At 39.1% G+C, this 62,350-nt stretch overlaps 4 protein-coding genes across 8 annotated transcripts; 2 read left to right on the forward strand and 2 right to left on the reverse strand.

Moving 5' to 3' along the window:
* The first annotated feature begins 21,735 nt into the window (after nt 1–21,735).
* On the forward strand, nt 21,736–43,922 carry cabp7b (calcium binding protein 7b). Of its 2 annotated transcripts, none has more exons than XM_030743152.1 (5): nt 21,736–21,844; nt 42,883–43,026; nt 43,113–43,225; nt 43,535–43,682; nt 43,783–43,922. In XM_030743152.1, the coding sequence occupies exons 1-5, from the start codon at nt 21,736–21,738 to the stop codon at nt 43,908–43,910; spliced, it is 642 nt and encodes a 213-aa protein (XP_030599012.1). In that variant the 3' UTR covers nt 43,911–43,922. The 2 variants fall into 2 exon arrangements, with proteins under 2 accessions (XP_030599012.1, XP_030599013.1); XM_030743153.1 differs by having other exon boundaries at nt 43,535–43,691; nt 43,783–43,910.
* Nucleotides 43,923–50,258: 6,336 nt separating this feature from the next.
* On the reverse strand, nt 50,259–54,826 carry zmat5 (zinc finger, matrin-type 5). 2 transcript variants are annotated; one of them, XM_030742530.1, is made up of 6 exons: nt 54,719–54,800; nt 53,586–53,757; nt 53,418–53,480; nt 53,185–53,265; nt 50,685–50,793; nt 50,259–50,578 (listed from the first exon to the last, which is right to left on the reverse strand). In XM_030742530.1, the coding sequence occupies exons 2-6, from the start codon at nt 53,710–53,712 to the stop codon at nt 50,431–50,433; spliced, it is 528 nt and encodes a 175-aa protein (XP_030598390.1). In that variant the 5' UTR covers nt 53,713–53,757; nt 54,719–54,800; the 3' UTR covers nt 50,259–50,430. The 2 variants fall into 2 exon arrangements, with proteins under 2 accessions (XP_030598390.1, XP_030598389.1); XM_030742529.1 differs by having other exon boundaries at nt 50,264–50,578; nt 54,682–54,826.
* A 16-nt stretch (nt 54,827–54,842) lies between these two features.
* Nucleotides 54,843–55,538, forward strand: uqcr10 (ubiquinol-cytochrome c reductase, complex III subunit X). The gene is made up of 2 exons (XM_030742532.1): nt 54,843–55,025; nt 55,212–55,538. Exons 1-2 carry the CDS (start codon nt 54,885–54,887, stop codon nt 55,260–55,262), a joined length of 192 nt encoding a protein of 63 aa, XP_030598392.1. The 5' UTR covers nt 54,843–54,884; the 3' UTR covers nt 55,263–55,538.
* Nucleotides 55,539–59,345: 3,807 nt separating this feature from the next.
* Nucleotides 59,346–60,681, reverse strand: gal3st1b (galactose-3-O-sulfotransferase 1b). 3 transcript variants are annotated; one of them, XM_030743328.1, is made up of 2 exons: nt 60,553–60,681; nt 59,346–60,483 (listed from the first exon to the last, which is right to left on the reverse strand). In XM_030743328.1, exons 1-2 carry the CDS (start codon nt 60,672–60,674, stop codon nt 59,346–59,348), a joined length of 1,260 nt encoding a protein of 419 aa, XP_030599188.1. In that variant the 5' UTR covers nt 60,675–60,681. The 3 variants fall into 3 exon arrangements, with proteins under 3 accessions (XP_030599188.1, XP_030599190.1, XP_030599189.1); XM_030743330.1 differs by having other exon boundaries at nt 59,346–60,479; nt 60,564–60,674; XM_030743329.1 differs by having other exon boundaries at nt 59,346–60,469; nt 60,551–60,674.
* Between the last annotated feature and the right edge of the window lie 1,669 nt (nt 60,682–62,350).

Raw genomic sequence — 62,350 nt, forward strand, 5'->3', positions numbered from 1 at the left:
TGTGGGGAATGTACACAGCAGTTTTGTGGCTGTTTTATTGAGGAGAGACACCCCAAACCGTGCAATATTTTTTCAGAATAACATCTCAAAGGAGCTCAGAGTCCATCTATTTCTGGCTATGAGGTCCGAGACGAATTCCTTTCATTTCAAACAAAGAAAATTGATGAGGCTCAGGATCACTAAATCCTGTCTGCACAGAAGCTATCTTTAATACCTGTGTCCCACAGGCTGATACAGATGCATTTTCCCTTATAAAATTACCTCTCACAAGAATTTGTCTTTCTTACTTCCAGACAATGTCACCACAAAACTGATCAAAGAGGTCACAAATTTTGTTTTCTCGCTGTCTCATATCTTATTGGTTCCTCACCGCTGGTTAGGTACCATTTGACTTTTACGTGGTCTTGTCTCGCCTAAAAGACAGTTTGCTATCATCTCATCTTTTGCTTTTAGCAAACGTATTTGAGAAAGTTTTATCTGACCTGCTTTATAACTAAAGTCAAAGTCAAACAGTTCATAAAATTCAGTGTGATATTTGCTAAAATATCATGCTTCAAAGTTACTCTTACAGTGGTTGATTCTTTCTGTGAAGCTTTCGATACACTATCAAAGCAGTAATTTGACTTTCTGGGGAAATACAGTACGTTTAGTTGCCTCTTTGCTGTGGATCCACATGATCAATACTCTCATACCGGTTCCCTGCCAGTCCTTTCATCTGAAAAATTGTATAGGTAATTTGTCAACACTGTAATACTGGAGGAGGGATACTGGAGGAGGGAAATGTAGCATATTTTCATTTCTGCTTGATTCAGTTTAGGCACAAAAACAGCTTTGCTGTGATTAGATTTGGGGTTCAGGTAGTCATTGACAGTGTTATAACAGGACTGGATACATTAAAATGCAGTTAATAGGTTGGAGCACAGTCATGTTTAAAGCAAAAACTCACTGTCTGTTAGAGGTTAACTGACTGCGGAGCTTAACATCATTGGTAAAATCATAAATTCTATATCAGTGTTTGGAACTGTAATCACAACAGCACATACTGACTTGAACTTAGTGCAGTGTTCTTCATAACATGTGTCCACCCCACAGACTCTGAGTAAAATATGTATGCATCCACTGTAATGCCTCTCATCCGTTAGTCAAGTCCCATTATGAAGCCTCAAGCTCAGCATTTTCACTGCCACCATTGTGATAGAAATTTTTACTTTAACTTCTTATCTGTTGGTTGACCATAGAGTGACCGGTAGGTTGTAAAAATCAGATGCCTTATCTGGAAACACACACCCTTCCTCTCTCAGGACCCTCTGTGTTAATAGGGTCACATTCGTTAGTTTTATTGTCCTTCTGGTTAGCCTTTCTTTATGCAGGAACATGTGATTGGAAGAGAATCTCCTCTTCTTTATGGTTGGGCTAAGGAGGGGGTGAGACGGGCGAAAAGGGTATAAGTGCACTGTGTCTTTGTGTGGTTCTTCAGAGCTCACTTACATACTTCTCAGTATGTGGGTGACTTCTTCTTGTACGAGCAATAAACCATGTAAAGGAATCTTCTCTCTCATTTGATAAATAAATTTCCATAACGCCATCATGGTTCTCCAGTGGTAATGCGCAGTAGAGGCAATGTGCAAAGTTTGCAACGGCAGTAAGAGAGACCTGACCTCCACTCACTTCTGTTGCAAACGTGTGACTTCAGAAACGGGTGACGTTATGGTAGCAACATCCATCTCTTGTACTGTCTATGGTTTAAACAAACCTAATGACAACAATGAAAGTCCTCAACTAAAAAAAGAGTGTTGTTCTTCTGGAAGTTAAAAAAAGAAGGAAGAAAAAGAGGAAGATGAGAAAAAAAAAAAGGCAACACGATGCTAATTAACTAGCTAGTCTAACTGAACTGACATTTGAATAACATAACTTAGCTAGCAGAGCGTCACAGTTTTTCCAGTGACCAGTAGTGGGACAGCAGCGCTTATAGTATTAACGCTTCATTATCAGTCAGCTTGGTCTTGGGCATTGTTACTGAAATAAACATAATGTCTGCCATGTGTAGAGTAATGTTTTACTTGTCATTTAATATGAATGTTGCTGTTGTTCTCTGTCTCAGATAATTAAGAACATAATTATGATGAATGCTGTGAATTTCTTTGCCTAGAGCCCAGCAGACTCTAGAATTGCCAGTAGCTACATCCCTATTTTGTACTCCATGGTGCTGCTGTAACTCACTGTGATAGCTGAAATGCACATCTTTCTGAAATAGGCTCAAATAGACCAAAAAAAAAATTGATGTTCTGCCTCCCTTTCCTAGTCTCTTTTCCTTAACCTCAGTGGAAAATAGGGGTGTACATTAAAGCGTCAAATAAAAATATCACAATATTTCAAGAAAATTTACAATAACAATATTACTGATTCCTTCACTGTAATTATTGTAGGGTCTTTACAATATAACTGTTAATATAACTGTGACTGTTGCGATTTGGTGCTATATAAATAAAACTGAATTTAATTGAATTGATGATCTAGAAAAAAACTTGAACAACATTTTATTGATGCTTGCAGGCTGCAGCACTTATAAGTGTAAATAAATGAAGGGCATTTTCCTTCTTTTCCAATGAGCTACTGTCATTGATGACACATTTCCTAATTTGAAATGTGAATCTATTGAAACAAGGTGCCAGCAGCAGCAGCAGCACTCGAGTGCAATAACAGTGACACAGCAATACATCCAGTGACACATTTCCCTGGAAATTTTAAGTGAAAGAATAACATGACTGTTTAATACTTTAACAAGAACCAAAGTAACTTAACCTTTGTGACCTTTGGAGCTCTCGGACATGCCTGGGCTCATAAATGCATGGCACTACTATATCAACGATATTGTGATTTTAAAAGTTTATACCAGTATTATCACAGGCACAGCCCTAGTGGAAAACATTATGAGGTCAAGGAAAGGTGTGCAGGAAAATTCATGAGAGAATCTGACTGTTCTTATGCTAGAGTCCTTAACAATGTGATGGCGGATGCCGGCTGTATTTAAACTAAACTACAAAATATGAATCTTACTGGGCCCTAGTGTGTTGTTTCATGCAGCCAGAAGCCTATCCCAGCTGACCTGGAGTAAAAATTAATTTAGTGATAATCCTAAATGGTGGCAATGAAACAGCACATATAATGCAAACTGAAATATAGCGAGCTATAAATACACTCTGATCAACTAATACAGCTCAGAATCTCAATTTAGAGAGGATATATATATATAAATCTATATTCTCCACACAAGCAAAACTTAATAAAATAAGCACATTTAATCACATTTTATTACAGCAGTGTAACGCTCTTAGCTCACCTGTAGCTTTTAACTGTGGCAGTGAAATGTTGATCGCTTTGATGAGCAGTCAGATGGTGTAGTGCTGTGAATTCGGGGACAGCACTATCCCCTGTCCTTTCATAAAGGGTGGTTCAGTGTTCCCTAAAGGAGGTAAAATAGGAAGTACTGAAACACCTTTCTTTAGTATTTAGAGACATCAACCAACCTTTATTATGACTGCCACACAGATACATCCCAGTCACTTTACTCAGTTAGAAACCTTCCAAAGTAACACTGAGTATTTGACCTCACCCTAGGTCACATTCAATGGATTCTTTTGGAAGTCTAGTATCCTGTACACTAAATATGAAGCTACAAACAGTAGCAGGAGAAAACAGCTGGAAAATTGGGTCTGTCTTTTTAAAAATTATTTCTGCTGAATAAAAAAACAACACGCGATGTTAATTTCTAGTAAACATATCTTTTATACAAGGGTGAAGAAAGGTAGTTGTTTTCCAGTTTCAGTAAATTAGCAGAGTTTTTCAATCTGAACCCTGCATGATTAAAAAAAAATGTGCTAAATTAGCTATTAGCAGTTTGTGTTTCCAGATGATGGAAAATATGAATTGGTCTTGCTTGAAGGGCAGCAGAGTGGAGAAGAGAGTGGGGAGAGATTGAAAACAGTTGAAAGAGAATGAGCCCTGCTTAAACAGAAAATAGAGGTTAATCAGTTTGTAACACAATAAGGCCTTTGTGGAGAATCCAAACAATGCTCCATTTGATTTTCCAATTAAATCTCTTTGACAAAGACGAGCGATGTTGAAACAGAGACAAAGACTGTTTTACAAGATAAAAAAAAATCCAAAGCATGCAATCAAACAGCTAGTTTAAGAAAATTAGCAAAAATGTCTTAATTTGAAAGGTCATTTTTTACCCCAAACCAAATTAATGACATTGCTTTCTTCCTCTCTTGCTTTTAGGCTCTCTCTCTCCTTCAGACATATTCTGAGAGAAACCATCAAAAACATGCCTGAGGACAGAAGAGTCACAGGTGCTTCTGTTAACATCAGTCAAAGATTCGGGGGAAAAAATAAACAAAGACTGACAGTTTTGAAGCTAAAGTCTCACAATCCAAAGACCACAATCTTTACACAAATAAGCAATTAACTGGTGCAATTAGGTGAGGAAAAATAGGCAAACAGGTGTTATTTACTACTGAGAAAAACAAGAGGATGTTGATTATGCTATAATAAGAAGATTATTATTTCTATCAGCCTTTTCACATACACACTCCTGTATATTAATTTTCACAGCCTTAATAGTATTTTTCACAGCTGACAGGGAACGTTATTAAGTCTGTGTCCTTCAAAGATAGTTTTTGCACTTTTGTCTTTGGGGCGATCTGCTTTAAGAGGACATGATTACTGACTATGATAAGAGACAAAATTAAATATGAGGAATGTCCTTGTCTGGCCAAACAGCTAAGCAAACTCTGGTACAAAGACCCAGAGGGATCCTTGCAATGTGAAAGGCAATTTAATGATTTATGACTCATTTCTGAGAAGACGATCATTTAATGGCAATAACTCAAAGATGGAAATTTAAAAGCCTTTTAATTGAACATATCCTGCGGCTGTCTTTGGATTTGTGAGTTGTTTAAAACAGGCGTCCGATTTAATGTGGTGAGGCAGAAGTGGTTTAAGTTTATGTCAACCCAAGATAGTGTTTGATGTGTAAAGTGTGGCTTTCCTTTCTTATAGCCAGTGCTTCTCCTCTAGTTGAATTAGACAGCAGTTTTAAATTAGCTAGGATGTTCAGAGCTCTTCTCCGGTTAAAGGTGCAGCTTTACTAGAGACGTGCTCCACTGCTCCAAACTGATTATATTGCAAAAGAATTAAGGGTGTGAAAGAAAGCTGTGATCTGTCCAAAAAAACCCAAAGGCACATGGTGTGCACAGCAAAATTACCTACATGCTAAATAAGCTCATACCAGTATCACTGCTGATTAATCAATAACCTTAATGTTTCTGGCACGTATGCTGACATATATTGACTTTATTTACAACAGTGCAGTGATTTCAAATGCACAGAAACAAGATCACTATCAGATTATACTTAAGCATCATACATGACAATTAGCCCAAATAATTAAAACCACATGAACTGCTCCACAGATGTGTTTAGATGCAATACTAAATACACCTAGCACAGGTCCTGTGTTGTGTGTGATGGAACTGAGCCATCCTTTATGTTTTTACTTCCACCTGTGCTTTCCCTGCTAAGTCAAAAGCCAGCTGTGAAAATGGTCTCTACAGTGAATCCAGTCATGACCAACTGCTTCTTCTTCCAGCTGCTCCCTTCAGGGGTCGCCATTGCGGGTCATCTGCCTCCATCTCACCCTGTCCCTAGTATCCTCCTCTGTCACACCAACCATGCGCATGTCCTCCTTCGCTACAGCCATCGGCCTTCTCTGTGGTATTCCTCCTTTCCTCCTGGCTGGCAGCTCCATCTTCGACATCCTTTGTCCAGTGTATCCACTATCCCTCTCTGCACATGCCCAAAACATCTGCCTCTTTGAGCTGTCCCTCTGATGTATGGTGTATTCATTTCTAATCCTGTCCCTCCAGGTCACTCCCAACAAAAATCTTAGCATCTTCAGCTCTGCCACCTCCAGCTTCACTCCATGCCTTTTTGTCAGTGCCACCATCTCCAAGACATACATTACAGTCACAGCCAACTGGAGCTAACATTACTGCTATTAGTTACACCACTGCTTTTTTTTTTTAAGCTTTCCCCTTAACTTATGTCGGTAGCTGTGTCCCCCATGCTAATGCTCAGTATGTTTTGGGTTTGCAGCATTACAGAGCTCAGGGCAAACAGAATATGCAACTTTCTTCCAGCGGCACAGCAATCTTCACTCCAGTCCAGACAAAGGCATCCGTAACATCACTCCTTAACCTCTCCCCTCAAACTCCAGTGAATCTGGGCACAAAAAAATGTAGGTAGGTAAGTGGAGCAAAACAATGGCAGATATAGCACAGGAGCCAGCAACACTAAGTGTTATCCAGTCAACAATTCAGCAAATACTAACGGTAGCACACCAGCTTAAATAGTGGCCTTGATGCGCTCATCAGGAACAGGTGTGTCTCATGACTTCCAGGTGAGTGTGTGATCAGAGGGCAGAGACCTGAACTGGGCCCTGCCCCTGAACCACCAGACAGGAGACACCAACAAACAGGAGAGGAGAGAGAGAGAAAAGCGAGAACTGGTAGGAACACACACAGGACAGGAGGGCCATGACAGTATCAAAAGGATACAAGATCAAATTTTAAGTCTGTGTATTTGAGAATGAAATTAAGCTGATGGGTTTTTTTTGTTGATAGATTTCAACTTAAAAAAAAAAAAAGATTAACAGTTCTGTCCTTACGTTTGTTAAGCTCTTCTAACAGCAACGCTTTACCTATGAATTCAGTCCCTTTCAAGCAGCTTGGCTTCAGTTCAGCACACTGTGGGAAGAAGTGAGCTCAAGGCAACTGGCCTTCTTTCTATATTCATGGAAACATTTCACCTCTCATCTGAAAGGCCTCTTCAGTTCTTAAAGTTCTTGAAGAGTATGAGGTATTTAACCTTTGGTGGGGCTGTCACCTTGAAAGTGGTCCAGAGAGTTAATGAACCACTATCATCATGTGAGTTATTGGGGTGGGGTCACATGGATCATCCCACTAGGGGTTAAATACCTGATACTCCCCATCAGCTTTTAGGAAGCCTCTCGGATGAGAGGTGAAATATCTTCATCCATCTAGAAAGAAGTCCGGTTCATGTCTTTGCTGACTGAGAACCTACACAGAGATATTGAACACACTTGCTCTGCTCTCTCCCTGCCTCTCTGCAGAGGAGTATTAGCCTAGCCAGTTTTTTTTTTTGTTTTTTTTCTGAAACGAGGTCTATTTGACAAAACACTGCTGTTCATTCCATTGCAGGTGAGATGCATTTGCTTTCACTTTGTAGGTTTATCTTGGGAAAACCAGAGAGGACTCAGGCCACATAGAAATGTATTAACTATGAGAAGGACCTCATATAGATAGCGTGCTTACGTAAACAGGTCCACGCTAAGCTGTGATACAATTACACAGGAAACCAAAGGCCAGTTATACTTCAACGATACTGCAAAAAAAGAACTTTGTGCTAAACATTAGGAACAGCCTACAGCTTCCACAGTCTGCCTCCAGCTCACAGCACCAGTTTGTACCAGTCTGTTAGCATTTATTGAGAAACACACAAAAAAGAGGAATGTGCAAAAGTTGCAAAACAGCCAAAGATAGAAAAATTGCGTCATCTCATCATCCTGTGGCTTTGCATGCTTTTCAGGAAGGAAATTCCCCAAAGTGCTTGCATCCCTAAAAATTTCAATTACAGCTTTCTGTTTTCTATTTACTCAAAAGTGCTGACGTGTATGCTGCATTATCACATACAAAGAATAACAAAGAATAAATGGCTTTCAGTCCATCTTGTAAGAAACTCTTCCAATCTAATCTTTTTGTTTGAAGTCAGCACAATCTTCCCAACCCTAAATATGTGCTTGTTCTTCTTGTGACACTCATATAGATGGAAACTCATAAAAAACTGGAACTTTAACTGATCCTTGGGACAATTATGTCAGCGCACAGTGGTAAATGTTTTGCTTCACAATCTGGAAAGGCATCTTTGTAAATTCTCTTCAGTTAAATGACACCCTCGCAGTTGTCTGTTTTATATTTGGCATACTGACAAGGGTGAGGCAGTTATCACTGAATCCCTGGGTTCTAGCAACCCTTCAGATTGGACATAGAGCATCTGCTATGTCATTAAGAAATCCAGCCAGAGGGTTCACTCCATGAAAATGAAGATGCAACAGCCTGAAAGGTCCCCTGTAGTGTTTTCAGCTTGAACAAAGACAGCTTTGTTTACATTTCTCAACACTTTCTGTCTCTCCTTAAGGTCTTACAAATATTTTTAATGGATTTTTAAACCTAATTAAACATTTGCAAAGACAGCTTTAAAAAAAAAAAAAACAACAACAACATTGTTTACATCAGCTTTTTCTTAATAATCCAGTTTTTGTAATGTGCATGTGCATGGAAAACATATACAGAAAAACACAGGGACATATGAATGACTGCAGCTTTACTTTTTAAAGGAGACCATGGTAGGAGTTTTACAGAATCACAATATAAGTATTCTCACATCTGGTTCACCTTCTTGGCTTTTCCAAGGACAAACTGCAGCATCTTGGCTCCTCTCATGGTGATGGTGATTGGCTGTTAGCTGACTCCATACGGCATGACACGAGGGCATAGTGGAGGACCGAACCGACCCTGTACAAACAACCATCTGTTCCAATGCCTTGCATTGAGACGGCAATGATTCATCAAGATTAAAATCAAGAGCTGGTTGTGCCTGGTACCGCACCTGACCCAAACAGATACTGTAAAAAAAAAATCTCCCTAAGATTCAGATTATCTTGTGGCTCCAGTTATAAGATGTATGAATTCATTTCTTGACAGAAAAAAGGCTTAGCCACTGCATTATTCAAAAGAAGAACTTGTGAGTCAAATAACATCTTCTTTAAGCCATTGTGATCCAGTTGATCAACTGTAGACGAGGAAGTGTTGCCGTTCCCAAGGGATTGTCAAACATATTGTCTTAATTTTTCCACCAGTGGCTGTACAGCTAAGACTGAAGGATGTGAGGTGAAAACAGCTTTATTACTCCAGAGGCAAGCAACCCAGAGAACTGTAAAATTGGTCACAGAAATGGTATTGATCCTGCTTTTCAAAGCGCTGTTGTGACCAGACTCATAATGCTCCTTTGTAAATGCTCCCTTTCTGCTCTGTCTTTACCCCACTCTGCTGGCTACATGTGATATTATTATAAAGTGCATCAGACAGGAGCTACTGCTGAATTCATTAACATGGTGTAATAGGCAAAGGTCATTTTCAAACTCTCTAGATGAAAAAAGAAGTATTACTTTTTAAGCACTTTATTCATAGCAGAAACTTTAAGAGAACCCTTACTGAGCCGCTCATCAGTAAAAGAGGTACCTCTGCAAATATTAAAACTTTCTACAGCTGAACCTGAGTCATGCAGCTGTAAATATGTGGGACTGCCCATTCACAGTGCAGGGTGACCTTGTCAGAAATGGGGATGGCCCTTACAAAGATCCCCACCTGGCCTGCACTGTAATGGAATGGGAGATGAGGAGGATGAGCCAGTGCAACCAGCTTGTGCAGACAATGACTGATTGTCTGGGGAATTTTACCCAACATAATGCATTACCGCAACATAATTGACTTTAGTGCAAGACAAGATCCCCAAGGCCTAACAGTTTAGCCTGAAGGTCACAGATTTGGACAGAAGGTAACGTAGGTATGAGGAAACAAAGTGGACAAAAAGACTAAAGAATAAACCACAAAGGGATCTATTATCCTTGACCTTGCCTACAGGAGTGCATATGGAGCACAGCTGTTCACATTTACAACACCTATGGATCCTATATAATAAAACCCTTGCAGGTAAAGACAAGCTTCTCATTTTCTCCTTTTCCTTCTAGTAATATTTCATTTCTGATAAATTTAATCACCCTTTACAAGACAGAGAGATTTTGCTTGAGAAAATGCTCAAGTGAAACTCAGAATCATCTTATTCCATCAGGAAATGTAAAGGCAAAGCTACTGTCATTTAACAAGGCCCACTGACTGAGACTGGCTTCAGTCTCTGGCCAAATGACAGCATATTTAGTGTCATCACCCATCAAGCAGCTGTCATTCCACTGTGCCTCGTACTCTGACTGATGGGCACCCCCTGGTGTATAGTGAACAGTGAGCCATATGACCACCATGCCCCTATCTGTGGTTAATGACCTGCCAGAAGGCTTCCATGACTGAACAAAAAGCTAAACATATCAGCATGTCAGCAACAACAATTGCAACTAATGTACTTTAAACACACAAACAGGGACTGTGCACAGTACCTGGAAACAAATGAGTAAACAATATGATTGTTACAATTCACTGTGCATGCTGCTGATGGTGTTTATGTTCATATGCATTGGTTATTTCCATTATCCATGACATTTATCTGTGAAAAGAAGGATTAGCAAGTCTGAGCGAAACTTTTTCCCGCAGTGAGGTGCATCCTGGCATTTTATTCTGGGCTAAGACCAGCACAAGCTTGCAGGAGGATTCATGTATTTATTTATTTATGTTTAGTGAAAGCCACAGAACTATATATTTGTATGCACAGTAAGTGATGAATGTGCACTTAATGTTCATGCTCGGTGAAAGTTATTAACTGCCATTAATGTTTCATTGTTAGATGCAGCGCATGAAGACGACGGACTTCAAGTGCAGCCACTCAAGTCAAGTAAAATGTTTAGAGATGGAATAATCTAAAGCTGTTGTGTGGAAAGAAGATATTATGTAGGGGCTCAAAATGAAACCAGAGAGGGTTTTTATGAAAAAGTAATGCTTTGGTTTTATTGGTACAATATGGAAGTACAAAGCAAAGTGAAGGTTTTACCAGAAACCTGAGAAATGTGCCTTCTGTCATCTGTAAAATGATCTGAAACCTTTAATCCCTGCTGGATAATTCCTGTATCTGTCCAGGGGTTAGAGAGGAAACTTAGCTGCTGCTGGAAATGAAACGGCAAGCAAACCAATTTATTGGGAGGGTCTTAGCAGGAGATTTTTGCTCATATCAAATGTGAAATAAATTCTGTGGGTATACCCTCTGTGGGTATAATATCCAATTATTCATACTAATGAGCTACATGAAAGATAAAACAAAAAACAATAATAAATCAGGACGGAGCTTTTCTTTTCATATATGTCCTCTGCAGATGTTTCTTAAGACAGCCATCTTCCACGGGGGCCTTGCTATTGAACATGAAGGGTCCTTTAGAACTTGTTTTCAACCTGTCGGGCTGTTTTTTTATCTGCTGGGGTGGCAGTGGCCATGTTCCACTGATTGTGGGATTAAATAGATAGGGTAAGGATAGCAGTCTCAAGATAGCAGCAGCACTATGTCCTCAAGAAACCATGATAAGAGCTTGTGTTGTCTGGTGTATAACTTGAAGGTTCAGTTTAACTGGCAGCATATTTATTTCTTCCTCCCTTGAAACTGACCTGATATAACATGTTGAATGAAGAGAACAAACAAATGCTTGCAGATTCAGGCAGCCAGCATCAGAATATAATTCACCGGGGGGTATCCAGAGCCATCTAATAAATGCATTCTTACATTATTTACCAATTAAAATTTTTAAATTGCTTGTCACTTCATAACAAGTAGGTCCTCTGTTCAGTCAGGCCCTGTCTGTGTGGAGTTTGCATGTTCTCCCCGTGTCAGCGTGGGCACTTTCTAGGTACTCTGGCTTCCCCCCCACAGTCCAGAGACACGCAGTTAGGTTAACTGTTTATTCTAACTTGCCCATAGGTGTGAATCTGAGTTTGAGTGGTTGTCTATCTCTCTGTGTTAGTCCTGCAGCAGACTGGTGACCTGTCCAGGCTGTAATCTGCCTCTCGCCCCATGGCAGTGGGGAGAGGCTCCAGCCCAACTGTGACCCTGAATTGGATGAAAGAATTAGATGGAAGAAAATGGATGGATGGAAACTGTTTGCTCACTGCAAATAGATAATATGTAATTTTATTTACTAATGCTGCTTTTACTGTATTTATAGTATTCGTGTATTCATTCTTAAGAGAAAATCAGTGTAGTTTTGTGACATGATTGTAGAGAATACATTTACAGTTAAGTCCATAATTTCTTGGACAAAAACATATATTAGTGTTGTCTCTCTACTCCACCACAGTGGACTTTAAATCAAACACCAAATGCTGTGTTTCCTCCCATGAAAGGCTCTGCCAGGCCTTTACTGTAGCCACAGCCAGTTGCTGGGTGTCTCTGCATTTAGTTTTGTATTTAATAACTGAAAAGCTGCTCTTCTGTGTTGAGATCAGGTGACTCAGCCATTTAAGAATATCCCATTTCTTTGCTTTGAGAAACTCTTGGGTTGCTTTTGTAGCATGCTTTGGCTCATAATCCATTTTCAATGTGAAGCACTATCTGATCAGTTTTGCAGCATTTGGCTGAATCTGTGCAGAGCGTACATCCCAGTACACTTCACAGTTCATCCTGCTACTTCTATCAGCAGTCACATCATCATCTATTCCACTGGCAGCCATACATGCCCATGCATTAACTTTGCCACCACCATGTTTGCCCCACCATCTGCTGCATGCTAATGTTGGTTTCATCTGTCCAAATAATTTTGTTTTTTGGAACTGTGCAGGCTCTTTAAGATGTTTTCTTGCACAGTCTAATCTGTTCGTGATTGTAACCACTGGTTTGCACCTAAACCTAAACCCTGTGTATTTTCATTCCTGAAGTTGTCTCTTGGCAATGAAACACCTACCTCCTCGAGTGTGTTCTTGAATTGGTCAGATGTTGTGAAATTGTTTTTCTTAACCACGGAAATAAATCTGTCATCATGCACTTTAGTTATCTTCTGTGGTCTTTTAAGCTTTTTGGTGTTGCTGAGCTGGCCAGTGGATTGCTTCTTTTTAAGAATGTATCAGATTGCTGATTTGGCCACTCCTAATGTTTTAAATCAAGTAATGTGAATCAATTTCAGATGTGTCTGCTTCATTTATCATGAAATAACAAGGGAGCAGGTCTTACCTGGACATGAAACTGATTGTCAGTCTGTTGTCCAATTACTTTTGAGTCTCTGAAAATGGGGGACTGTGTATAAAACTGGCTGTAATTCCTAAACAGTCAATGCAAAAATTTAATTAACTTAATTAAATCACAATCACACATTGACTGAAGTGCAGTTACAATCCACTGTAGTCGTGTACAGAAGCAAATTTTTTTTTTAAATGTGTCTTTGTCCAACAAACTGTGGACCTAACCATATTTGGACCATAACCTAACCATTGGGGTGGCTGTAGCTCAGTAGGTAGAGCAGGTCACCTACTGATCGGAAGGTCAGCGGTTCGAATCCTGGCTACTCCAGGCTACATGCCAATGTATCCTTGGGCAAGATACTTAACCCTAAGTTGCTCTCCGACCGTTCTGTCGGAGTGTGAATGCTAGTTAATTAAAAAAGCACTTAGCTTAATTAATGATGGAAGTGCTTGTATGAATGGGAGTGCATGGGTGAATGCTTTGAGTGCTCTGATTGAGTAGAAAAGCGCTATATAAGAACTAGTCCATTTACCATTTCCCCACTCAGACATGTCACTACCAGTCAACAGGTAAAATAAATAAATAAATAAAAACAGGATTTAATAAACTCAGAATACATTTTATACAAACAAAATATAATTTATAGAGGATCTTTAAAGAAAAAAATACTAATTGTGTGCTAAAAATGGCACTGACATTGAGTATGTGTAACATGGAAGTGAAAAGTGACAAGGCCAAAGATAATGACTCAACTCTAAATTTCTTCTCAGTTTTAGTATCTAAGAAGATTTTGACTTATTAGATAAAAAAAAAAAAAAAAAAAAGCTTATCAAAATCAATCAAAATGTCCTGAGCAGCTGATGCAGCCACAACATTAAAACTACATGTCTAATAGGTGCCGATCTCCCTAGCAGATCCGTCGGGTCCTGCGGGGTGGGGTTTCCATCAGTTGAGGTTGTTTTGACCGTCTGGGGAGTTTAATGGTTGGATCAAGGCCTTGATGTCTTTGTCGTGTTCCTTGAGCCATTCCTGAGCAGATTTTTCAGTCTGATGTGGAGCAGAGGATGTGCTGACGCCACAGGGGGCTGAGCTTGGTCTGCAGTAGAGATTAGGCGGCGGTACATGTCAAGGTAACATCCAGAGCAGAGCATTAAGTGGTAACAGGATGATCAATGTTATTCACTTCACCTGCCAGTGGTTTTATTGTTGTTACTTGATCAGTGTGTACTTAAGGCTTTTTGTAAACTGGAAGTAAAGAGTAGGTCATTTATTGACACCAACATCTATTGTTTCCTCAGTGCAACCCCTAAATTGCCCTCCCTTACTTTCTACCTTCGTGTCTGGACTGTTTTGACTGAAAAATGACTTTTTGTTTGTTTCTACTTGTCCATACTTTGATCTTTCTTTTCAGAATGGCAGTCAACCAATCATACCTGAAGATTTAGGACTGCACCAGTGCTAACCAATCCAGCCCTGGGCAGTAAGCGATATTCAAAAAGCTACAGGAGTTGATGCCCTCATTATGTTTTAATACATCACTTGAATACGTGATGATGTAAAAATTCAATAAGCAGACTTACGTGCTCCTCTGGTCCTCATTTAGCCCACACGGGGTGTGAGATGAAATGAATTACATTGCTATTGGTCATGAAGATGCGCGATGAATTTTTCATCAGGATGCTAGAGAATTCTCACTATTGCTGTTAATGACAAAGTGTGCCATCTGCCACTGCAACAGGTAATTTAAGGAATCCATCACAATCTGTTGTCACAAGCATGAACAAAGAATGATACAGTAACACAGCAAACAGATCGCAGGCAGTACCCAAATGTCTCAGATGTCTCATTTCTGAAAAACCAGAGTCAATTTATTTTCTAAGCTCAGTATGTTGCTGTCAGGCCTAATGTCTTCTAGTACAACTGGTTGAAAAAAACAACATGACTGTATGCTTTCACCACATTTTAATTAGATGTGTTATGCAGGAGGATGATGTCATAACCTTCCTCAAACAGGCCAGTGCATTCGACCCTTCGCGCTCATATAAAAACAGGAGCGTCATGCAGACAGACTGAACGAAGGACAAATTAGTGCCAGGGAAGCTGACCGAGTCAGAGCTGGTGCTTATGGTGAATGTGAATTGGGATAATGCATTTTACCATCAAATATTCATGAATCACTGCACATTACAATCCGTGGTATATGCCAGTATTTAATTGCCAATTATACCTGCAGCTCACGGAGCTCGATGTTCAAAAGGATAGCAGGGGACAGTGTCATAGAAAATGAAAATAAAAAACATGTGATAGAGCATTTCCCAAAATTCTTCTCAAAAAACATCTTAATGTTTTGATGGCATTCTCATTGTTAGAAGATAAGGTGACCCCAAGAGGAATTTAACAGGGAGCACCACATCCGTCCAGAAAAATAGTGGAAGGGAAGATTAAGTGTGAGCTCTTCTGGCATCGTTATGAAAATGTTTCCTGGTAATGAAAGAAAAAAAAAAAAAAAAAAGGTATCCTTTGTTGCCTGTGTGCTTCACTTTTATGTGTATATCATTATTCTGCAGTAATACACCGATATTATTACACTTTTTCTTTGTTCAGTGTAAAATATTTAGATTGTCTATGCTGAAAGAAAATAGGCTAAATTATTTCACCTGAGATTAGATTCGTGGTCTCTGCATAAACAGAGCAAGAAAGTAGAGCAGGTAGTTCATTCATATGGAAAAAATGAGAATACTGTTTCTGTACAGTGTCAACTTTTCATGAGAAAAGCTGTTTTTAGCTGTGAGACAGTTCATTCATAGGTTTTTTTAAAAAGTTAGTTCATTTTTTTACTTTTAGTAATAATAATAAAGTTCTGTCTATTTGATATCTGTGTCTGTGTTCGTAATGGCAGAAGACATCCCTGCTCTTAGTTCATTTTTCCATTTTTGAAGAGTTTTTTCCCCTTTATTTGAATTCGTGATTGTGAGCTATGTAAATAACTCTGACATGACTTAATTCTCCACTGAACAAACAAACCAAAAAAAAAAAAAATTATATATAAAGTGTCAGTGACTTTCTCTTTTGTACCTGTGGGAGAACTGATGAGATTCTGGTCACACAAAAGCCGTCCGTGGTGCGACCTCATCGTTTCCAAAAACCAAAGGTTCTGCAGTCAATTACAAAGGCAATCAATAATCTCAAATGAATATTTGACAGCAGGTTGATTTGCTGTAGGTGTCACTGATGAGGTTTTTGGAATTTCTTTCTGCACTGTTAGCCTGAGAGATTGAATTTGCCATGTAGGGAAAAACTGTTCCGGTTTGTTTATTTTTTAAATGACCCGTGTTTTTGCTTTAAGATAGATATGAATCCCATTACAAGTCAACATACCGATGTCTCCTTAACACTTAGCAGAAGTGGACAAAATTAATCAAGCCTGATGTATGTTTTACAGCCATGCATGAAGCTCAGTGGGAAAGAGGCCAACAAAATGAAATGCCTGTCTCACAAAGACAGACGCTGTCTATGGGCTTGAACTACATAAGTCAAGTTATGTAGAAATGTAAATTTATATCAAAACTATATAGAAATTCAATTCAAAAATTGCATAGAAGCCTGTAATAATAATTAAAAAAAAAGATGTGGACTTTAAATCTTCCACAGTAAATAGCACTTTTCTACTCCAACTGAGCCTCATTCATCCAATCATTCAAGTGCTTTTTTCCTAAGCACAAGCACCTTGTTTAACATTCACATGCACACTCACACTTGCCTAAGGACACATTGACTGGAGTGACTGGGGATCAAACCACCAACCTTCCAACTGGTAGACAACCCGCGCTGCCTCCTGAGCCACAGCCGTCCAGCTAAAATGCTGCAGTATTAGTCTATGATACTACTCAACACTAATAACTCACACTCCAGATAGGCTCATAAAAATTACTGATGTCAAATCATTCGGATTGCAACTCCCAAAACAAATTGTTTTTTTCCCCCCTTTTTTGTCATTTGGTCACCAGGTTGTGACTGTTAACATGGAAATCTGTGTCTGAGTTCAGTTAGCCTCGGGGTAAGAAACGCTTGAAATAAGTCACTCTGTATTTCTGTGCAGCAATCTAACCCACATATTGACAACACATATTTAAAATTCAGTGTGACCTCTGGACATGCCCACATCTTGTTCAGAGGGGAGATATGTAGCCTGTGCTCAAGGAGTGCCTCAATAGGATGTATATGCTTAAAAATACATAACTATAATACTGGTTGTATGTATTTAGGTGATTCTAATCCTAACTGCCATGTTTGTCTGGGACCTTAATCAGGATTGACTGAGGGAATCAGTCAGACATTTAAAATATTCCTCTTCATTGCAGGGAATATTTCCATCCTGGTTTCCTGGATGTCAGCCACCCCACTTTTTTCTTTCTTTCTTTTTGTGTGTGTGTGTGTGTGTGGGGGGGGGGGGGGGGGCTCTCTCACCTCCTGTTTTTGCATCTGCAGACAACCCCTACCTTATCCCTGACACTTAATTTAATAATAATGGGATGGATGTCAGGTTAGGTGCTCTCCACCAGTGGAAATGCCCGACTGACTTGATCTTCCTCTCTGGGCTCCCACTGCTGGATGACAAGCACTGCTCCCTTTCCCCCCTCCGAGGCACATTAACCTCATACGTCTGCATGGCCATCCACTGCAATGCGTAGTCGACTCTCACGAACCTATTTCATGAAATATTTTACTGTATGTGTGAGGAGTTTGAGAGGGACTTGAGCTGCTCCCAGACATTTTCCAGGTTTCAATGGAGATTAAGAAATTAGTAAATAGATGAAAGAATAGTCTGTTTGACTGAAACCTAGTAGAATTTTTTTTTTTTGCAATTTATAATTTGTTGCAATACTTTGCTTTAAATTCAAGAGGATTTTGTCTGTCTGAGAGCAGCAAATATTACTGAGATGAGTGTAAAATTATTATACTATATGTCTGTGCTGCAGTTCACCATGTGGTTCCATATTTCAAAAATTATTTAAGTGTCAGAATCTGAACCATCACATATCCCTCATATTGAGTATCAGAACAAAGCCTGTTATTCAGGCTTTACAAAGTTTGCTTGTCTGCGCACGGAGGCAGCGGGAGGCTCAGGTGCAGCAGAGAGAGACAATCCCTTCACATTCAGAGGGGAATAGACCTGTCAGTCCTGTAAACCCTTGAAGAACCAACCAGTGGAACCACATGCAGCTCTCTCAGCACACACCACACTTATCTGGTGTGAACCAGGGTGGAAAGATACTAACGCAGAGCATCATCATGCAAGATGCAGACTTTCTCAGTGGATAATGATTGTGTTTTCTTGTGTTGTGGATCTGGATGCATTGCACTGAACATTCAAAATATTTCAGTGAGTCATACAGGCAGTTCTGAACAAAAATAGATTTGGGGGGGGCTCTTTGTTTCAGGTTTAAACAAGCAGAAAACTGTGCTGTGCCTGTAGTTCTCTCTGGATGCTTGTTCATGCTTTGGTCATTAACAGATTCAGATTTCCCGTTAACTCCATTTCCACTAAAAGCCATGAAGGGCAGCTTATATCTTCCACAAATTCTTGGACTTAACAAGACTCTGTCTACACACGGGAAGAAAGTTAATACTCGTTTGACCAGCATTGATTTAAGTACTACTTTTGCTGCTGCCAACTTGCTGTCAGGGACCAGGGTCATTTTGAATACTGATAAGCTTAAACTCAGAGTTTTAAAGTTTTAAAGGTTTCACATTTGGGGGAATAAACACATTTGCATTGCTACTTTTCTAAAAATAAATTGTCTGTTTCATGAGAATCTCATGGAACACAGCTAGGCTATTTTAATCAATCCAGCTGTTTGGGCTATATTTTGAATTGTAGTTTTGCCTTTTGGCAAAGCCCTTTCTTCATCACAACACTCTGGTAAAACGCCTGTGTTACTGTGGATGCTGCATCAATCTGCTGGTCCCTGTCACTCATAAATATGATCCAAAGAACTCCCTTGCTTGGGACAGCCTCTATCCCAAAAGGAGCACTCCAATGCTTTCTGGCAGAAAACCGTGGCCTCAGATTTGGAGTTTCTGATTCTCATCCCAGCTGTTTCACACTCAGCTCCAAACCACTCCAGTGCATGCTGAAAGTCACACTCTGATGAAGTCAACAGAACCACATCATCTGCAAAAAGCAGGGCTGTTACTCTGTGGTTCCAAAATCCTCCTCATCTCGGCTACACCTTGAGAAATATTATCCAATATCACAACAGCATTGGAGACAAGGGGCAACCCTGGCAGAGCCCACCAACTGGAAAAGTGCTTGAATTTGCACTAAGGACACAGGCGCTCTGGCTCATGGTTCAACAATTGGTTGAAACCTTTCCAGCCTTTCCCCAGGGAGACTGAGCAGTGTGGCGCCCCGTTAAATGTAGCACACCCTTTTTTAAACTGATAACCACCACCTCACTGTCTGAGACCTTCACAGGCCTTTAAAGAGAACTGTCCACCAAAACGGTGTCCAGAGGCAGATCCTGGGCTCGTTTGTTGAATGCACACACACACAAAAGTGAAGTGAAAATGGCAAACTGTTTTTGTTTTGTTTTTTATCATAGGGACATGGAATAGCCACCATGATATGAAGTCACACTTTAAAACATCAACTTGAGCAAATTGGCCATCACCATCTTCTTCTTTGTCTCCTTTTTTAACCATGAGCAAGGAATGGCTCTATCTAAGAAACTTAGGATGCTTGAGCTCATACAATAGTGACTTGCCAATCATTAAGTCGCTGCACACTAAGGAATACTCTGCTTTATGGTCTATTTTACTCTAGACAGGACCTGATTTACAAAATGAACACTGTCCTGTTTTACTAAGTCGTTAAACTAGCAATTAAGATCCATAAACTTATCAGGAAAGTACTGAGGTGTGACTTCTTTTTTCAACAAGAGAAGTCACCTGCTGGACAATAAAAAAGCATGCCAGTGTGTGAGATTTCAACCATGGCTCCACTTTTCAGACTAAGAGGTTGTATCCATGTTTTCCATATGTTTGGTCTTTGTTTTGTGGAGAGTCATGTTTACAACTCTCCCCTGGCCATTTATTTTTTCTTGCCATTTTAACACAGGCACTGCCAGCCTGTGAGTAAACAGCACAGGTAACTGCTCATTCACCACTCTGGAGTGGGCATCATGTGTGAAGCCTCCTGCACAGAACAGCTTCAGTGTAACAACCCCCAGAAACCACCAGAGGAATTAAAGAGTCTTAAAAGTGTTAGCGGAAGGATTTTGTTACCTTCTGGTCAGTAACCATTTCCCCAAATCTTTGCTAAGCTAAGCAAACCGGCTGCAGGGTGAGAGCTTTGTATTCACTAATGCCCACTGTATTCTCAAAGTCTCTTCCTCCAAAAGAAAACTGTTCTTCACTTATGAACACGCATTTAATGCAAATTCTCTTGAATATTCTGCATCTCACTAAATTCATGCTTCAATTCATGCTGATTTTTTTTTTCACTCTCAGTCTCCCACATTCTGCTGTAGCAATAAATGAGAAAAGATGCAAATAAAAATAGGCTGACTGGGCTCAAAAGTCACACTTGTTGCTCTATTCTCACTGTTTTGATCTGTTAGGCATGCAGACCTTTATATTGTGTTAGCAGTTATACAGACTGCTGGAGTACAAAGAATAAATATAATCGCATTACAGGCGGGCAGTTTGGAAGCGGTCACAGGCTCCGCTATAATGGAGGCGGTGGCAGGATGGTGAAAGCGTGCGTGTCCGTGCGTGCGTGTGCGTGTGTGCGCGCGCTGATTTGTGAGAACCAATTGAGGCTGGAGCAGAGAGCTGAAGAGAGAGGATCACTGCCTTATACACCGTGTCTGTGTCACATGAGAGGGGGGGGGGTCCCCCAGGATTCCCTTGAAGCTGCTCTTCAGGAAAAAAAATGTTTTAAAATGTTACAAGATTTTTTTCTCACCTCCTTTACTGGATAGGATCATCTCGCCAGTGCTGCTGCTTTATCTTGTATCGTCGATTTTTTTTTTTTTTTTTTTTAAAGAAGATGCCGAAACGGGAAAGAAAAGTGAGGCAGATTATATCGGGAACAGACTTTGAAAGAACAAGACTCCTTATGGGAATCAGGAAAATTTAATAGCTAAATTATTTCTTTAGGGCAGATTTTTAAATATATATATTTTTGCCATTTTTCAGGTTGTTTTTTTTTATCATTTAAAATGCTGAAATTCAGGAGCACTGGAAGAATTGCAAACCAGCCTGTTTCTCTCGTTGATTGGATCTGGATTTTAATATAAGCCAAACATCTGCTCATCTTCTTTAAGGCTTCGTTAATGCCTCTAGACATACCGTAGCTTTGCTCAACAGGCTATGAAGTAAAAGTTTTACATGCCAATTTTATTAAACGGCTTTGCCTGCTTGCCTCATGTCTTGATCACAGCACGCTGCGAGAGGCTATGCACTAAAACCAAACGCAATTTACAATCTGCATTTTTGGTCGAGGTGATTTTACTCATATTTTTCACCCTCAGCGACAATATCAAAAAACGCGGCGAGAGGTGAACTTTGCGGAGGTTTTTTCTCTTGTTTCGTTTGCTTTAGTTTTGTCTAAAAGATCAAGGACAGTAGCAAAGGGTCTGTCAAACTCCGGAGAGCGAGGCTATATGAAGATCGCGACACAGTTGTTGCTTTTCCCTCGCAGAAATGCCAGTGCGTGCTGTGACCACCAGGTTCATGTACAAGGGACTTTGCACTATTCCAGATGTCCTCACCTACCGGACCCCTGTTACCCTGCCTGAGGATGAAGTGGAAGGTGAGGCTTTTTGTTGTTGCTGTTGTCTGTCTGTTTGCTTGCTTTGATCGTGATTTCAACCTGCGATAGTAATGTAAATAGCTGTAACTCCCGAAATTGAAGTTCATCTGCCAAACCAGGACCCTGGAGAGCTCCAGTGGGTGTGCGCTGCATTTTCTTTTCAACAAATGTGACTGTGAACCAGCTCTCTGTGTGTAAGAGCTAGATGGTTTATAGTTTTGTGCTAGGGAAAACACCGACAAACTGAATGCTTAGTTGTCACCTCTCTGCTTTTACCTCTTCACTTTTTTTGCTCATGATTTTTTTTTTTTTTTTTGGCTCAAATTAAGCTATAAAAGAAGTTAATGCTTTTTTGTTTTTTGGTTTTGTTTTTTGTCTTCTGTGGGTATATCAACTAAATATTTTAATTTGTTTTCTAATAGCAGCAGCTAATATGCAAAAGGATACCATATGCAACACAACCTGTATGTGTCTGAAATTGTGAGTAAACTGCATGTTTATACACTGTATTTCTTGGCTGTCATGTTATTTGCTCACCCAAAAGACCAGACTAAAGAGTCTAATTTTTGTTAAAAGAGGAGGATCTTTGAATGGATAAAAACACTGTAAAACTCATACATATAAAACTGTAGATTGGAAGATCGAAGGCAGGCAAAACCATCAATAAGATGGAAGATTCATTTTGATCCATAAATTGCATCTTCTCATCTTTCATGAATTGCATTAACCAAAAAAAAAAACCCTTCATGTTGTTCTTAAAGGGCAAGTGACAGAGTCACTTAAGCGTTAACTTCTCTCTTGCTATTGTAACTGTAGGGCAGAGTTGTTAAAAATAGAGGTTTTGTTTTGAAAAATGGCCCTCACAATGAGAATGCACACTTGGCAGCGATTTGGAACAAAGCCAGGCAGACTACAATAAAGAGATAAGTCAGATCAGATTTGATATCGCCAAGTCTTTTATGCATAGGGAATTCCATTTCCCCTTCTTCTGTCTGTAGGTTGCCCAGGCCTCACAAGTGGCTGCCTGCCCTTGCTTTGAGCCACTCATTTGACATTGAAAATCCACTATCTGCAGAGACGATATAAATTAAATTAAAAGATTGGCTATGGAAAAGCAAAAATTAGAACAACAGTAAAATGGTGGTGGGTGTTTTGCCGTCAACAATGAGACAGCTTTTCAGGTAATGGGTGAGTCTTTTCAAATTCTAGTTTCCTCATTGAGAGTCATTAAATATTCAGAGTAAGACAAACCATTGAACCATGAATGTATTTACTGCAGGGAAGATTCACTGAGCACGTAATGCACTGCTAGATTTGCATGGCCTTACACCCCCAGCAGTGCCCAGGGAAAACAAGTAATCTACCTTTTTTTTTCACCTGCTCCAGTGGCAGGTAAAATGCATTAAAGAGCACTGTAGTTGTGGAGGGAGGTAAGAGAGTTTAAGATTAACCTCTCCTGTTTACCAGCGCACAGCCAGTCCAAGGCTTTGAATCAGCAACCTCCCACTTACCCTTTACACTACTGCTGCGCCACCTTAACACACACTGAGGGAGCTGCAGTATTGTTTAAATGAAGGTTTTTTTTGGTCTGCTGCAGCCCAGGGTTTCTGAAAAAAATCCCCATTTCTTCCTAGAGGTCTGAAAATCAGCCTATAAATATTGTTTCATCCACAAAATCTTTAATTATAGTGGGGCAGAAGTTCCCTGATTGCATAGCTCACGTAATTGCTTTCTCTAATCATATTTATGATAATCGCCTTCTTTTCTTGCAAGGTGCACATATATACGCCCAGTGTAATATAATATGACATGTTTAGAATTAGCCTTGTTTCAGTCAGTGTGTTCCAGCCAGGAAATAACCCTTCAAACCAGATAAAAACACAGATTACCTTTTATGCTTCATATATGATCATTATCATCCTCTATCTATGTCATGCTGCCAATAACTCAGCCAAGCCACCATTTTATTTCACCTTACATCTCTACATGTATCCTAACAGTTATACTCACCATCAAGCGTACTCAAACTAATAGCAGTAAATCAGTTTTTATAAGTAAAGAATATGCAGACAATGAGTTGTGCAGTTAAATCAATGGGACTTTTTCTTGGTGACATTGTTTCAGGCACGTGCTGTCTACCACTTTGGAATACGCACTGACAAACACAATACAAGGACAAAAGGACCTTGCATCCTGTGCAAAGACATGCTGTGTCCGCAACACGCACAGTACATAAAACAAGCTGTCCCAGACAAACACGTTAAAGAGTTCATTTTAGTTTCAAGTTTTAGTGTTGATTGATTTTTCTACTGTAAACCAGGTAAACAAGTAGAAGAAGACATACAAAATACATTTTCTAAACAACCCCCACTTATTAGCTGAAACACAGTGACCCCTGCAGGTAAGGCAAGATGAAGAAAAAGCAGTAAGAATGGGCTAATCTGATAGTTCTGCCTGTGGGGGCAGTTTCTCTGAATCTTTGGTGCAGCCACTAGAAATCCAGGCCAAGACTTCCTGTTTTGTGTTTTGGTCTTTGTTTATAAATGCAGATACATTTTAAAATGCTAAAAAAAAAAAAAAGACCTTATTCGTCCTGAGACAGCAGCAATACTTTTGAGGCTGCATTTGTACAAATGAGATCCTTTTTTTCTTCATGAAACCAAAGTCAGCTAAAACATGACAGATCCACAGAACTTCAGAGGACTACTTAAATGAAACATAAGATAGCATGTATTTTATTCACAGATCCTGCATATTCACATGCAGAAAATGACTTGTGGGCATGTGGCGGGATCTGATTTACTAGCAGCTGGTGAGCAACAACAGATTTCAGAAAGGATAAAAACACCACCTTTTGACTTCCAACCTTCTGAGAATAAAACTATATACCTATCAATTACCAGATTTTCCCATTAACAATACCATCAGGGATACCAATTTTGGCTCACTGCTGAATTCAATGCAGAAGTGCCATAAACTGCAGTGCTTCTGTGCTGCTTCAGTAACTAAATTTAATTATTTTATGTTTACTTTTCAACAAGACCTAGGGACCTAAAAAAAATAAAACATAATTTACTATGGCATGTGCACTGGTGTTATTTCTTAAAAAATATAATGTAAATGTTAACGAAGAAAACAACTGAACCAAAAAGTTGGAATTCATTAGTAGACACCATTCACTACATTGCAGAATCATGTGTTGGCTGATTTTAAGCTGAAATTGGATAAATATAATTAAAGAAATCCTAATTATTTCAGTGGTAGAGTCAAGACTCAACAGAGATTATGTGTAAATCTTTATAATCCCACAATCTTAAGACCTTTGCCATTTTTAAGATGACATTTTATTTGGATCAGTCTTAAGTGCAACATGCTGACACCCCTCCCACCACCACCACCAGCGGCTTCACTAGTTACTGAAAACTATAAGCAAGTAAATACATCAGTGGGAATGACAACATTGAGGATTACTGAGATTTGTGTTGCGTTGAATGGACTGGGTGAAGTTGAGGGAGGCTGATTAAGTACTCGCAGCTCTTAATGGATATGCAGATTCCAGGGAATGTTTTTCGAACAGATGGTTGCCTAGGTGGGCAGAGCCAGCAGCAAGGCTTGCTACCCTTTCCTTTGCCCTTGTGTCATGCACTTGTCATAAAGCTTGATATATATTCACACCATAACTACTGTAAAAGTGGTTGCTGCACTCCTGCCTCTAAGAGATCAGTGAACATTTGTATATTTGAGATCTGTAAATCCCTCACCTAAAACTGGATCAGTTTAACTTGTGATTAAATAATCTCTTAAAATCCTAATCTGGGCGTTGTGGTGCTGAGTGCTCTCTCTGTATCCATGGAATAAAAAGCTGCCTGATTCATCACAAACTACACATGCAATAATTAAACCATTATGTTAATGGCATAACAGCAACTACTATATTTATCATGTCCCTGAAGAAACCCACTAAACATTAATGCGCATGTTTACCCTGTAAATACTGTTAGGTGAATGTCTATGTGGACATTATGCAGTGCCAAGTTTCTCTCTATTTAATAAGCACTATATTAAATCCCAGGTCCAGAGCCAAGTGCAGCTCATTATACATGACCGACTGGAATAACCTCTAATGCTTACACTGGAATTCATCCAATTTCATAATTACCAAAATAAATAAAAGATTCTAAAATTATACAACATGTATACAATATGTATACTGTACACAACAGTATAGAAATTTATTAGACTACCTGTCATAAAAACAAGAAAACACAAATATTTTCTAAATCTCACAAAAAATTTAAATAAAAAATTATTTTGTTATTTATTGGGCAAATTACAAAGTGAATTCATATTTTTATACCCAAGTTGGAGCCAGTACACTGGATTTCTCTGAGAAATCAGAAATGAATCAAACGTAAAATTCAACCACTACAGTAAAACTAGTTTTTCCTGTTCAGAAATGTAAGTAAATAACAGTAATTTGGCATCTTAATCAAAAAATAATAATGTATTTTATTATTTATATTTTTTCCCTTTTTTGTTAAACAGTAAATTTGAACATTTATGGATAATAACCATAATTATGTTTTAGCATCAGAAATATAATTTTGATTAAAGAGCTTGCACACACTGGTGGATTAACCATTACACAGACATAAAAGTGATTTGGATAATTACCAATACTGTTAATTTAGGGCAGCATAAACCTTAAATTGGGTGGTGATCTAATAAAGTTGTTCATTTTCAGACACAGTGCGTGTGTGTGTGTGTGTGTGGGGGGGTGGGGTGGGGGGTCTTAATGCAAGTTTTAGACCTCACTAGAAAGAAATATTCTATATATGTTACATTTAATTATGGTTAACATAATCAAATATACAAAAATTTCTGACAATTGTGCAAATTATCACTTTATTAAGACATGATCGTACCTTGTCAGTATTGAAATGTCTTAAACACAGCGCCTAACCCAGAGTGAACTGATGTTTTAACTACACATGTGTTGGCATAGATAAGGCACTCGTTTTACAGCTGAACAGCCGTGACTTCCTGCCAGTTAAACTCTTGGAAGTCTCTGTGAGCTTGTATCGTTCCTCGGTGCATCACTGACAGAGAATGTGAACAATATTTATAGATCGCAGCCAGCAGGAGAATCCCCAGACATCAAACATTGTAGTGGAGTGCAGACCGTCTTCCACTTTGTATGCAAAGCTGTTGTCTTTTGCGCTTACAAATGGAGTTCTTTTTGCAGCAATATTGTAAGCAGACATTATATATGTCATGTTGTTTGTGTTACTGTATTGCAGGTGTCTAATGATACACATACAGTCACAGTGGTCAGGACAGAGGTTGGGCATCCTTTGTACTCTATAAAGCAGAATGAATCACTCCTGTTTATGTTTAGTTCATATGCAGGTAACACTTTATTTTAATGCTCAGTTATGTTTAAGCATTACGTTAATGATGAACTAATCATTTGCAATACAATAATGTACCGAGATATATTACCAAAATCATCTAGGCATCATGAACACAATTTAATTAAATTATTAATAAATTATGCATTTTAGGAGCTTCACTGGCAGGTCACAGATGGTGCAAAGGTTCATATTGTGGCCAGATTTCACTTGACACAGAACCCAAGTGCTGAGTATATTTAACACTGACACATTACGATCTGCTGACTATACATTGTTCATACATTTTATATCATTTGTTTAAAAAAAATTCAATTGATTTAAAAATAGCCAAATCATTTCTTGTGCTTATAACAGGCTTAAAAGTCATAGATCAGCAAATAATATGCTGATAATTTACTGATGATTTATTCATTAAATAAATTATATAGATACAGTGATGCTAGAGTAAATACTTACATCAGATTTGTGAAGAATTCAACATTTTATTCTTTTAATCATTTTCTAATAATTTGTTCATGATCACTTCATGATTTATTACAGCACATTTGTGATTTGTTAACAGAGCACTTACTAATCATCCACAAGTGTGATGTAAGTATTATTTCATCACTAAGGCTTATAAATGACTTATAACTGAACATTAGTAAGTGTTACCTATGTAGTGCTAAGAAGCAACACATTTTAAAAACAATAATTATGAGCTGTGAGTTTTAATGTGTCTTTCTCTGTGGTCAAAGATCTGCTCATTAATGCTGTAGCCGGCCAGAGAGATTCACAATTTCAAATAACACCATCACAAGATGTTAATTATGAGACTGCGTCCTTAATCTCCCCTTGTCTTCCCCTAGGCAACAGCCGTATTTCATTTACATCATCATACTGAGCTTGGATATGCTTGATGAAGCTAATAAACACTTGTTAATCAACTGCTTGTTGATCAAAAATATACTCTCATTTTCTCACTTTATGAGGTACACCTTGCTAGTACTGAGCTGGACCCCCCTTTTACTTTCAGAACTGTCTTGTTCATGGCACAAATTCAACAAATGGACATTATAGCATCATACATTGTTGCTGCAGATTTGTAAGCTATATATCCACGATGCGAGATACAAATCCTGTTGCATCAGAAAGAGAATTCAATATTTTTAAAAAATCTGCCAAATCAAAACATGTGAAGCTATCCGCTGTGGTGTTTCCTTGTGACCAAGATGGAAGCCGAAAGTAGGTTTTGCCGTAAACCCCAGAGATGGTAGTACAGAGAAATCCTGGTAGATCGGCAGTTTCTGAAAGAACCATGCTACGTTCAATGTCACTTAAATCACCTTTCTTCCTCATTCTGATGCCCTGTTTGAACTTCAGCAGATTGCCTTGACCGAGTTGCTACCATGTGATAGACTGATTAGATACTTGCATTAACCTAATTAGGTATTTGTATCTAATGAAGTGGCCAGTAAGCATGAATTATGTATATATAATCCTACGGGTCAATTTAAAGGTGGAATAAATTAATATGTATATTTTTCATTAGATGAGATGTGGGCATATTCTAAATATTAAATATAAACAGGACCTAACACTACCAAAAGGAGCTTAATATTAGTCTGTTATAAACTTTTCTTTGATTATGGAAAAACCTGAGGAATTTGTAAATGAAAAGTCACTTTCTTAAGGTGTATAAAAAGCTGAACACAATACAACAGCATGGAATCAAGCAAATTAAAAAAAAAGGCAGGATAAAGACAGAAAAATCACGTCTATAACAAAAGACATCAATTGAAGATAAATCTGTGCTGTCTGTACATGTGATAAGTTCAAAATAGCAACAAAAGCTAATAAAGTCAAGCTGTAATCCTTTAAAAATTTTCCTGAAAGAAACCGGTCACATGTTTTCACCTCAGCCTACAAAGAGCTGCAGGTAGTAATTTTAAGTACTTTTACACAGCGGGAGGTCTTATACATGCAGGGCTCATGCAGAGCTCACGCAGAGCATCATCACTTTGTTTAGTGATGCCAAGTTTGTGTAAATGTAATAATACAAACACACTACAAGTCCAGAGAAACAAGTAAGCAAAGTAAAACTTAGTATTATGAGGTGATTAATATTGTTTGCATGTATATGTCTTATTGCAGTAAAACACAGGGCCGGTGTAGGCTTTTTGCTGCATCATAGTCATTATCATATTTTGATGTGTTAAGTTCACACATCAAGACAGATAACAACAGGGGTGTGAGGGTGTCACACTGTACTCGATGTGTCCCCAGACACCTTCTGCATGTATCCGCACAGGAGAAACTGACATTTTTGTCGTTATTTTGCAAAAGGCTGGGACCGAGCCAATTAAGGTGTGTCTAAATGAGTATTTAAACAGCTCTTTTGTTTGTGTACTGGACAATGAAGCAAAGTCTGGAGCTCCCAGAGCAAATTAATTCACTGTTTGTTTATTTGTTGCTATTCCTCTGCAAACCCATAAATCCCAGTTAGATTGCTGTTAATGTTGGGGGGTTTTTAGTCACCCGGAAAATCAGGTGCTTCAGTATAATCACGCTCCGAGCAGTGGTTAAAACCATTCAGTGGTGTTTTAAAGTTGCATTCTTTTGAAAGTATTTGTATTATGTGCAGACCTATTTTTGCTCTAATGCATTAGCAGAGCTCTCTCAGCTGTCAAAACTGAGTATCCGAACCATGGACATCGTGGGTGTCATATTCACATGGGATGGTGAATTATTTAATGAATGGATGTCTGTCATCTCTCCCACTGATTTTTACCTTACAATCTGTTTTGCATATTACAAAGCCTTTTAATAAGAAAACTGCACTCTTCATTTGTTGACAAAAACTTTACTTTTAAGAAGATCGTGTCAATTAAGGCCAGCGACTTTCTCTGTCACCTCTAGACATGAAGTCTGAGCTTGCTGGAAAAACCAAAGATTCCTATTTATTCTGGAAAAGAATCAAGTAACTCCTTTATTTTCCATCCCTTTCATCCCAGCAACCGACTGACACAAAAGGTCCCGTTTGATCCTGACTAAGAGGGTGCAATTAGCGGGAAGGCCTGAGTCTCCTTTCTCCTATGCAAATTTAGTCTCTGAATGTGACTGGACACATGTAACTATGCAGTTCATCTGGTTTAGACTCACCTAAATTTGACATCCAATATGAGACCTTAGCATGGGTCTGACATGTGAAATGAGCTTTAATAATGTGGCGAGATGGAACATATTGTGAAGTGTGAAGTCATGTTCAAGCAGTAACTTCGGGCAGTGAAAAGAGGCCGTTGTTATTCTCTTCTGTTCAGTTCCTGTGGCGCAAAGAGACTTCTTCATCTACCTCCCGCTGTACCAGCTCTATTATCGTATCGTTCAATGTCAGGATCGTTACTGAAGGTGAAGAGGGGCTTTTTTTTGCAGTAAACTGGACAATCACAGTAGGGCTTTCTCAGCGGTGGTAGTACATGGTCAATACTTTTCCTTGAGAATAACACTGCTTGTTTTTTTCTTCAGAAGATGCCATTTTCTGCCTCTGAATCCCTAATATTTACATTATCTCCTCTGATGCAATGTGAAAGAACTCTCTTTTAGCTACTCTCTTCATGGTTATCTTTATTTTTAAATGGGTCCCTTCATCAGCAGTTATGGTGTGATGAGTTCATTCAACTCAAGTCCTTAGATGTGACTGTCAGCACTAAAGGACGATTGCAATGGGTATAAGCTATTCACAAAAGCTTGCCGAAAAAAGAATTAGCTAATAAAATATAGACAAGGAAATAAATACACAAATCCCAGTCATCTCTTTCCCTTTAGAAATCTCAGCAACAATGACATGCTGATGGACTTGGGCGTTATTGGTACTATTTAGTAACTAACTGTTTGAGCTACAGAGCTCAAAGAGAGGTTATCATCAATTAGTTCTTCTCTTCTAAAAATTAGAGGAGGTTTATTTTTTAAAAAGTGCATCTTAGAGAGGCAGAGTGTCTGAGGAGCAAAGATAGGCAGAGGTTCACCAATCTACAAGATACTGCATCTACAAATTGTTGAACAATTACAGAACAATGTTCCTGAATGTAGAATTTCAAAGATTTGGAATACCATCTACAATACATAATATCATCAAAAGATTCAGAGAATCTGGAGAAATCTCTGTGCACACGGGACAATCAGTATTGGATGCCCGTGATCTTTGGGCCACAGGCAACAGGCGTGATTCTGTCATGGAAATCAATGCTCAGGGCTCAGGAACACTTCCAGCAATCATTGTCTGTGAACACAGTTTACCATGCTATCCACAAATGCAGGCTCATGCTCCATGCAAAGAAGGAAAAGAAGAAACCACAAACAAATATAATCCAGAAAGTCCACTTTCTGTGGGCCAAAGCTCATAGACTGAGGCAAAGTGGAAAACTCTTCTGTGGACAGACAAATTTGAAATTCTTTTTGGAAAATCTGGACCAAAGCTCCCTACGGAGCTCTGGTTCTTTTCCACAGGGCATATTTTATCCTGTCCCCCTCCCCTCACCCCTAACCGGTCACAGCAGATAGCTGCTCCTCCCTGAGCTTGGTTCTGCCAGAGGTTTTTTTCCTGTTAAAAGGGAGTTTTTTTCCCCTATTTTCACCAAGTGCTTGCTCATAGGGGGTTTTCTAATTGTTGGTGTTTACTCTGTAATATTGTAGAGTCTTTACCTTACCATATAAAGCGCCTTGAGGTGGCTGATGTTGTGATTTGGCACTATATGAATAAAACTGAAGTGAATTGAAAAAGAGGAGAGAGACCATCTTGCTTGTTATCAGCATTCAGTTCAAAAGCCTGCATGTCTGATGGTATGGGGGAGCATTAGTGCCTATGGAATTTGCAGCTTGCGCATCTGGAAACACTGAAAGCTGTATACAAGTTTTTAACATATGCTCCCATCCAGATGATGTCTTTTTCAGGGAAGGCCTGTATTCAGTATTTCATCGAGACATTCCTAAACCGCATACTGCATTTATTACAACAGTATGGCTTCATATTAGAAGAGACTGGACTGGCTTCCTGCAGTCCAGATCTTTCACATTTGAAAACATTTGGCACATCATGAAATGAAAAATACAACAAAGAAGACCCAGGACTGTTGAGCAGCTAAATCAGACAAGAATGGGACATCATTCCTCTCCCAAAAGTCCAGCATCTGGTCACCTCAGTTCCCAGACATTACAGACTGTTGTTAAAGGAAGAGGGGATGCTAGACAGTGGTAAACATGGCCCTGTCCCAACTTTGTTGTGTTGCTGCCATCAAATTCAAATGAGCCAGTATTTTTCTTAAAATGGTACATTTTCTCAGTTTAAACATGTTATTTTTTTGTGTATATATATATATATATATATATATATATTTGCAAATCACTGCAATTTATTTTTATTCAAAGTTTTCACAGCATCAAAGTTTTTTTGGAATTGGAGTTGTATTTATACATTTGCAATTCTAAATTCTGGTATCTGTTGTTTCTCTGTTATGTTAAATGGTGTCTGGCTAATTTGTTTTTATGCAGAAAAGTGTCATCTTTGGCCATGTTAGTCTCCTGGACTCTTTCCAGATGCATTATGATTTAAATAAGGGAGCCTCAGTGACTTTTCTGACCCTGACAGCAGCACTGACTCTCTGCCAATGGACATCAGTTGGCATGGACCATTTTCAAAAATGTTTTTTGGTGCACCAACAACCACTGTTAGGTGGTCAGAAAGGTCAGTGGGATCTGTCAGCTTTCATGTTCATGTTTTAGCTCTTTTGGAAGGTCAGCAGACTTTTAAGCCCTAAGTTCAGACCTCAGGGTTGGCAAAAGTGACTGATGTTTTTAGCTAAATCAACTGAAGCTTACACAGGTTATTATATATAGGTATATTTGTAAGTGCTTTACAGGAGAAGTTTTTGATTAGGTAAAAAAGTAAAGTAAGAAGAAAGACAAAGATACATGTTTAATGAATCAAAGACATCAGGCATATTTCAATTCAGTTTAAATTATTTAAGACCATTTCTTGACACTATCATAGAGAGTTTGAAAGGTACTGCCTTTACAATGTTTTAGAGGGAAACCAAGAAATTTTCTATAAGCAATTTCTTATGAGAAAGAGGAGAGAAAAGAAAAGCATGTACAAAATAGCAAACAATAAAATATATATATATATATATATATATATATATAAAATGAATACTCGGTAGGTTGCTGTGCCTCATAACTGCAGGTCAGGAGCATGCAGCTCTGAAGCCAGAGATACCTGCAGAAAGCTTCATGGGAGTACTGAGAGGACAAAGCACAAACTACAGGAAAGAGAGGACAAAAAGTTGATGACATGCAATAGGCATGCATGTCATTAACTTAAACACAGGAGGAGTGAAAAGAGGGAAGTGGAAGAGAGGAGCTCTGCAGGATGAGCCTGTGGCGGCAGGGATGGTTCAGGGTCACCTGATCCAGCTCTAACTAAAATAAATAAATAAAATAAGATACAAAAAATAAAATAAATAAGAGTGGAGTCCACAGGCCAGGAGATGGATAGTTGAAATCTCTGCCTCCCCTGTAATTTCTACTTTTAGAAACTCTAGGAGCTGCATATAAGCCTGGAATCTAAAAGCAAAGTGCTCTGTTTGGATAATATATACAGCTGGTCTTTAAGATACAATGGGGCCTAATCACTGAGGTCTCTGTATGTGAGAAGAAGGATTTTAAATCATTCTGGATTTACAGGGAGCCAATAAAGAAAAGTTAATATTGGAGGATCTTACTTACCAGTTGCTGTTAGTATTCCCACGGCAGTATTTTGGATCAGCCTGAAGGCTTTTCAGTGAGCCACTGGGACATAATAAAGGTTTACAATAGTCCAGTAACAAAAGCATCACTCTGAGACAGCATGTTCCTAATTTTGGAAATTTTGCACATCATCCAGTGTCATGTGGTTTCTTTTATTCCAATGATATGCTCAGTCAGTGGAATAAAATGTAGTGATAAGTGTAAAATGTAGTGGTGTCAACTGTACTGAGATATAGTAGGACAAATATAGAGGAAAAGGGGAGGAAAGTCTAACAATAGCTCAAATAACCTAAAAAAAAAAAAAAAAAGACACTATCATTCTTCATGCTAGCTCAACAAATAAAAATTGTCAAGCCTATCTGCTATTAAGGAAACAGTCAGCACCATGACTGTGCTGGCAGTTGTTGGTCCAGCTTGCCACGAAATTGTCACTCAGTATTTCATTTTGCTTTAGTATGGAACAATTTGATAAAATTTTCCCCTTTGCTTCAGTAAATTCAGATGGTTATTTACAGTCTATGATATGCTTTTATATTTCTTGCCCTCGAGTGGCCCAGTCATCCAACTTTTGTAAAAGCAGATGTGTGAGGGGCAACAGGAGTGCTCAGACTAGCAAAGGACAAATCAACCGGAACAACAAAAAAAATTTTTTTTTTTCTGCAGGCTTTAGGAATTTGTTGAAGATGGTTTAGCAAAGGGATGTGTAGCAAAGTGTGTATGTTATCTGAAATGGAAACAGTTGTGTTTACTTTTTTTTTAATGAAACTGGATCACGAGATAATGTTTCCCTGAAAGAGGCTGATTTCATGAGATAATGACATAATTGATCACAAACAAATTTTGGAATCTCAGTATGGGATTCCAGATCTCCCTGTGTAGTTATCAATTTAGTTAACTTTCTCAGCAGGATCACAGAAGCGTGCTTACATGTAAAGTTGCTGTACAGCTGAGATTAAGTGAGGAGTTTCGGCCCATGACAGACCTTGATTGAAGTACACCCTGGCATTGAAATGAATAATAAGTACTCTTTCATTTTCAGGTTAAACCAGTTGCTGCAATTTGCAGGATGCCATCTGTGCATGCCAGAATGCAGCGTGTAAACTATATCATGGCTTTCAAGGGAGTTTCTTTTTTCTCCTTCTCCTCAGCAGTATTGCTCAAATGTGAACAACATGGTTGTATTATGTTTTGTACATGGTTGCCTTATGATTATGGGGATGTTATATATAATGCAATCTGGTCTGCTGTTGCTCTCAGTGAGAGGCGGCAAGCTGGGGTGTGTATCCTTGCATCCCCTCGGCTTGCTGCATGTACTTTAGAGTATTCACCGGTGGATGAGAGGGTTGCTTCCATGCGCCTTTGGGCCGAGGAACAGGTCCTGACTGTTGTCTGCACTTGTCTGCACCACCTAGTGGTGAGTTGGATCAGGTGGTGGGGGAGGATGCTGGACAGACCCGGCGCACCTAAACGTATAGAGAGGGTGCACTGGGAATGCCTGACAGAGGCCCCCATCTGCAAGATCTTCAACATTCTAAGGGAGGTTGAGGATATCAAGTCCGTGTTCCGCAAATCCATTGTTGAAGCGATTCTGGAGAACCATCAAGCAACTCAGGAGCGGACAGTGATGCTCTATTCACAAGGTGTACAGTGCGGGTGGGGCGTTGCTGAATTCAACTGAGGCTATAGTCGGGCATTGAAAGAAGTAGGGGAACCTCCTTAATTCCACTGACAAAAGTTGTCCCATCACTGGGGATAAGGTTACTGAGGTGGTTAACCAACTCCTAGGTGGCAGAGTCCCTGGGTTATTTGCCCTGAGTTCCTGAAGGCTCTGGATGTTGTAGGGTTGTCTTGGTTGGCACGCCTCTGCAAAGTCACGGTGCCACTGGATTGGTAGACTGGGGTGGTGGTCCCCATCTTCAAGAAGGGGGACCGGAGGGTGCGCTCCAACTATCGAGCAATCACACTCCTCAGCCTCCCTGGGAAGGTTTGTGTGCTGGAAAAGGAGGGTCCGTCCATTAGTCGAACCTCTGATCCAAGAGGAGACATGCAGTATTCATCCTGGTCACAGAACACTGGACCAGGTCTTTATCCTCTCAAGGATATTCAAGTGTGCATGGTAGTTTCCCCATCAAGTCTACATTTGTTTGTCCATTGTGATAAAGAGGGAGCTGAGCATGAAAGTGAAGCTGTTGATTTACCGGTCAGTCTGTGTCCCTACCCTGACCTATGATCACGAGTTTTGGGTAGTGACCAAAAGAACAAGATCATGGATACAAGCGGAGCAAATGAGTATCTTCCAAAGGGTGGCTGGCCTCTCCCTAAGTGATAGGATGAGGAGTGCAGTCATTTGGAAGTGTGCCAGAGTAGAGCTGCTACTCTTCCACATCAAAAGGAGCCAGTTGCGGTGGTTGAGGGAATCTGACTAGGATGACTCCTGGGTGCCTCCTGGGTGAGGTGTTCCAAGCATGTCCTGCTAGGAGGAGGTCCCAGGGCAGAGCCAGTACACACTGGAGAGATTATATCTCTTGGCTGGCCTGGGAACACCCCAGTGTCCTCCTGGATGAGCTGGAGCAGGTGGCTAGGGAAAGAAAGGTCTGGGCTTCTCTGCTTAGGCTGTTGCCTCCGTGACCTGGCCCCAAATAAGTGGAACAAAATGGATGGATGGATGGATGGATGGATGGATGGATGGATGGATGGACGGACGACCGGATGGACATTTTTTGTCTGTTCTATGATGTGGTTACCAAAAAGTATTTGAAGAAATGTTAAACATAATGACAGAATATCAGTGTTTTACAACATGCTTAAAATGTTTTGATCTAATGAGTATTATTAATATCGAAAACATATTTTTGCTCAAATGTGTGTTATATCTTAAATTAGGGCAAAATAGTTCTGTAGAAGGTAATAAGATGACTGCTGAAGGGTTGTTCATATTATAAAATGGGGCTGTAATGTTATCTTGATTTCTACATTATTTATATTTTCATTAATCACATGAGGATATTGCCATTGGTAGTGGGTCCTGTTTTGTTTTTTTTCTTTGTTTTTACTTTTTTGTAATGTAGAAGGATGGATAAAACACAAAAAAGTAGAACCTGCTGCCTGCTGTGCATCTCTCAGCAGCACAGAGGCATGGCCAGCAGCAAGGAGAGAGGCTTTTCATTTCTTGTTGTATGTGTGTGTGAGAAGGAGAGTTTTACAAATCCACCCTTATGTGTGAAGATAAGCATACCTTACACCAAGACGCAAAACCACACTCGCTTTATTAAAGTGAAATCATGATAAATAACCCTCAGCCATGAATCATACATCAACAACAGCATACATTTATGAATAATCCATGAGACTAAAGATACAGAAACTGTTACTGTGTCAGTATTTTTCTTCCACCTCAAAACACAGACAAAAAAATTTCAAATGATCTTTTCAGGGGATCTCATGTCATATTTTTTGCCCTGTTCCCCAGGGCATCCAGGTAGCTCAAACCAGGAAGAAAATTGGCTATGTTATTCCATGATTAGATAAACTGTGCTTTGATATCTTGAGATAACTAAATAAATTAGCTTTTCATCACAAGATAGCACCATTAAAAAAATAACTGACGGTGCAGCACTTCTCATTTCCTGTAGACTTAGAAAAAGGTAGCCACAGTGCTGGTAAATATTTGTTGAAACCATCCCTACCAGTGCTCAGAATTAACAGTTTTGTCGGGTTTTTGTCTGAGAGTTGACTTTGCCATGTGAAACTGTTAATAAAACAGACTGACAGAATCAACAGTTATTCAAACTTATTCTAACATCTCCACACTCAAGCAGATTGTGTTTTGGATTTGGATTGGAGGTGTGAGGTTCACTCATATATTTCACAATTTAAAAAAAAAAAAAGTACTGCTCTTTTTAGTTCAGTACATTTTATTTCCATGCATCACCACTTTTGTCATTTCTTTTTCAAATGATCATAATCTTATTTTTGCAAACCCTCCTACTGGCATTCTTTTAAATTCTTACCCATTTATTTCTGATGACTATGACCTGATGACTTTATGACTCACTAACATTACAGCAAAAACTCGTTTGCTAAAGAGCTTCTTTAGCTTCGTAACGAAACGTCACAAACTGGTAGGTGACATCAAAGTGGTTATGTGCATCTTTTATGTCTATAGTCACTGTTAAAAAAACATGACCATGTGTTTACATTTTAGTTGACTCATAACAGTCATCTCCCAGTAAAAAGGGTTAAAAGGGAGTTTTTCCTTCCCACTGTCGCCAAGTACTTGCTCATAGGGGGTCATTTTGACTGTTGGGTTTTCTCTGTAGTTATTGTAGGGTCTTTACTTTACAATATAATGCACCTTGAGGCGACTGTTTGTTGTGGTTGAAATGAATTGAATTCACGCACAGATTCACACAGCAATTTATTCCATGCATACAGAACTTTATCAATCACACATGGACATCACTGGATGCATCTGGGCTCTAGTGTTACCCAGGGACACTTTGACTCGCAGTCTGGATTGAACCACCGACCTTCTGATCAGTGGATGACCCGTAAACCCCCTTGGCGACAGCTATCCAGTCAGTGCTCTCACCTCTAAGACTATTTTTATGACCAGCATGCCACAGTGTTTTTGTATCAGACACTTCACAACATTTTCACAGCCACACTATTGTTGTTGCTTTGAGCAATAACCTATTTCACACTAATATTAATAATTTGCTTGATGGTATTGCTCTGAGATTGTTTTTCTTCCACTCTGATATTGCAGCAAAACTAAAAATGTTCTGTCATAAAGACCTTGTTTAACAATAAATTAATAAAATAAATAAATAAATAAAAATCCGCGATTCAAGGATTTTCATGGCCAGGCCTTTGCTTTAGATAACTGAGTGGTTGTACCCTCACAGCAGTGCAAGGTTACACATTTTCCGATCAAGGACTCAAAGTAGACCAAGACCTGAATCTGCTGAATGTTTTCCACATTGAATAAAAATCCAAACATTGCTATTGTCTTGTATTATGGTTTTTTTTCTGTGGATATTTGTTTATTTACAAGTGAATATTATTGGAGGGATGTGCAACATGCAATGTTAGTACTCCAAATATCTCATAATTGTGTGCTTGAAATAGTTTACTTATAACCAGCATGACAAGCATGAGCTGGACACAATCAGCAACAACGTAACAATAACTTTTGTTGAGACTTTGTCAGGCTACATCTATGCACTGTGTTGCGATGTTCAAGTGTCTCCCTTCTGCAGAATGAGCTTGAACATATGGGTCCACTGGGAGTTAAGATGTCTGTATTGATTGGTGAACAAATGTCCAATCTCTGTCAGTAATAACTTTAAAAATACAGTGTTTATCAGAAGTAAATCTACATATTCTGCTACATTAATAAGCTAATCAATTACACTGGAGCTATCAGTGAAAGAGGAAAAAAATATAGTGAAATACTTTAGTCTGTGGAGGATCAAATCTTGACAAACAACATTTACATGTTAAAAAATGCAAATTATAACCAAAATTTTCAGCAAAGTAAACACATACTTGTGTCCCTCATGATTGCATCTGTGTATTTTTTTCAGCTAAATATTCACTCCTCGTGGTGTGAAACAATCTGTAGTCCAGCCACCGCTCAGCTGGCTAAGAGAATTCATTATTTGTCACTGGCATCAGAGGTCACAGCATTGAATCTCGGATGGTGCTGAGGGAAGATAACAAAACTCAAGCAGTGCTGCTGAGTGTAATTTAGACAAATATGTTGTGTCTGATATGTCAAGGTATGGTACAGAGAGTGTCACTTGTCCAGAAGGACCTCAATTTATGCTCCAAAGGCTTTCTTCTTGTAGTACTTCTTTTTTTTTATATTGGATTATAGACTGTCACTACAGCCACAATTTACAAGCTATTGTTTAAAAACTGCAGTCATTCATGTACACAAGATGGATAGCTAGTGCTTGTCTTCGTGTGGGCTTGCATGCTAATTGTGGTTGCCAAGTCACATACATGCATGCAAATTGGTTTTCTACATCATATAAGCTCTCTGCATAATCACGTGCTTTACATATGAAAAGTTCATCCAAGCCCTTGGCTTAGAAGCAATTTTCAAGACACAAGAGTGTTTAGTTTATGCTGATGTATGATGAATGTCTAAGTATTCATTGGTTTCAGGTGGATTAGATGGACGTCTACGTGTTTGTTCTGTTAATTTCAGTCTTCTTGTACCTTTCTTTCTCTGTAGTGTATCAGACTAGCGCTGTTCATGTATTGACTAATATCATTGATATACTGATGTATAAATGATTGTTCCAGTTCATTTAGTTTCTTGTTTCATGCGATCACACACAAAAAAAACTGAGCTAGCATTGAATAGTCTTGTATATTTGAGGATCTACATCAAAGAAGCACCGCCATTCGGTGCCTTTGAAGTGCAACTGCTCTTTTTCACCACTTCAAACAGAATACTGTGATGCAGGGTGAGGACAGGAGCCAAATGCCAATGTTTATGGATTATTTACCAAAAGTTGCAGTGTTAATTAGAAACACATGAACCTGCTCACAGCCTTCAATGTCAGAAGCGGTTGTACTATGGCCACAGAAACAGGTATTGGCTCAGAAGATGTTTCTTACTATAAATGAAGAGAAACGCTGTATCGTAAGATCACAGTGAGAAATCCCTTAAATATCTATCACAGGCCAGTGGCTCCCTACCAGTACGCTGCTGGCTGATTCATAAAAACTGCTCTGCTTTTATACTGAACAAACCCTGAAATAAAACAGATATTCGTTGAGACAGGAAGACTGGAACATTGTCTTTTTCATCGTATGACTCAGGAAATACCACTTCGCTGGCAGAGGGCTCAACTTTACACCGTGCACTTACATATTCAACCCCCCACCCCACCCCCGTCATTGGTTGTGAAGTATTCCAGCATTAATTGTGGGTGTTTTTCAAGCACTATCTATGAAAGCATGAAAACACTTGGAGCTAGTGGCCTCTGTGCCAAACTAAATGCTTTGCACTCTGTCATTTTATAAAACAATTGCTGCAAAATTTCACTGAGATACAGCACTCCAGGCAATACTTTCCATAATATTGCAACATGATGCAGAGGATAAATAACTTTTCCCCTTATTTGTATTAATGGCGTGTTTTATTCAGATGGATTTTTCTGTGGATTTGGAATACACACCCATACACATTTGTACACTCCTTTTTTTTTTAATTGCTATGCCCTGCACACAGATAAACCACAGCTAGTGGCATTTTCATTTATACACACTAACTCAGTGGTGTAGTTAGTGCTTCATGTGCTTATTAAAATGATAGTTTGTAGGCAATTATGGAAGCATTGATATTTTACAAGTTTGATGAGTTTTGCAGCAATTTTTGCAACATGTAAATGTTTTGTTGGTTTGAAGAACGGTTTTGTTGGAAACAAGTTTTACAAAAAATAATTTAAGTTGAAAGAAAGAAAGAAAGAAAGAAAGAAAGAAAGAAAGAAGAAAGAAAGAAAGAAAGAAAGAAAGAAAGAAAGAAAGAAAGAAAGAAAGAAAGAAAGAAAGAAAGAAAGAAAGAGGGTGCTATGCATAGTGCTAAAACACTTGGCTGCTATGTCTGTCTTTCCTTCAGATGCTAAAACTTTAAGTACTGACCCCATCATGCTGTATGGGCTGAAATTTTAAAATGCAGTGCTTCTGTCCAAGTCTATTCTACTGAAACAGTCAACCTACACTCTTCAAAAAAAAGGGTATACTAAAGTTCTATTTCTGTCCCTATAGTTAGGATTTATGTGTGCCTCTTTGAGAGCAAATAAGGTAATGAAAAGGATCGTATTTGCACCAGTTCTTCTTTTAGATTTTAAGGTTTCACTGTTTCATTTAAATCAAATGAAAACAGTTTAATGCATTCTGATTAGCTTGACTCTGTTTTGTATACTATGCAGTGGAGCAGCACTGTTGTCTCACAGCTAGAAGGTTCTGGGTTTGCATCCGTCTTTGTTTTCCCTGTGCCTGCTGCCTTATATCTAATTTTGTACCTCTTGTAAAATGTCCACTTTTCTGTTGTTACATTAGATACAAATTGGTCACCAGCAGTTGAACACTCTACAAACCAAAACGATGTACAGCTGCAGTACCTTAGAGAGTGATGCTCTATGTTGTTCTGCTAAATATACAATAACATGCTTTTTTCTTCTGAGTGTACACTTAATGAGAATTGATCGGTCTGAACTTTCAGCAGTGATCCGTTGCATTTGCAAAGTTGTGAAAAGCGATTTGTGGTCACCATTTAATGATAATCAGTTACAGTCTTTCTAAAAGCTTGTGCTTTTCTGTTTTAGACATTTTCAAAATATCGAGGATTAATGGGTCTTTTAGTAGTGTTTGCCTCCCACGCCTTGTCACAAATTTTCAGCATTAATGGCATTTTTTTTGTTTCTCAAACATTTGCTGAGGACTCAGTTTAGCAGCAGATTTAACACAATAGTCAGCATTTGCCACAGCAGCACAGTTTAGGTAGGATTTACTCAAAATAAACCACTATTTTCACTACAGTGAAGAAGTCTGGCTCATGGGGGAAGTAAGAGAAAAAGTTGCCTTCACTCTTCAAACACTAAATATTCAGCTATGCCTTCTTCTTCTCAAAACACAAACATCTAAGACTGAGGGTTTATAGTCTTTTGAGCCGTGACCCACGGCAACTGTTTGAAGCTGCTTTTATTTTAAACTCTAAAAATAAATACTCTTTACTCACCAACATTAAAACCAACGTGTTAAACCACTGGTTTAATGATAGTGCTCCATTAACATGCTTGTTCTGTGCCTTGTTCCTCTTCACAGAGATCCGTGAGGCTTTCAAAGTATTTGACAGAGATGGGAATGGCTTTATCTCTAAGCAGGAGTTGGGGATGGCCATGCGCTCACTGGGCTACATGCCCAATGAGGTGGAGCTGGAGGTTATCATCCAAAGACTTGATATGGATGGTGCGTCTCTCTTGCTCTCTCTGCTGCAAATATTCCAATATGTGAGCTGTGTCAGTGACATGTTTATATTTCACTCATTTCATCAGGCGATGGCCAGGTTGGCTTTGAAGAATTTGTCACATTACTTGGTCCTAAACTTTCTGCTGCTGGAATGCCTGATAAGTTCAATGGAGCAGACTTTGATTCAGTGTTTTGGAAGGTACGCACTGTCTCATAACCACCATCAATAAACTTAGATCTAGTCATTTGAATATCAAGCATTAGTATTTATTAGCGCTCACAAATGATGCCCCTCAGATAACTGCTTCGCATTTTGCGCACACAGTATCTCCATTCCTTGCGATTAGGAGCATAATCAAATTAATTACTTTAATGTCTGATTTCAATGAAACATTTATACACTGCTATTTATTGCTGACCTGCAATTAATGTGCATCACCGAGGGGCATCGAGGCAGAAGTTCTTCCTCTGCTAATTAGACCTCTCCTGGTGTTTTCTGTTTTCCCAGTGCGACATGCAGAAACTGACTGTGGATGAGCTGAAGAGACTGCTTTATGATACCTTCCGTGACCATCTCACTATGAAAGACATTGAGAACATCATCATGACTGAGGAGAACCACCTGAACAGCCCAGAGTCCCATGTGGACATTGACAGTACGTCTTGTATTAAATCATGTATTTCTTATATTTTTAAAGTGCCACTGAAACTCTCATGTGTGCTACTTTTTCTCTCAATCTCTCTATCTTTCCACAGCGAGCCCAACACAACAGGAAAAACACACTTGTGTGCGTAAAAGCCTGATTTGTGCCTTCGCTATTGCATTCATCATCAGCGTCATGCTCATTGCAGCAAATCAAATGCTCCGCAGAGGGATGAAGTAAATACGTGGTGCCTGCTGGTTACAAAAGGATTTACAGAGAGACAGTGAAAATGCAAATGTTAACCAAAATACTTTATCATTTTGGGTTTTATTCACAGCTGACACCCACAATGATGCAATCATAGCGTCTGTTATGGATAAAATGATGTCATGTGGTGGTTATGTATGACCACTAATCATAGTATAGACAATGGTAAACAAAAAAAAGGAGGATGAGAGAAAAGTATCTCAAGGGCTGATTATTATCCAAAACAAGTTACATCTCATTTATTAAGATTGCTGATGTTTTCTAAGATTAGACAGAATCAGGCTGCAATTCCAATTTTAGAGTGCAGCAAGTGCTGTAACAATAGCTGTGCTTTGTCAGTGCATTTAATGTTGCTCCTAAGAACCCTGCCATTTGGAGTGCACCAAATAATGACAGCACCAATGATAGTAATAAAGCAATACAAAAGCGGGCCACATACTATGTAATATCAAATCGAGCTAAAAACATAAGGACAAATCACTGTGCACTGCATGCCGTGTCTCTTATGTGTCTGTTTACTGTAGTGTGTCAAGACTTTCAACTTACATCAGGTTTAACAGACTTAACCAGCACCTTCTGTGATCTAAAAATACCAAAAAAATGCCCATTCAATTCAAAACATAAAGCTGGTCCACCCCTTAATCCAGCCTGAAATTTTGCCATGAATATTGCGAGTCATTCGTGGCACCCACACTAAGATCTAATAAATTTGGTGATAATTTTTCTTCTCTGCCATTTGGGGGATATTTGTGGTCACTTTTAGTGACACATGAACCATAAACGGGTTACCAATTATGTCAAGTATTATCATGCTGCCAAGCTAACGTTAACATCAGAGTACCTAGCCCAAAAGCATTGCTGTACATTCTCAATAAGCTGCTACAATGCCTGAGTTAATATTGTCAAGTTACGTGTATTTTAAGGCCAGCACACAGAGGGTTTTATGAAATCATGCAAGCTCTCGGGTTTGTCGCTTGTACCACCAGACGCCACAAATTTAAACCATCCACTCAGTATAATTTCGGTATTTTGTAGCAACATTGTTAGACCAAAGGCACATGATATTTAAAAGAATGGACACAATTAAAAAATGAAAAGCAAACTGTCCAAATTTTCTGCATGAAGAGGCATAAACTGGTGAACAAGCACAGGAACTCGAATCACAGCTGGAAAGAGAAGAGTTGGGTGACCCACAGACATAGACTGTGAGCCACAACCACACGTTACGCACTCCAGTCAAATTATCAGTGGAAAAAAACTCAGATGGGCCCATTTCAAAAGATGTCACGCTTTTCTCCGAATTAATTATTTTTGCTTTAAAGCTCACAAGAAGCCTCCTTGGCTGAGCAGCTTGAGATTGCCCTCTAAAGCAAAGGGATGTTTTCTCAGCTGAAATGTGAAACAGCTGTAGTTGAAGAAATGAACTGAAGTAAACTCCAAATTAAAAGTGTGTCAAAGAAGGAAATCACAGAATCCCTCTAATAAACCAGACAAGAGTGTGTGCATGGGTTTTATGTAAAAGGGCCAGACTCAAAGAGAAATACTGATATCTTGATGACACAAATGAAAAACATGTTTTATATCCATAGTCTGCCTGTAATACATGCACAATGTTGCTGCATGTTTCAAAGAGTCATCAAAAACATAACGAGGCACTGAAAGACATTTGAGTAGCTGTATGACATGAGCTACCAGCTATAAATAAATCAAAAAAGTTTAGAGTTTAGATAAAACTACATAATAACTGTAATATTTATAGCAAATGATTATGAAGTAATTCACACTGCAAACTTGCATGTACATTAAATTAGAAGTAAATGTGTGTTAAATGTGTGTGAGATCAATTATTGAATTCTGGTGTAAGTGTTCAAATAATTATGCAATTTGTAAAGTGATCATTGCAAAAAAAAAAAAAATCTCAGTATTTGACATTTTTCCTGTAAATGTCGACTTTTTTCGTGGATGTGCACAGTATTACAGTTTTTCACAATTGAAAAGACACATTTCTTGGCACTTTATACCTTTGTGTAAAAAAAAAAAAAAAAAAATGTTAACACAAAACCCAATTTATAAACTACAAACTTGCAATTTACAAAAGTCTCCTCTGGCAAAAGCGAGCCATCGCAGCAAAACAGTTTAATCTCTGCTCAAAGCTGATCACACACACAGAGTTGAAAAATGATAACTTATTATGTTACATTGAAAAATGCAACACAATGCTCAAAGCATTCAGAAAAAGGTCCGTCTCCCTGTCTTGAAATTCTACAGAGATACACTTCATTAGATACACCTGTCCAACTGTTTGCTAATACAAATCTCTAATTGACCAATCACATGGCAGCAACTCAGTGCATTTACTGAAGGTATGTGGACGTGGTCAAGACAACCTGCTGAAGTTCAAACCAAGCATCAGAATGGGGAAGAAAGGTGATTTAAGTGACTTTGAATGTGGCATGTATCAAGTGAGCAGCAGTTCTCTGAGTGAAAATGCCTTGTTGATTCCAGAGGATAATGGTCAGACTACTAATGGCATAAAGAATTAAGGCAGTACTGAAGGCAAAAGAGGGTCCAACGCAGTACTAACAAGGTTTAAGTAATGAAGTGACCAGTGAGTGTAAATGCACTGTACAGTAAATATTCAAGAATTTGGTGGCCACAGAGAATATGTGGGCAGTGGTTTGAACTCTTTGTCCTGCTTTACTTACAACTCATAATTACAGGCTGTGTAGTCTGACCTGGCTTACATTGAGTAAATAAGATCATTAACAGCAAGAAGAAATGTGCTTAACTTCTGCCTCCTGCGGTTCCCATTATGCATCACAAGTGTATCACTGTGGAATATGTGAGAGAGAACGCATTCAAAAGTAAATGAGATCTGCAAATTATGTCTGACTTGGTAAAAAAAAAAGAAAAAAAAAAGAAATGACTTTGCCAGAAGAGTGATTCATTTAATGCTAGAGTTAGAAAACTGCATTTGATACAGAGAAGCGGATTTTGTGTTTTATCAATTCAGAAAAACTGTAGAATACTAAAAACTTTGCAGTATGCTGTGAACAGTAATTTAACATATCATAAAAATGTTGTTTTCTGGCTTTTACATGGACCACTAAAACAACATATTGTTTAAATTATAACATGGTTATATTTTCTTACTTGGAAAGTAATGCATTAAATCTATGTGGATTTATTATGAATGTAAGCATAATGTTTTGTAAAAAACAAAACAAAACAAAAATTAAACTATTAATCAAAAAAAAAGAGGGGGTTCAGGTTTCAAATATAATTTTCCAGTTTGACTGGACATTCAGATAAAGGTTTTTGCATGTATTAATGCCATGCACTCATGAACTTTTCTGCTTATTTGTCATTTTTTGGAATGTTTTCTTTAACAAAGTAACAAACAAAACTCTATATATTTTTTCTTGCTCTTTTATCTTAAAAGTTGAAAGCTATACCAGAGGTTGGAAATATATGCTACTGAGAGTCATCCTGGCAATAAAAACAGATATTTTTTTCCATATATTAGCTCTTTATGTAAAAAAAAAAAAGAAAAGAAAAGAAAAGAAAAAATTATTTGTATGACATCACATTACCTCTCCATGTGGACATATCATGTAAAGTATGGGGTTTTATGTGAATGTAAAATATAATTACTGTGCCAAATCCTAAGACATGTGAGAAGTGTTGTGTCCTACTCTGTCTGTTACTGTGCTTTGATGAACAGATTTGTGTACATTTTGTCAACGAATTATTGTAAATGTTGTTATAGACTTCATTTTGACTGTGTATGTTTTCTGTTTTGTGCCTTTTGTCCATTTGGAGTTTAAAAACTGCACTTTCATGACACTAAAGTAAAGACATGTAGAAAGATGGGAAATCAATTATATGAATACATGACTTGAGAAAAAAATGATACAAAATGTATTTTTATTAGGTGTCATAATACAGTGAGCATTTCTCTATTATCTTTATCTCTCCCCTTTTCTTAATATAAGTTTAGTTCCTGGTTACATTTGTTGTCCCACCCTATTGTGCAACATTACCAGTAATTTGATTGTCTACACTGACAATATCCTCCAGTTTTGTTTTGTTTTTTCTGTAACTGTTACTGCACATGTAGAGGTTACTGCATCAGTTTTACACTTATGTAAGTGATGTCTATAGATGCATGTAGTCCAATAAAAACAACTGCATTTAAAATGAGACAACTGTTTGCTTTCTTGTGTACAAATAATAGAATATATGAAATCATGAAAATAGAAAATGTAATTTCATTACACAGTAAGTCATACACTCATAATTTTGAGGGCAACAAGCTAATTGTGGGGCACACCTGAATGATCTTAAAACTTCAAAAATTTCTGAACTCATTTTGTATTCATCCACTTCACACAAGTGGGAAGAACAGTCGCCCTGTGGCAGTGTGCCTTTTTCACTGTTTTTGCTGGCAAATTGTTTTGTTGCTCGGTCCTGCCAACAACTATCAGTAATGTGATTTAGAACAACACAAGGTAACCACAGGAGTGTCCACACAGAAAGAGACAAGCAGCAATGTAGCAAAAGGACTGGAATGTCAATGATGTTCAGACATAATAGCCTTTAGCGATGTGAAGCTGGTGAGGCCAGAGTCAAACTTTTCTCAACTCTGAGATGAGACAAATGAGCACCAGTGGGAGCAAAGGATACCCATGACTGACATACAGTGAGGTCCATAATTTGTTGGACACAGTTTTTGCAGCTCTGCCACAGTGGATTGTAAACCAGAGAATCAAGGTGTGATTGAAATGCAGACTTCCAGCTTTAATTTAAAGGGCTTTGCAAAAAAAATGCTGCATCAGCTGGTAAGAAACCGCAGCCATTTCAGAGGCTCGAAAATATTTGGACAGTTGACAAGCAGTTTCATGGCCAGGTGAGGTGAGGCCTGCGCCCTTGTTATTTAACAACAAATGAAGGAGACATCATTTGTGATATTTATTCAAAGTGTTGAATTTGTGTTTTCAATTTTCACTGTAATTTTAAATATGAGGCCAAACGAGCTGTCAGTGCAAGTGACGGAGTCCAACATCTTGTTGAAAAACCAAAATAAAACTATCAGAGAGAGAGAGTGCAAAACCTAGGAGTGGCCAAATCTACAATCGGATACGTTCTGAAAAAGAATGAATGCACTGATCGGCTCAGCAACGCCAAAAGGCCTAAAAGACCACAGAAGACAATTCAAGTGTATGATGACAGAATTATTTCCATGGTTGAGAAAAAAAAAATATACTTCTCAATTTAACTAAGTCAAAAAAAATTTGGAGAAGGTAGGCATACGATTGCCTGGGTGTACAAACAAGAGACTTTCATGAATGGAAATACGGAGGGTTTACAACAATATGCATTAGACTTTGCCAGAGGTTGCTTCCTGACTGCAGCAATCTCTCATAGAAAAAAAAAATGCTCATGAACACCATGAGGAACACACACACACACACACACACACACAAAAAGCACAAGTGATTGACCAAGACTATAAACTCCCTATATCCCAGTCTTCTAGTGAATATTCAGGTTGAACAAACCCAGTCCATTTAGCCCCCATCCAACACTGCAGCAGAGTCAAAGGATCTGCTGTTAATATCCCTGTGCCAGACACTCCACAGAGGACCCGTGTCCATGTCAAACAGGTCAGTTTTGGTAGCACAAGGGAGACCTACTCTATATTAGATACGTGGTTTTAATGTTGTGACTACATTTCAGCATAATCTCAGCTAAAAATAATAACTACTTGGGGGTTTTAAAAAACCCCAAAGACAATTAAGAATATATTAGTCACAAATCCAAGGGATTTGCATGATGCACACCAAGAAATGAATTAAAAAAACTTTCTGCCTGTTATACTTCCATTATAAGATTCAATCCAGTGCTTCACTTGGTCATTGTCATTATTTGGGAAGTTAAACAGTGTTTTCTAGTGGCTAGGTTAATGATAAAATGAAGTCATGAGATCAAGGAATCCTCCATGATGCAGCACAGAATTTTAACAAAGCAAAAAAAAAAAAAGATTTCCATCTGCTCAGCAGTCATTCAATCCTTTTGGGACCACATACCATCAAACATAACTCCTCAGAGGAGTCTCACTTTAAGGGCACTCTATGACTGATCAGTGCAAAAACAGCATCAGTTACCCTGATGTTATATAGTTACTGCTCATCCCAGATTTAGTTTTGAAGCATATGTGAATATTTTACTCAAATAAACAACACCCTTTTTTGACTTTTTCTGTGCACAGATGTTTTAAATAATGAAACAATGATCTATGTTTCTATAGGTAAGCACAAAGAAATCTTTTATTATTCAAATGAAAAATAGCAGCAAAAAACAAGTGAAATCCTCCTTTCAAATTGACAAACCCTAAAATACAAAAATAATAATAGTTTTCTAAACCATTCCTCCTTCTACTAATGTTAAATATCCACTTGACAGTGATCTGAATCCCCATAGTGAATGTCACTCAACCCCATTCAGTGTTCATGTTGACTTTCCACCCGCTTCCAGGTGGGGGTAAAAGTGAGGGCGGTAAGTCAGGAACGGAGAGGAGCTGCTGAAGTGTGTCATTTTCTGCTTGACCCTCATCACTGTCTTCCTCGGTTTTTAGATCTCTGCAGAAATAAATAATAGAATAGCTGAATTCAAAATCAACAGAAATTTAAATTAGTCATGCTAGCCATGCAGGATAAGTGTTAAAGCAAAAATGAAGGTGCATACCCTTTGCTGCTAAGGGCAGCTCTCTTCTTTTCCCTTCTCGAGAGCCACTCTTCTATACTTCGCCCAGGCATAATTCTGTCCTCAGAGTCCTCTCTGTGTTGTCGTTCATCTGGGAAAAAAGAGAAATAGCTCACTCTTATATATATAGCATATAGCAGTTTACATACATCTGTAGGAAATGTACAGTACTTGGCAAGTAGTACTTGTCTTTCTGTACTACCAATTTCTTTAAACTTTTGTTTTGTTGTTGTTGTTGTTTGTGGCCATAGAATGTAGGTTTAAGTGCTGTTCTTGCTGTTTTCAAGTCAATGAAATGTTTGGTTACTAGGGTAACCCCAGTTCTCTGAAGTCTCTCACTATAAAGTGGCTTCTGGTGTGACCAATCACAGAAACACCACCACCACATCTGAATAAGACAGACCAATTACTTCAAGGACACGGGTTCCCCCTCGGCCCCAGTGTAATAGCCCCTAGCCGAACACCAGGTATTCTCAATGTATTTATTCCACGTGCCCATGCAAATAAAGCAGTGCAGTGAGATACCTCACTTGGTTTTCAGAGAACTGGAGTTACACTGGTAACCAAAAGTTCTCTTTCAAACCTCACTTGGTATCTCACTACTGGAGATATAGACCACTCTCGGATTGGATTCTCCAAAGCCTGTAACACCTCAACCCAGGCAGGTCACCAACCCTAAAATTCAGCATAGATCTAAGAGCCCACACTAAGAAATGAGTGTGCTAGTGAGGTTAGTGTGCTAGTGGGGAACAGAAGCATCTTTAAAACAGGCCCATGAGGTACCCATTCTTCTGGAGGAATGGGCATGCAGGTGCATAGGAGGCTGGAGTCCTTGGCACTCATATGCCATCACAATAGCCTTCATCACTCAATGTGAAAGTCATTGACAGGACATAGGCTTCACTCTATAAGGTCATCTGCTGAGCCACCCTGGCACCCACTCACTGATCCTTTTGGCTGATGCTAGAGTAAGCAGTTCTGGGCAAAGATGCCTCGATTGTTCTTTCAATCCGAGCCATTTGATTGGTTCACGACTGCCATGTGACTATTCATATCGTCTGCTGCCGTCATGGCTTCGGTCCGAATCATAAGGCGCCTGCTACTTTGGCATGCCCCCCTGCTATTCCAAAACAATTTGAAAGCCCTGATAACACATCTGGAACAGAGCACTGATAGGAAATTATGTTCCTAGTTGCACACAATTTCTCAAATAAGCAATTTGCCATCATAAAGTTAACAGGTGGAAAGAGCTCTTATGAGTGAAAAGGTCGGTTTGGGTGGAGATGATACGCCACAGACGCCTCCACCACCAGGGGTTCAGCAAGCCCCAAAACTTCACTGTCAGCAACTCCAGGCTAGAATAACCCTTGAAGGGTACACTGTGGCAATGTGCCTCATTGCCTTCATTCCTGCCAGGACAGGAAGTGTGAGCTGCTTGGCAGGTGCCTAATGAGCAGACAATATTTTCCCATCATACAAATCCCTCTCCTCCTCCTGGACGCTGGACAGTTAATGGACAGCCTGACTGCCACACGCTTTTATATTTCATGAAGATCAACCTCACGGGGAGATGGAGAGGGCTGTTTCTCTCCCAATGGGAGAATGGCATCCTCCTCCACCTTATCATCTCCAAGAAGATCCATGTTAATATCATCCTCATCTCATCAAGCCTCCTCTTCAGAGTCAAGGAGCTGGTTGAAAAGAGGAAGAAATTCAGATTCTGGATCTTTGACCAGGTCCCCCCAGCAAGTGCCAGCTGTGTTTTCTTGCTAGGCTTCACCACAATGTCAGAAAGACAGGGACCAGCTGTTGAAGCTGCAGACACTCGCAAACGCTCCTTCAGGAGTCTTTCTTGCATTGCACGGCAATACTCACAGGAGTCAGGGTCTGCCAGCAACGCCTGCGCATGTTTGACACTCATACAGGTTATTCAGAGGGGATGGGGGTCTTTCCCCGACAAGCAGCTGGGCAAAGGCAGGACACCACATCCCTAACCCTGCCACCACCAGCGTTTCCTTAGAAGGATTCAGTGGCAGCCATAAACACCAATGCTCAGCTTTGACACTAGCAAATAGTTACACAAACACAAGCTCATATTCTTGCAATGGAAATTTAATCACAGCGTAATAACAATTAATCCTGAAAGCATAAAAGCCCATGTTAAGGGACTACATTAATGGCTGCATCTGTAAACAGATAAATGATAATCCTGGTCCAGGACCACTGAGGAGCTCTAGTGATCTTCACAGGGAAGAAAGCTAGAATGCTTGGTGTAGGGCCAGGGCTATTATGAAGGGGATCAAGGGACCCCGTGCTATTGAAGTGATTGGTCTGACTTAGTTAGACATAGTGGCAGTCAAGAAAATATCATATGACTCTAATAAGAATAATTTTTTTTAAATTTGAAATTATCTATGTATGCTGCATCTTACTCTAAAGCATATCACATGGTAAACAGCACCATCTTCTGGTCACAGCTTACCTTCCACCTGTCTTTTTAAGTTAAACAAGTCCTCTTCTGTCATATGAGAAAATCTGCAGTTAGACCCAAAATCACAAATTCCTATAAAAAGAGAGAGAGCATGAAAGAGGGAAATTACAAATTGAAATTCTGTTTTACTGATACAGCATCAGTTTCCAACAACAGTCATGGTGCTTTATTTTGTAAGGTAAAGACCCTACAATACAAGAGAAAATCCAAACAATTACTGGTACCTTTTTGGAGAAACTTCCTGCAGGGCTTCTTTTCTTGCTCATCATTCAGAATAGCTGCAGAGTCTAGAAAGACAAAAATGAAGGTTATCATACACAGTTATTATAAATCCAATGCATAATTCTTCAACCACAGATTTTCATGGATACCAAAGGTCAGGCTACTCTCACCTCTGAAATTGTCATACCAGGCCTTTTTAGCTCTGTGATGCTGAACACCATTTAGATGCTTTTTCCTGTTATGCATGTTGTCCTGAAAGGACCGGTCACAGTAGTCACAGTAGTACCTCTTCCCCATGGTCAAAGTTATGTTCAGACTATTGCAATGTCACCTTTTAAAAACCTAAAAGACAGTACAAAGTAAAAAAAAAACAAAAAACAAAATTGTTTTTACAATATAGGGGTAAAAGAACAAATGCTAAGTGAATCACATCTGTATGAGTCTGACTTTGATAAAGAAAATCTACATAGCCTAGTGAGGAGCAACTGACCACAGTTGCCACATCTGTTAGATTACAATAAAAACATGAGCAAGTACATATAAAACAAACCCTGGGGAAGTGGAGGTATGCTCTGGAGAGAAGAAGAATGAAGTCAATAGAACCAAGACAAAAGACATGTATGTCAATGAGAGGGAGGCAGGCATAACAGTGAAGAGAAGGAGGCAGAGCTGAAGATGCTCAGATCACTGGGAGTGACCAGAATAGGCAGGGATAGAGATAAGTACATCGGAGCAACAGCTCAGGCTGAGGTTGGAGACAAAGTTAGAGAGGCAAGGCTGAGATGGTTGGCCATTTGCAGAGGAGGGATAGTAGAGATATTGGACAAAGGATGTTAAATATGGAGCTGCCAGGCAGGAGAAAAAAGAGGAAGACCTCACAGGAGGTTCATGGATGTAGTGAAGGAGGACGTGCAGAGGGTTAATGTGACATGGGAGGACGGTAGAGATGGAGGCAGATGTTCCGCTGTGCTGACCCTTAACGGAAGCAGCCAGAAAAAGAAGAAGAAAAAGAAGAAATATGCAACAAATAAGAAAAATGTTCATGTACATTCACACCTGTCAGTCAGGGTCCAAAGGATTTGGCCTACGAATACAAATCCTTAGCAGCGTATCTACTATCACAAACACCAACAACCATTTGTTTTTGTTTTTTTGCCATCTTGGTTTGAAAAGTCTGAAACTACAAAAGAGTAAATGGAAAATCACTGAGACTAAAAACTAATACTAATAATACATCCGGGCTCGAACCAGCCCAGCAAACCATACCTCCTCAAATATTTTGCCCCGACGGGTTAAAAAGTACCATTGGCGAAGTCGTTGTCCTCACAAAAACAACGCAAAACACCACCCGAACGATTCAACCGGTCATCTGTTTACTGGCAAGCGGAAGTCAAGAAGAAGAAGAAACCGGAAGCGTGCGTTTCTCGCTTAAGCATCCGTTCCTGCGCAGTGAGCACTGAACCGTCGACATGACGCTGGCTAAGTCCGTCTACAATCTGCTCTTCAGGAGGACGTCCACGTTTGCTGTAACCATCATGGTTGGAGCCGTCCTCTTTGAACGAGTATTTGACCAAGGCGGCGACGCAATCTTTGAGCAGCTTAATCGCGGGGTGAGTGCGTCCTACGGGCTTTTAAAGCTCCTGACCTTGTACGCAGAGGGCGAAGCGGCGTTAGCCCTAGCTGAGCTAACGTGCCCGCTAAGCCGAGCGATGAGGTCTTTTAAGAACTTCTTTCTTTAGTAATGACCATCAGCTGTATGAAAAATCTAACGTTACATCATATGGGTTTTATTGCAGAAACTGTGGAAACACATTAAGCACAATTATGAAAATAAAGACGAAGAATAGGACGCTGGCCGGGGTTGTACACGGCTCGATGGCATATGTTGTCACATTTTCATTATCCATTCTTCATGGACTCCACACCTGAATCACATCAACACGGACTGGCTCAAGCCCAGGCTATCGGCGGCTGCCAGAGGACCTGCGGGAGCTGACAGACGGTCCAGACCCCCGTGAAGATGGAGCAGTGGTTCCTGTCACTTCGTCTCCTTCCTTGATGTTAATTGTAACGCCTTCGTTTTCCTCATTGATTGTAAATTAAACATGTATTTGTCTAACAGACTTCGCAGTTTGGTGGTTTATCATGTTGAATATCATTTTAAAAGTTACATCAGAAGAAGTGGTTCTGTGCAATGTAATTATTTCTACTATGTAGTAGATAACTAATGTTAACTGCATGTTTGCAAACTGAAAAAGAAAATGCATAGGCAATGACTTTTTTTATGGACTAGCAAGTGGTTTGTAGTTTTTGTTATCAGTTATTTTACCATTTTCAAGAAATTTGACTTCAACCAGGAAAGGGAATTATTGCAATTTAGAGTCTCTTTTATCAGAAGGCCAACATAGGCAGCATTAATGAATCATGTTTTAAGGGATTTTGGGTTTGTTTGTTTTTAATAACAGGAGAAACTCTTCTGACTCCACACAGAAGAACAGAAGGTGAAGGTTGTAATGGAAAAAGACTGTTGTCTAGTATATATTTCCAGAATTGGATATGTTTTCAACCATGAGTTCTGAAGGCATTTGTCAGCATTAACACTCTTGTGTACCCACCAATGACCATATAATGATTAATATCTTGATGCAGATAATGTATTTTTGGCTCCTCCCATATTTCCATGTTTAATTTCCCACAAATTTTAAATGATACACTTACTGTTGCAACCCTCCCAGTGGGCGTACACTAGCTTGTGACTCCAAGGCTGGGTGTGTGTATGTCTTCCTGGTCTTGAACCAGGAACGTTTAGCATGTAAGGTGAATGTGAATGGCCCACTACACTATAGAACCACCAGTAAAAGTGCATTACTATACCTGTATTAAGAGGCTAATCATTATAGGACTATTTCTGTAATCACGTTTTATAGTTTTCCTGTGAAAGTAATGCAAAAGCTGGGATTCAATTCAAAGATCTTTATTGTCTCCTAAGGGTAATTTCTTCCACAGCAAGTAGTACAGAAGGAAACAAAAACAGTTATACCACAACAACATACATGAAATCACAACAAATTATTTAAAAACCTAATCACTGCCAGTACAAAAGAGTCCTTCAGTCTATTCGTCCTACATCTTGGCACCCAGGAAGCAACTAAACTCCTGGTGCGGTGGGTGGTCTGACTCTGCCAGGACCAGTCTGGCCTTTTTTCACTGACCACACCTTATGTAAGTCAGTGAGACTGCTCGGTGCTATGCCACCAATTTTCTGCACACATTTACAATTCCCAGCAGTGTATTCCTGTTCATAACGTTTAAAAATCCAAACCATCAGATGAAGTTAAAAGTAAGAACAGGCTCAATAAAACAATCTCATAAAAGTAGAGTCCACATTAAAATCGTGGAGCTTCCAATAAAAATACATCCTCTGATGATCCTTTTCACAGTGAGCCTACGTGGGCTTTAAAAGTCACCCTGTTGTCATGGATCATTCCCAGGTATTTAAACTGGTTCACGACCTCAACATTTTCCCCAGAAATAACCACAGGCCGGGGGTCTTCCTGGCCCTTGGTGGGCTGCTGGTGGCCTGGGGTTCTGGGGGCTTTCCGTACCTGCCTCTGGCTTCTGATGGGTGGAGCTGCAGCGTTTTGCCCTCATTGGTAAGTACGTTCCATGACACAGACACAAACATGACACAGACACAAACGCCCACTCAATCACAACTCAACAAAATTGTTGGTGTGCGTAACATGCTTTGTTAGTTTTGTTTTTCACACACAAATTTATTTTTGCAAGTATTGTTAGTATTTTTTTTTATATGTTAAAGTGATTAACTATCTGATTAATAGACTTGTGCTCTTTCCCCCTTTTTTTTTTTGCTCCCTTTCTCTCTCCCTTTTTCTTCTCTTTATTTTCCTCTTCTTCAGCCTGTCAGCTCTGGCTGTTACATAGTATGTGGAAAAATAACTCAGATAAATAAAATAAAGGGTTAAAACAACAACAAGAAGAGCCTATTGAGAACCTATAGAGCTCATCTTGAAATAGCAAATATGTTTGGCACAACAACGCATTCAGATCACAGTTCTGCTTGCAAGATCTACCAGACATGACAGGCTAAAAAAAAAAAAAAAAAAAAAAAGAAATAACCACAGGCACAATGACTGCGCTATCTTTTCTAAAATCAACAGCCATCTCCTTTGTTTTGGAAATGATCTTTAAAAAGGAGGATTCACACCGTTCAGTGAAATCCCTGACTACTGGCCTGTGATCTGGGTCATCGCTACTGAGGAGGGACAGAATTACAGAGTTGTCAGCAAATTTCAAAATGCGGTGCTGTAGATACTGACTGTGACAATCATTGATATATAAAATAAGTTAATTCAACTTTTGGAACTGATTTGGAAATCCAAGGTTTATTATAAGGAAATATAGTGATGATCTCCTGGGAATGACTGATTCTTCACAGAAAGTGACATTTGATACAACGGTGTCTGTAAGCTCATCCAGGTCAATGTATGCACTTTTAAACATTTAGTGAATCTGGGAATTCTGCCTTTCAAACACTTTTAAGGACTCCTGCTTTATTAGACAATCAAAACTGGAAATAAATTGTGCAGAGGGACATACACAAGTAGAAAAGGCATCCAGCTGATAGAGGCAAACTGGTAAATGGCCTGGTACTTAACGCTTTTCTATTCTGAGTACTCAAAAATATTCTTTTTACTAGACGCCACATTCACCCAATCACATGCATTCATACAAACACTTCTTTCTATACCTAAGCGCTTTGCCTAAAACTTGTGCACACGCGAATGGATGCATCGGGGGCAACTCAGGGTTCAATATCTTACCCAAGGATACATCAACACAGACTGGAATATCCTGATCCAAAGACTTTCCGATTGGTAGGTGACTGCATAACCATGGAAAAAGTAGAGCCAATTGACCATTATCCCCAAACACAATACACTACAACAAAACAGGGTCAAGTACATATTACAAAAATAACAGTCAGCCTCAAAGGACTTGGTAGATTTCATCAGTCCAGTTGCATTTCATTAGCTGATAGCCTTAAAGTAGATGATGACTCATACTCAAATAATCCCATCAAGAGGTTTCTGCAGTTGGTTATTACAGTTGGCCTGACTATGAACTAAAACTGGTTGTATCACTCTGCCAGTATCAATGCATCTGCCAGTAGCTACCAAGTGAAGTCATTAAAAGCTTACATTTGTAATTTTTAGTCAAACACATTCATTAGGTGATTGTATTTACCCAATAAACCTAGACATGTCCATGTCAAACCATGCTACTGATGAAGACATTGGGTGTAAACCACTGAGAGTCAAGGAAGGCCTGAGCCATTCAAATCCATTCCATACAGCTGCATTTGAGTCTCAGGCCTGTGGAGGGCACACTAACACTGCCTGCTAGTGTGCCCTCCACAGGCCTCATATTTCCATCAACAAGAATCCAGATATTGCTGATGGCATGCTGATTACTGGTACACAGATACCAGGGCCAGGAGATGTTTGTTACATACCCTGAAACAAGTATATTAGAAAACACATTTAAGCACAATATTATAAAAATGCTGACTTTGTAAACAGCCAGCCCATTTAAGACTAAACCCAGTTTAGCTGCATATGTTTGCATTTTCACAAATGCACAGCGTCTCCTCATATTATCTGAGATAAAAATGTAACTTATGTTTTTTTTTTTAAATAACATTCTCTGAATATAAAGCATCAGAGAATATCAGCATAATGTAACAGTGAGCTGATATTTAGAATTTATCATTAAAACTTATCATATACACATTTCAGTATGGTAGTTTAGGATATGCATATATATATATATACATATATATATATATATATATATTTTTTTTTTTTATTTTTAATGAAATAAATTATAAAAACCAGAAGACTAAGCAGTCAGTAGATAGCATCTTTTAACCACCCCCATAGTCTTGTTATCCACAGGCTTACACCCAGCTCTGATAAGTACTGTATTTCAGGTGTGAGCATTTTTTCACACAGTGTCCTGAATCTCGGATCAGTATCTTTCTTCATGTTGTAACCCAGGATGGAAGTTTCTCCAACTGGCTGCCAGGGCAGGAAACGGCTGTTCTCAATCTTTTGTGCTTCAACTGCACGTCCGCCTTCAATACAGATGTCCTTCATCTCAGCGTTTCTTCTCCTCAGCTCCTCTACCTCCTGCTTCATTCTTTCTCTCCCATAAGCCTCGACTCTGGCCCAGAGGGTAGCATTAAAATGCTGATAGAGTTTCCAGTCAGCCCCATTCCACTGTAAGGCTTTGACTCTCATCTCAGCATCCAGGTGAGACTTAGATGAGCTCCTGCGAGCATTAAGCTTAAAGTACAGTATGTCCTCCATTGTCCAACAGAGCAAATCCTTCAGCAGAATAAGAGACTCCTCGAAATATTCTGCTATGAGGACCAGATGAAAGCGCTTTGATAAGTTTTTAATTTCTTTCATGACACGAGGATCATCCGCCTCGAGGTTGTTATCCAAACCAAAATCAAAAAAGAGCACATTTTTAAGGTAAAATGAGTTAAAAGCCTCCGGACTGTAGAAAGCCCGAGGGCTGTTCAGAAACTCTGTCAGTTTATTCTCTCCTCTGATTTTCCACGTAAGGGGAACTGCTCTGTGGTAGTAATGAAAAGAAGACTCGAAGAGATCCACCGGGTCACGCAAGATGGTGATGTACACGCTGTCTGGGGGCAGGAGCTTAGATACCTCTTGATGATCAAAGCGCATGTGGTTGCAAACAATGTTGAAACATTCTCCAGGTCTGTAGTCCTTCACCTGGGAGCACAGGAACGGCGAAGGGTAGAAGAAGTCATTGCGCCCATCAGGAAACGCAAACCTGAGCTTGTGCTTTTCTCCAAACCTGAAGAGGATATTTAAGATGGTGCTACTACCAGTTTTATGTGTCTTCATAAACATGATGTTTGTTCTAGGTGAGCACTCTTTTGAGTGAGACTGCGTGATCAAACTTTTCTTCTGTAATTTGCCCATGTTTAGGGGGCACGTGTCTTCTTGGGACTCCCTGTAAATAAAGAATAGTTAAGTTTATCAAGGTATATGATAAAATAATGTTATCCTTTGAAAAATTTACCTGAGTTTCACTTGGCTTGGGTTTGTCAAGCAGTACAGCGCCAGGATGATATTGGTCAATAAAACCCACGGAACCAGAACTCGTAATAGAGCTTTGCATTTAGTTCCTTTGATGCCTGACATTGTGAGAACCAAAAAGGGAACCTGAAAATAAAATCAGAGGGCATACAAGTACTGTGTAAACATAAAAAGCAATCACGGCTTTGAACTTATCTACTCTGATTGTACTATTTAACTGTTGTGCTCTCAAACAACGAACAAAACGATGAACCTCCAAAGCAGGCATTTCTGGCAGGAGCAGTGTGCACAAAAGCTCTCTAATTACCTCCATATCCATCCCTTATTGCTGTAGTGCAACTGTGATTTGTAAACATAAAAGTAACTGGTAGTTTGTAATCTGTCAAGGGGAAAATGTCAAAAGAAGGACTGTGTGACAAACAAGCAGGGAGTTACAGACGGAGCAGAGAAGAAAGAAAATTTCTGCATGGTTCAAATAAAACACCATGTTGACACTATAAACATGTTGATGATTTTTAAATGTCCACAGAAATGGAGGTGTGGCACACTTCTCATTTCTCTGCCAATGTCCAAGGTTTGCTACTGATAGCAACTTATGTACATACGCTTGCTTTGTCGCCTTGTAGTGAATAATTTAATGAATTAAAGGCATAAATAAACAAAGAGATAGATAAGTGACATGGTCCATTACATATTAAATAAAAAAAAATACAAAGTGTGGGAGTATTTCTAGAAAAAGAGAGACAGAGTGAGAGAGAGCCTGACTTACCTGAAGATGACAGCATTAGCAGTCTGATTATTAATGTTTAGGAGTTTGAATTACTTCCATCTGAGAAGCGGTATCTTATTGGCTACTGGGAGGAATGAAAGAAGCCAGATGAAGAGGAAGAGGAATTCTCCTCCCACAGGGGCTGGTGTGTAAAATAGGTTGGACCTGAAGGACACTCCTCCATATAACTTTTTTAATAGACTATAATACCTTAAGCTATCAGGTTAAAAAAAAAACAGCAGGGATTTAAAATGTGTTCATGTAAAGTATATTTATATTTTGGTATGGTGAATATGTTATGGCTTTGATTATTGCTGCATTGCTGAAATTTTAAAATATAAAAGGAAGAGCATAACTCATAGTTCATGTTTTCATTGACACGTTACTGTGTGGATACAGCAGTGTGTGCTGGGCTGACTGTTTTTCTTCAGTCCTGAGGTACACGGGTGCAGGTGCTGGCTCAGCTGCTGTCGCCTTTCCCAGAATCATCTGTTCCAATAGGTCACATTAACTTAGCAGAGTGAGCCCAATCATGTGGCAACAACTACAGCTGATGTCAGGGACATCAGAGTACGTCAGAGGGTGATCCACAGTATTTCCCTGCAAGTTAAGAGCAGTGGTGCATCTATCCAGCTTGGAGTGGCAAAACTAAGGACTGCCTAAGGTAGGAGCTGGAAATTACATAGCTTTTAGTGAGCAGAAGAGAATCTCAAATTATTAGGTCAGTCTTTATGACCACTATCAGCATTTGCAGCTTGAATATGAGAAGACACAACTCTGATTTTTTTTTTCTTCTACATCAACCGTTTTATTATTCACATATATTTTACAAAAGGAGACAATATCTTGCTATAGCAGCGATGAGGAAACAAAACTAAAAAAAACAAACAAAGATTTCTCATCAGAACTTGAAACGTACAATAACTGTATAGGTGATAAATTAAAGGCAACACAAATGATTCAAAGATGTTCAAAACTCTTTGTAAAATTCTTCTCTATGCTAAAAGCCTCA

The sequence above is a fragment of the Archocentrus centrarchus genome, chromosome 12, assembly GCF_007364275.1.
Source record: "Archocentrus centrarchus isolate MPI-CPG fArcCen1 chromosome 12, fArcCen1, whole genome shotgun sequence".
Lineage (NCBI taxonomy): Eukaryota > Metazoa > Chordata > Actinopteri > Cichliformes > Cichlidae > Archocentrus > Archocentrus centrarchus.

Bases quoted from the DNA above. Each gene is read 5' to 3' on its own strand.
- cabp7b (XM_030743153.1), top strand. From the start codon at position 21,736: ATGCCAGTGCGTGCTGTGACCACCAGGTTCATGTACAAGGGACTTTGC. The intron at 43,027-43,112 runs GTGCGTCTCTCT...TCATTTCATCAG, and splicing joins CCAAAGACTTGATATGGATG to GCGATGGCCAGGTTGGCTTT. The intron at 43,692-43,782 runs GTATTAAATCAT...ATCTTTCCACAG, and splicing joins GGACATTGACAGTACGTCTT to CGAGCCCAACACAACAGGAA.
- zmat5 (XM_030742530.1), bottom strand. From the start codon at position 53,712: ATGGGGAAGAGGTACTACTGTGACTACTGTGACCGGTCCTTTCAGGAC. The intron at 53,481-53,585 runs GTGAGAGTAGCC...TTGTCTTTCTAG, and splicing joins CTGGTATGACAATTTCAGAG to ACTCTGCAGCTATTCTGAAT. The intron at 50,794-53,184 runs GTAAGCTGTGAC...CTTTTTTCCCAG, and splicing joins CTTAAAAAGACAGGTGGAAG to ATGAACGACAACACAGAGAG.
- uqcr10 (XM_030742532.1), top strand. From the start codon at position 54,885: ATGACGCTGGCTAAGTCCGTCTACAATCTGCTCTTCAGGAGGACGTCC. The intron at 55,026-55,211 runs GTGAGTGCGTCC...GTTTTATTGCAG, and splicing joins TTGAGCAGCTTAATCGCGGG to AAACTGTGGAAACACATTAA.
- gal3st1b (XM_030743328.1), bottom strand. From the start codon at position 60,674: ATGTCAGGCATCAAAGGAACTAAATGCAAAGCTCTATTACGAGTTCTG. The intron at 60,484-60,552 runs GTAAATTTTTCA...CTTTATTTACAG, and splicing joins CCAAGCCAAGTGAAACTCAG to GGAGTCCCAAGAAGACACGT.